Source organism: Phyllostomus discolor, chromosome X, assembly GCF_004126475.2.
Source record: "Phyllostomus discolor isolate MPI-MPIP mPhyDis1 chromosome X, mPhyDis1.pri.v3, whole genome shotgun sequence".
Classification (NCBI taxonomy): Eukaryota; Metazoa; Chordata; class Mammalia; order Chiroptera; family Phyllostomidae; genus Phyllostomus; species Phyllostomus discolor.
In genome coordinates, this window is record NC_050198.1 from 37,310,313 (window position 1) to 37,382,401 (window position 72,089).

A 72,089-nucleotide genomic window follows, 5' to 3' on the forward strand; every position below is an offset into this window, starting at 1 on the left:
ACTAGACCACAGACTTTATTCAGTTTTCACCATTTTTAATCTGCATCTGTGTGTGTGTGTGTGTGCGTGTGTGCGTGTGTTGGTTCCTGCAGTTTTATCTCATGTATAGTTTTCTTTAATCATCACCACAATCAAGATAGAGTGCTGTTCCACCACCATAAAAGAAAACCCTCTTTGTATTTTCACTCACCCCTACCACACCCCATCTCATTCCTTGTACCCTAGCAAGCACTAATCTGTTCTTAATACATTTTTTTTTCATTTTGAGAATGTTATACAAATAGAACCATACAGTGTGTAACTTTTGGGGATTGGCTTTTTATTTTTATTAGGCATAATATCTTTTAAGTCCATCTAGTTTGCTGCATGTATCAATAATCCATTCCCTTTCATTGATGAATAGTATTCCATACTATGGATGTAACACAGTTCACTCAACCATTCACCTGTGGAACAGCATTTGAGTTGTTGTTAATATTTTTTTATTATTAAGAAAACTGCTATTAATATTCATGTGCAGATTTTATATAAACATAAGTTTTTATTTCTCTGAACAAATGCCCAAGAATGTACATGCTAATTTTATGGTAATTGAATATTTAGTTTTATAAAAATTAAAAAACAGCAACTATGTTTTTCATTGTGGCTTTACCCTTTGGTGCTACCAAATAAATGGAAGCATATACAGTGATAATGGATAGGAAGAATTAACATAATAAAATGTACATACTCTTTAATCTTATGGACCTACCATTATATATGTGGGCTATCATTGACTGAAACATTGTTATTTGGCCAATGCCTGTAATACAAAATTAAAAAACATGTAAATAAACCAAATATAAGAAGTAAATGAGGGGCAAAAGGACTGGCTGAAAGAGTGAAAAAAAACAGCAGAAAATCTAAAAAGAAGATACATTTCTGTTTTTATGAATTATATGTGATCATATGAGTATTACCAAATATTAATAACAGATTTCACAAAAGTCATTGTGCATAATTTTACAGTATGATACTGGCTCATTGAAGGAACTAAACTCCTCTATTTCTATCCACCAAAAAACAGGGCAGCTAAGTTGGGGACTAGGGAAGATGAACAGGTGATTGGTCTACAAATAGTTAGCTAGTACATTCATGAATAAAAAGTGACCCTGAACAATTACTTAATGACAAGCTTAAACTAAGGGGTGTTAACTTTCAACATTGCAGTAGTTTTCTTCACAAACAACCTTCATTCAGAGGCAAGACTCTATCCAGGTTTTTGTGTAGCTGGAGGCTTAAAAGCTCTTGATTCTACTTCTAACTCATGATATGACCTTATGAAATTCCCTTTCCTACTCTGTGTCTGTTTCCTCACATGTGCAATAAAATTATACAGCTCCAATGGTTAGAAAGTTCTTTATAATTTATCTGATTTCTAATTCTGTGTAAGTTTCACCTTTTATTTTATGTCCTAGGATCCAATAGAATAAACATATTAAATCTTACACAGGATAATCTTCTTTAAGTGTGACTTCTTCAAGCTACACTTCTTTATCTTCTTTATTTCTTAAATGTCTTACTTAGTACAAGGATGATGTTACACTAGACAAAAAAAGGCCAAGGATGTGGAGAGCGACGTATGTAAGAAATAAAAATAAGAAATACTAAGGATTAAAACAGAAATTAATAAAATAGACGATAGAAAAAAACAAAGCAAATGAATCTAAAACTTGAATTTCTGAAAAGAGAAAAAATTTATAAATCTTTACATAGATTGATTAAGGGAAAACAGAGAAGATTCAAATAACTAAAACCAGGAAGAGACAACATCACTACAAACCATTCAGAAATAAAAAGGATTATAAGGGAATATTATGAATATAAATATGCCAACAAATTAGATAACAGATAAAATGGACAAATTCCTAGGAAAACACAAACCATTGAAAGTGATTAAAAAATAAAGAATTTTCATTGACTCATAATAAATACAGAGGTTGAATTAATAATTTTTTAAAACTTTCCACTAAGGAAAGGTCAACTTAGAGGCTTGACTGAAAATTCTACCACATTTAAAGAATTAACACCAATTATTGATAAAATCTCCTAACAAAAAAAAAAAAATAGGGAAAACACTTCCCAATTGATTCTATTAGGCTAGTATTATCCTGATAACAAAACCAGGCAAAAATATCACAAGAAAAGAAAACTACATCTCACCTATAAGTGGAACCTAATCAACAAAACAAACAAGCCAGCAAAATACAGAGACATAGAAATTAAGAACAAACTGACAGTAACCAGTGGGGAGGGGGTAGGGGAATAATGGGGGGAAAGGGGCAGGATCGCCAAGGAATATGTACAAAGGACACAGACAAAGCCAAAGTGGGTAGGATCAAGGGTGGGAGGCAGGGCTGGGTGGGTTGGGGGAAAATGGAGACAACTGTACTTGAATAACAATAAAAAAGAAAACTATATACCAATATCCCTTATAAACATAGATACAAAGATACTCAACCATAAACTAGCCAACTGAATCAAGTGGCGCATTAAAAGAATGATGCACAATAATCAAGTGGGATGTATCCCAAGAATACAAGGGTAATTCAAGATATGAAAACCAATCAATGCAATATATCAATTAATGAAATGAAAGGGGAAAACACATGATTATGTCAATAGGTGCAGACAAAGCATCTGAAAAAAAATCCCAACACATTTTAATTGAAAAAACACTCAACAAATAAGGAATTGAAAGGAACATCCTCACCCCTATAAAAGGCAGCTATAAAATAACCACAGCTAACATCACACTTAAGAGTGGAAGACAGAAATGTTTTATTCTAAAATCAGAAACAAGAATGATAATGATGTCTGTTCCCATCACTTCTATCCAACAATGCACTGGAGGCTCTGTTTGGGCAATTAAGCAAGAAAAAGAAATAAAAGGCACCTTTATTTGAAAGGAAGAAGTAAAACTATTTGAAGATGACATAAAATTGTACATAGAAACTCCTAGGGAAACACACACACATATTCGAAACTAATAAATGAGCTCAGCTAGATGTCAGGATGTAAGATCAACATACTAAAACAAATTGTATTTCTATACAATAGCAATGATCAAACTGAAAATAAAATTAAGAAAACAATTTCATTTACAAATAGCATCAAAAATAATAAAATACTTAGGAATAAACTTAACAAAAGAGGTGCAAGACTTGTACACCAAAAACAATAAATGTTGAAAGAAATGAAAGAATACCTGGAAAACAGATATAAATAAATGGAAACATATTACATCTTCATGGATCAGAGGATGAAATATTGTTAAGATGGAAATATTCCCCAAGTTGATTTAAAGATTCAACACAATCCCTATGAAAATTCCAGCTGGATTTTTTGTAGAAACAGAACAGCAATTACTAAAATTCATATGCAAATGCAAGGGGCACAGAATAGCCAACACAACCTGAAAAGGAAAAACAAAATAGGAGTATTCAATCTCTCTGTTTTCAAAACTACAATAATTAGGACAGTGTAGAATTGGTATGAGGACAGACATATAGATCAATGGAATAGAATTGAGTGCCTAGATAAATTCATATTTATGGTCAATTGATTTTCTACAAAAGTGTCAGGAGAACTTAATGGTGGAAAACAGGCTTTTCAATAAATGGTGCTGGGACAACGACATATCTACATGCAAATCAATTAATTTGTACTGCTATCTCACACCATACAAGAACATAAATTCAAAATAGATAGTAGACCTAGATTTAAGAGCTTATAAAAATCTAAAAAGAAAATATAGAAGTAATCTTTACTACCTTGGATGAGACAATGGTTTCTGAGATGCATGACCACAACACATGACAAAAAATACATAATTTGAACTTCATCAAAATTAAAAAATTGTGTGTTGTCAATGATACCATCATGAAAAGTGAAAACACAACTGTCAAAATGGGAGGAAAAGTTTACAAATCATGTATATGATAAGGTATTTTTATCCAGAATATAGAAAAAACTTTTACAACTCAATATTTTAAAGACAAATATCCCAATTGAAAAGTGGAGGAAAACTGAATAGACATTTCTCCAAAAGAATTATATACAAATGGCTAATGAGCATATAAAAATAAGTTCGACACCTTTAATCATTGGGAAAATGCAAAAAAAAAGTACAATTACATACTATTTTATACCCACTAGGATGACTATAATAAATACAGATATTAACAAAAAGAATTGTCGAGGATATGGAGAAATTTTAACATTTATACACTTCCAGTGGGATTGTAAAGTGGTGAAGCTCCTTTGGAAAACAGTTTGGCTGTTCCTCAAAATGTTAAACATAGAGTGACCATATTACCCAGAATTTCTACTTCTAGCTATATGCCAAAAAAAATAAAAACATGTCTACACAAAACTTGTACCAGAATGGTAACTGCAGAATTATTCATAATAGCCCCAAAGTGGAAACAACACAAAAGTTTATTAAGTGATGTACAGATAAATAAAACATTGGGTTTATTATTTTGCAATAAAAATGTGAAGAACTGATACTTGTAACATCATTGATAAACCTTGAAAACATTAGGCTAACTTAAAAAATCCATTCAAAAAAGAACATGTATTATATAATTCCATTTACATGAAATATTCTAAATAGGCAAATATATGGACAAAAATTAGATTAGTTGTTGCCTAGGACTGAGGCACAGTAATGAGAGGGAAAGGCAATGACTTATAATAGGTACTGGGTTTCTATTTAGGATTGTTAAAATGTTTTAAAATTAGATTGTGGTGCCCTGGGAAGCTAGAGGATACATCTCTTCAAAATCACACCCAACTCAGTATTTTGTCTAGAGAGACTTTCCCTTCTGGGAAGTCACATAGTTTGTGAATTTAGTGTTCCCTATTCTGCCACTCACCAGTTGTGTCAACACTGGTACATTTTTTACCTTCTTGAACTTGGGTTTCCTTGCCTGTAACAATACAGCAGTACCTACCACTTATTTGCCCCCCACTGGTGCCAGACATCATATTAATAAAAGTAATTATGACTTTAAAAAGAAAACATTAAAAATAAAATTAGATTTTGGTGATGGTTGCATAATTCTGTGTATATACTAAAATCTATTGAATTGTATGTATTAAACAGGTGAATTTATGGTGTACAAATTATGTTATCAATAAACCAGTTGTTAAACCATCTAATCATTATCCACAGATAAAATTTCAATATATTCTGTTCTTTCAAATTACTGTTTTGGGTTTGTTTGGATCAAGTCCCAGAAGTGGAATAGCTGGATCATAAGGGAGTTCCATTTTTAATTTTTTGAGGTATCTCCATACTGTTTTTCACAGTGGCTGTACCAATCTGCATTCCCACCAACAGTGCAAAAGGGTTTCCCTTTCTCCACATCCTCACCAGCACTTGTTCTTTGTTGATTTATCAATGATAGCCATTCTGACTGGTGTGAGGTGATATCTCATTGTGGTTTTAATTCACATTTCTCTGATGATTAGTGATGTTGAACATCTTTTCATATGTCTATTAGCCATCTGTATGTCCTTTTTTGGAAAAGTGTCTATTCAGGCCCTTTGCCCATTTTTCCATTGGCATTGAGGTTTTTTTTTTGGTATTGAGTTTTATAAGTTCTTTATAAACTTGCTATATTAACCCCTTATCAGATGTATCAGTGAATATATTCTCCCATCCGGTGGGTTGTCTTTTTATTCTGTTGATGGACCCCCTCCCATGTTTATTGGAACATTATTTATAATTGCCAAGATATGGAAGCAGCCCAAGTGTCCATCAGTAGGTGAGTGGATGAAACAAGTATGGGACATTTAGACAATGGAATACTATTGATACTTGTCCATAAAAAAAGAAGAAAATTTTACCCTTTGCAACAGCATGGATAGAACTGGAGAACATTATGCTAAGTGAAATAAGCCATTCAGAGAAAGACAAATACCATATAATTTCACTCATAGGTGGAATCTAATGAACAAACTGAACTAACAAGCAAAATAGAGACAGACTCATAGAGAGCAGGATGACATATCTGGGGTGAGGGGTTTAGGGTGTGGAGGGATCAAGCAAAAAGGAGTCATGGACATGGACAACAGTGTGGTGATTGCTGGGGGTTGGGGGAAGGAGGTATAAGGGGGATAAATTGTAATAGGAAAAATACAATATGAACAAAAAGTTATGCCTCAAAAATAAAAAAAACCAACAAAGTTGTGTTCTCCTGTGCTTTCCAGTAATTTGTTCAGTAATTTTTTTAAAAAAATTTCAACATATTCTAAAAGAATTTCTGGATATAGAAAATAACAAAAAAAGTATAGAAAACAAAATCTAAATCTGGACTCTGTGAAATTAAAGACTGTCTCCTAAATACTCTCATGTCAAAGAGGAAATCAAAGTAAAAAATGTAGAGAATCTAAAATGTAAAATCTACATTATCAAAGCATATGTGCTACAGATAGAACTAAACTCAAAGAAAAGTTTATTAAAGAGGCTTTCTTTTCTCCATTGTATGACTTTGGCTCCTTTGTCAAAAATTACTTGCCCACATACATGTGAATTCATTTCTGGGATCACAATTCTGTTCCACTTGTCTGTAAATCTGTTTTTCTGCATATATCATGCTGTTTTGATTATTGTTGCTTTAAAGTATAATTTGAAGTCAAGGGGTGTGATACCTCCAGCTTCATTCTTCTTTCTCAGGATTGCTTTGTCAAGTTAGGATCTTTTGTGGTTTCATAAAATTCTGATGATTTTTTTGTTCTATTTATTTTAAAAATGTTATCAGGATTTTGATGGATACTGCATTAAATCTGTACATTATTGAAACAGTGCTGGAAAAATTAGAAAGCCACATGTAAGAGAATGACACTATTTGTCCTCATGTACAAAAATTAACTCAAAATGAATCAAAGACCTAAATGGAAGACCTGAAGCAATGAGTTAAATAAAAGAAAACATAGCTACTAAATTTATGGACCTTGGTCTTAGAGAGTATTTTATGAATTTGACCCCAAAGGCAAAGGAAGTAAAGGCAAACATAAATAAATGGGACTATGACAAACTAAAAATCTTCTGCACAACAAAAGAAACCAGCAACAAAACAAAAGGCGATCAACCAAATGGCAGAAGATATTTGCAAACAACAGCTCCAACAAGGGGTTAATATCCAAAATATATAAAGAACTCATACAACTCAACACCAAACAAACAAACAATTCAATTAATAAATGGGCAGAGGACTTGAAGGGACATTTCTCCCATGAAGATATATAAATGGCCAAGAGATATACAAAAAGATGTTTAATTCAGCTAGTTATTAGGGAAATGCAAATCAAAACTACAATGAGATTCTACCTCATGTGTGTTAGAATGGCTATTATCTATAAGAAAAATATTAACAAGTTTTAGAAATGTTGTGGAGAAAAAGGAACTCTCATTCACTTCTGCTGGGAATGTAAACTTGTATAGCCACTATGGAAAGCAGTATGGAATTTCCTCAAAAAATTAAGAATAGAGTTACAATATGACACAGTAACCCCTCTTCTGGGTATCTACCCAAAAACATTTATTTGCAAAGATATATGCACCCCTATGTTCATTGTAGTACCATTCACTGTGGCAAAGACTTGGGAACAACGGAAGTATCCTTTGAGAGATGATTGGATAAAGAAGATGTGATACATATTCACAATAGACTACTACTCAGCCATAAGAAAAGAAATATTACCATTTGTGACAACAGGATGGACCTTGAGAATATAATGTTAAGTGAAATAAATCGGCCAGAAAAAGCTAAGAATTATATGATTTCACTCATATGTAGTATGGTGTGTAAAACTGAAACTCACATGGACACAGACAACAATATGGTATTTACCATAGGGATAGGGGTGGAGGTAGTAAAGAGTAAAAGGGGACAAATATATGATGATGGAAGGTTTAACTTTGGGTGGTGTGTACACCATGCAATATTCAAATGATGTATCATAGTATTGTACACTTTAAACATACATAATTTTACTAACCAATGTCACCCCAATAAATTTAATTTAAAGAAAGTAAGATCTCAGTGGTGGGAGAAGAAGAATTAGATGAAAATAGTTAAAAGGCACAAACTTCCAGTTACAAGATAAATAAGTACTGGGGAGGAGTGTACAACATTGTAACTATAGTTAATACTGCTATGTGAAAATTAGTAAGAGAGATCCTAAAATTCTCATCACAAAGGGAATTTTTTTTTGTGACTACATGATGAGATGGGGGTTATCCATACTTATTGTGGTATTTATTTCACCATATATGTATGCCAAGTCATTATGCTATACACCTTAAACTTCTATAGAGAGGTATGTCAACTATATCTCAATAAAATGGAAAAAACTAGGAAGCAAAGAAAATTTAAATACTTTTAATAAAGAGTCTGACTATTTTTTTTGATGCTTAGCTAATAACATCTTTTACTCTTCACCCTTCCCTCTTCTCTGTTTGTGCCACATCTAGACAAGCTGATGAGAAAGCCTGGGTGCTACTTTTTTTTTGGTAAGAGATTCAAACCATACAATGCCCTGCCCATGTACAGAAATGCTCACCCTGGCTCCATTGCTTAAGCACCATCAAAATCCAACCTGGTCTCCTTTCCTTACTCTTTGAAGTCATCTTCAGCCCATCCTAAGATGCCTGCCCTGTTCTCCCTGGAAAGCCTCATTATGGAACACTTTTCATACACTCTTGGGGTTGTAGGTCATCATTAGCCTTGATATCTTAAACAAATTTTAGATAAAAATCTATCTTGCTTCTGCAATATGGACACAATATACTTTCATTACTTAACATGAACATTTTAAACTAATTAAATAGTTAATGCAAAATGTACAAATAAGACCACATGTACAAAAGTTCTGTGGAAAGCATAAGAGTTAAAAGGATAAAAAGATAAATTAATGAATTAAGATTAATGAATTGAAAATACATTCAATAGCTTATTTTTAAAAACCAAAACAACTGATAACCAATAAAAATCTTCACAAAAAGGATCTCCAAATAGTCACCAAACATAAAACAGTGCTCAACTTCATTAATCAACAGGAAATGCAAATTAAAACCATAAGGTGATACTATTACACATCCATAAGAATCAATAAACTAAAAAGACAGATAATACCATACTTCATCAAGGATATAAAACAAGTAAGCTCTCATCATTGCTGGTGTTATTCTCAATTGGTAAACACTTTGGAAAATGTATACAGCACACGCTACAGCTGAGTATTTGCATATCCTATGACTTAATCATTATAATCATAAATGTACAAACAAAAATGAATAATATGTTTTCTAGAAGACATGTACTTGTATGTTCATAACAGCACTGTCTAAAGAGTCAAAAATTGAAAACTAAATGCCTAAAATGAATAAATAAATAAACCCCACCCAGTGGGATAGCATACAATGAGAATAACCTACAAGTCCCTGACATAATATGGATGAATACCAAAAATATAATATTGAACAGAAAATTCAGGGATTAAATATTACATAGTACATAATTGTGTTATATAATGAAATTTCTGTTTCATATAATTTCTGTCTCTAGAATTTAGAAACAGAAAAAAACCTAATCTATACTATTGCTGAAGTCAGAGTAATAATCATCACTTGTTGGGGCAGTAACTGAAAGGGATCCAAGGGAGTTGCTGAGGATGTGGTCATGTTTGTTTCCTTATCTGGGTGCCACTTATATAAATAAGCAGTTTTCTCTTCAGTTTTAATTGTAAGTTTTATTTATTAATTTTAATTGTTGTTCAAGTATTAACCTAGCTAAATGTTTCTGATCTAAGAAATTTTTTAAAGCAAGGGAATGATAAGCATAAAACTTAGAATAATGATGACTTCAGGTAGAGGAAGGCAAGATGAAGAGGGTGCATAAATTAATGAAAATGCTTAGTTCTTAGGTTTGGCAATGGCTCCACTGAAATTAATTATATTACTTTAAAAAAATAAATATAAAAACCAGAGACATAGGTGTGTGTAGCTATAAAACTGTCGAGTTATTTTAAAGATACAGTGAATATAAGTGTCATTTTTAAAAGATTTTATTTACTTGCTTTTAAATAGAAGGGAATGGAGGGAGAAAGAAAGGGAAAGAAACTTCAATGTGCAAGAGATATATGGATCCGTTGCCTCTTTCACACTCCCTCCTGGGGACCTGGCCCGAAACCTAGGCATGTGCCCTGACTGGGAATGGAACCAACAACTTTTCAGTTTGCAGGCCAGCACCCAATCCACTGAGCCACACCAGCCAAGGCCCGTAAGTGTTCTTTGGTTAATCCCTTCACCATCTTTCATCCCATCCATCCCCACCCCTGTATAGAATAAACTTAAAAATAAATTAAAAAAATAAAGATACAGTGAGCATCAAATTGTAGCCAAAATAAATATATGTTTCAGGTAGGAACTATTTAACATGTTTATTACAGTTTTTTGGAAATTTCTTTTTGTTTCTCCTTATTTATATTTTGATTCATGTACTGTAAAATTCATGCTTTGTCTTGTACAGTTCGATGTATTCTGATTATAGCAGAGTCATGTGACTACTACTATTAAACAGAATACAGAATAGCTCTATCTCCCCCAAAATTTCATTCTTCTGGACCATGTACAGTAAACTTTGTCCATTATTAGGGTCTTGAATTCTTTGCCCTTTAAATATTTCTTCATCCTTCCTCCTTTCTGTTAGCACTTTCTTACTTTTAGGCCCTACAAGATACTTCAGGTTCATCACATTCCTCCTTCCTCATCACAGTAATCACCCAGTTCCCCAGGATCACTTGCTCTTTCCATTGGAGAATGGTATCTAGAAAACAAGATCCAAATGCTAGGTGTGCTCATTATTACTGGATGTCACCCATGCTGTTGCATGAATCAATAGTTTGTTCCTTTTTATTGCTCAGTAGTTTTCCATTTTGTGGAGGTACCAAGTTAATTAATTCATTCATTGAATGACAGCTGTTATTTCTATTTCTGATGATTATAAATAAGTCTTCACACACAGGCTTTTGGGTGAGCACATATTTTCATTTCTTTTGAGTAAATATCTAGGACTTGAATTCCTGGGTCACCTGGTAAGCATATATTTAACTTTATAAGACACCACCACTTTGCTAAGTGTTTTTATAATAAATGGGTGCTGCACCTTATCAAATGCTTTTCCGCATCTATTGCTATGATCATGTGATTTTTGTCTTCCCTTTTGTTTATGTGATATATTATGTTTATTGATTTGCAAATATTGTACCATCCTTGCATCCCTGGGATGAATACCACTTGATCATGGTGTATGATCTTTTTAATGTATTGCTGGATGCTCACTATCACTAAACCATCAGAATGATGCAAATTAAAGCCACAATGAGATACCACTTCACACTGGTCAGAATGGCCATCATAAACAAATCAACAAACAACAAGTGTTGTAGAGGTTGTGGAGAAAAGGGAACTCTAGTGCATTGTTAGTGGGATTGCAGACTGGTGCAACCACTATGGGAAACAGTATGGAATTTCCTCAGGAAACTAAAAATGGAAATGCCTTTTGATCTGGCAGTTCCACTACTAGGATTATATCCTAAGAAACCTGAAATACCAATCCAAAAGATCCTATGCATTCCAATGTTCATAGCAGCACAATTTACAATAGCCAAGTGCTGGAAGCAACCCAAGTGCCCATCAGTAAATAAATGGATCAAAAATGATGGTACATTTACACAATGCAATTCTATGCATCAGAAAGAAAGAAGGAGCTCCTACCCTTTGCAACAGCATGGATGGAACTGGAGAGCATTATGCTAAGTGAAATAAACCAGGCAGTGAAAGACAAATACCATATGATCTCACCATTAACAGGAACCTAATCAACAAAATGAACAAGCAAGCAAAGTATAGCCAAAGACATTAAAATTGAGAACAAGCTGGCAGTGATCAGAAGGGAGAGGGGAGGGCACAATGGGGGAAAAGGGTGAAGGGTTCACAGGAACAATTATAAAGGACATATGGACAACAAGAAGGGGGGTGGAAATGGGGGAGGGAGGTGGGAGGGCTGGGGTAGGGAGGGGTGGGGGAAAAGGCAGAAAATTGTACTTGAACAACAATAAATTTTTTCTTAAAAGATAAAGAGAGAATCTTAAAAGCAGCAAGAGAAAAGAAGTTAGTTACCAACAGGGGAGTTCCCATAAGACTGCTAGCTGATTTCTCAAAAGTAACTTTTCAGGCTAAGAGGTATTGGCAAGACATATTCAAAGTCATGAAAAGCAGAGACCTACAGCCAAGATTGTTTTATCCAGCAAAGATATCATTCAGAATCAAAGGAAAGATACAGAGCCTCCCAGACAAGAGAAAACTAAAGTTCATCATCACCAAACCATTATTATATGAAATGTTAAATGGACTTATTTAGGAAAAAGAAGATTGAAACTACAAACAATAAAATGGCAAAAAATATATATCTATCAACAATTGAATCTAAAAAACAAGCTAAGCAAACGAGAAGAACAGAGACAGAATCATGGATACAGAGAGTGTTTTGATGGTTGCCAGTTGGGAGGGAGATGTGGGGCAACAGGTGAAGAGGGGAGGGGATTATGAAGTACAAATAGGTAGTTACAGAATAGTCATGGGGATATAAAGTACAGTATAGGAAATGGAGTAGCCAAAGAACCTACACATAACCTGTGGACATGAACAGTGGTGAGAAGATAGCCCTAAGGGATTATGGGGGTGCTGGGAGGAGGGGGACAAAGAGAGAAAAATAGGACAACTGTGATAGCATAATCAATAAAATACAATTTTAAAAAGTCATGTATAGGGTGGGTGGGCTGGGATGGGAGTAAAAGATAGAAAACTGTACTTGAACAATTAAAATTAAATAAATAAGTAAATAAGTAAATAAATAAATAAAAGCAGCTAATTAGGACCACTAAAAAAAAAGTAATGAATAAATACAATGGACTACTACTGAGAATAAACAAGAACAAGTGACCAATACACAAATTAACATGGACATATATCAAAATAATTATGCTGAGTAAAATAAATGACACAGAAGACTATATACTGTGTAACTGAATTTATATAAAAAGCTAGTAAAACCCAACTAATCCATATGAGATAAAGCAAATCCATAACTGCAAAGTTAGCGGATGGATGGCAAATATGCACAAGGAAACATTTGGGGTTGATGTCAAATATTAAACATTGTAATTTGGTGATGATTCTCAGATGTATACACCTCTCAAAATTCATTAAATCAAATATTTTAAATATGTACTGTATAAAATATATCTCAAAGTTAATTTAAAAAGAAATCTGGAAGAATGAGTTTGTAGATAACTAGATTGAGTCACTGAAATATACAAGAAATATGGAAGAATGATCTTGTAGATAACTAGACTGAGTCACTGAAATATATAAGTCTTAATAAGCCTTTGGATATTTTTATTACTTTTAATTTTTAAAAAACTTTCAGTTATGATTTTATTTTTAAAAAAAATTTATTTAGTTCAATTACACTTGTCCTCATTTTCCCCACATTATTCTCCCCTGCCCAACCCACAACCCACCTCCCCTATTCAATACTGAACCCCTGTTGTCTTTGTCCATGGATCCTTTATATGTGTTCCTTGATGACTCATACCCTTCTTTCCCCCATTATCCTCCTCCCCCCTACCCTCTGGTTACTGTCAGTTTGTTCTTTATTTCCATGTCTCTGGTTCTCTTTTTCTCACTTGTTAGTTTTGTTGGTTAGGTTACATTTATAGGTAAAATATATGGTATTTATCTTTCACTGCTTGGCTTATTTCAGTTAGCATAATGCTCTCCAGATCCATCCATGCTGTCGGAAAGGGCAGGAGTTCCTTCCTCCTTTCTGATGCTTAGTATTCCATTGTGTAACTGTACCACAGTATTTTGATCCATTCATTTACTGATGAACACTTAGGTTGCTTCCAGCACTTGGTTATTGTAAATTGTGCTGCTATGAACATTGGGGTGCATAGGTTCTTTTGAATTGGTGTTTCAGGATTCTTAGGGTATAATCCCAGCAGTGGAATTGCTGGGTCAAAAAGCATTTCCATTTTTAGTTTTCTGAGGAAATTCCATACTGTTTCCACAGTGCTGCACCAGTCTGCATTCCCACCAACAGCGTAGTAGGGTTCCCTTTTCTCTGCAACCTCACCAGCACTTGTTTGTTTGTTTTTTTTTTTATGATGGCCATTCTGACTGGTGTGAAGTGGTACCTCATTGTGGTTTTAATTTGCATCTCTCTGATGGTTCATGATACTGAGCATCTTTTCATACATCTCTGGGCCCTCTGTATGTCCTCCTTGGAGAATTGTCTGTTCAGGTGCTTTGCCTATTTTTTAGTTGGGTTTTTTGTCTTCCTGGTGTGGTATCTGTGAGTTCTTTATATATTTTGAAGATGAAACCTCTGTCCAAGGTATCATTGGCAAATACATATTCCCATATGGTTAGTTCCCTTTTCATTTTGCTGATGTTTTCTTTAGCTGAGCAGAAGCTTTTTTAATTGGATGTAGTCCCATTTGTTTATTCTTTCTTTTATGTCCCTACTCTAGGGGACATATCAGTGAAAATATTGCTGCATGGAATACCTGAAATTTTCCTGGCTATGTTCTCCTCTAGGACTTTTATGGTGTTGCAACGAAACTACAAGGTCACTGTAATCAAAACAGTCTAGTACTGGCATAAGGACAGCAACATAGATAATGGAACAGAATAGAGAGCCCAGAAATAATCCCATGTCTCTATTGTCAATTAATATTTGACAAAGTGGGAAGGAGCATAAAATGAAGTAAAAATAGCCTCTTCAACAAATGGTGTTGGGGGATCCGGACAGCTACGTGCAAACAAATGAAACTCGACCCCCAACTTACACCATACACAAAAATAAACTCAAAATGGATAAAAGACTTAAATATAAGCCTTTGGATATTTTTCCAGAAATGATTTGGAAGAACAAACATACTTAATCCTTTACCTAAAAGAGTTTTTCATTTACCCTCTTCTTGTCTTCTGGCTCATATACATTGTCTTAGTGTAATGCAGGGTTTAAGATTGAATTTAGAGGCCTGATCTATTAGAGATTATGTCATGAAGATAGATTATGATTTTGTATAATGATCTACCTCTATGTGACCCTTTAGTCAACAAAATTCAGGTGTTTCTCCTCTGTACTCTAAAGATTTTGATTCCTGAAAAACTATTATCTTCATGCTAATTCTAATCCCTAGCATAGTTCTTTGATCACATCTACAAACCTTCCACTCACTCCTCCTCATTCATCAATTACTTGGACACTAGTTTGGCAGCCTTACTTTTTATCTCAATCATTCATTGAACAAATATTTATTGAATTTTGTATCAGTTAGGATAGGTGAGATTGTGTTACAGGAACAAAAATCTAAAAAATGACGTTGGTTTATTTCAACAAAACTCTTTGCTATCCTTTTTGCTCATACTACACACACAAAAATGATCAATAGTAGTGTGGCCTTTATATAGTCATTTAGAGACTCAGGGTAATGGAAGTTCTACAATATCTAGTTGTACCATCTGGACCATGTGGCCTTCTTGGTCATCACCTAAGAGGAGACATTACTGGGTAATTTCACATCAATAATTAAAATTTAGACCAAAAGTGATATATGTCACTTTTTCTCACAGCCCACTGGCAAGAACTAGTCACATGTACTCACTTAACTGCAAGAGAGCAAGGATGGGTAATCTTCCTTTATGCCTGGAAAGAGAGTAAAATTAGAGATTGATGAGCACTAGAAGTTTCTACCACAGTGTTTACTATATGCCAGATTTCTTTCTAGGTGCTAGGGATACAGCAGAGAATAAGACAAATGAGGTCTCTGCTCTGTTAGACCCTACTTTATCATTAGGAGCTATGGAACAAATAAGTAAACACATTCTAAAATCTTATCTTCTCTTGACTTCTCTTATTATCACACTCTTCTGGTTTTCTTTATATTTCTCAGGTTATTCTCTACAGTATCTTTTTTCCCTTTATTCACACTATCCTGCTTTATACTTTAAAAAATATTTTAACACTTTTTATTGTTGTTCACATACAGGTTTCTTTTCAATTTTTACTTTTTTCTCCTTTCCCTTAAATATTGTGGTTCTTCAAGGACCTATGCCTTCTCTTCCTTAAAAAGAAATTATTACCTATGTACTACATGAACACATTCCCAGTATAAAAACCACAAATATTACAAATAAAGTTAATGTACTTCTTCCCCCACCTGCCTCCAGCCCTTTTATCTTCTTATTCTCTATTTCAGTGGTTCTCAAAACTGAGTGTATTCAGAATCACTCGGTGGGCTTAATAAAAACACTGTTTTTTGAACCACATCCCAATAGTTTCTGACTCAGTGGGTCTCAGATGAGACCCAAGAATTTGTATTTCTAACATGTTCTTACATTATGATGCTGTGGCTGCTCCAGTGACCAGACTTTCAGAACCACTGCTTAACTTTTACCTCAAGGAATTTCATCTCATAAATGATTTCAATTACAATCTGTAACCCTCTGTTATGAAGAATGAACAATAATTGAAACTTATGGGTAAGGACATAGCAAGGGAAGAGAGACTTACTGGGCTAATGATGAGTACAGAAGGAAAGCAAGAGTTTATAATTTACAAGCACCCTAATGGAAGTTGTTGAGTTCTCTGGGTATAGTATATATTTGTTAATTCTTTCTCCCATCTGCCATTGCCTCTTTAGTGCCACCCTGACATTACTTTGTGGAGATCATCACTGATGATCAATCATGTGCTTTGTTTATGTCCTGAGGGCAAAGTTGAATCTACCTCTGGTTTCAAGAATATATATGTAATATAGGCCTGGCCAATCACTCTTCTAGACCACAATATGAGATTAGGATATAAGCATGTGACTCAACTGAACCATTCTGATCCAATCAGATAATACCAGGAATCGTGTTCAAGCAATAGAGGGAAAAAGGTGTTTTCTAATCTTTTGGATTTAGAGTCATGAAGTTCTAAACCAGGAGTAATTTGGTCACCATCTTGCCACAATGAAAGAAGAAGCTGTATGAAAAGAGACACAATGCCAAGGGAAGTATAACTGAGAAATGGAGAGAGCTCGTGTCTTGATGACATTATAAGGTACAGGATTAGGTAATACTACCTTAAACTAGATCCATCCCTAGACTATTCTAAGTCATGGAGGTGGCAGGAGCCAAAACTCAAAGAGTTCCTTCCCCATTGGGTGGAGTTGTGGCTCCAAAAAGGCAGGGACAAATCCCATTGCTTTTTTTCCTTCCTTATACATTTTCTACTTGACTATGGACATGACAAAATCATGGAAGTGTGCAATTTGGGGTGCAAATCTAAAAAGGAGAGACTTGGGAACTGAAAAACACTGTGGAGGTAATAGGGAGTAGTAACTTGTGCAAGTGATGCTTTAAGGCTATTTATGAACTCCTGACCTGACCCTGAACTGCTCATGCATGGATTTGATACTAATTAATATACCAATGACTTTCAGAACTAAGCTGACAAGTATGTCTTCATTCAGGTCTTAGGATGACCACTGGGTGGTGCATATTTTGGACAGACCCAGATAACACTGCAAAACTAAAAACTGAACTGACATTGGGATTAATAGCCCAGGGAAGACTAACACGAAAATATCAACATTTTGCTAGGATGAAAACAAAACTGAGAATCTCATAAAGTAATATTCAATATGTCTAAGATATAAACAATAAAGAAATACTTGGTATACAAATAAGCAGGAAAGTCTCAACTTATATGGGAAAAGACACTCAATAGGTGCCAATGAGAGGAGAGAAATGTTAGGATTATTTGACAAGGACTTTAAAACAGCTATTATAAAGAATCTCTAATGGGCAATTGTGAACACTATTAAAACAAATATTAAGCAAATATTAAAATAGAAAGTATCGATAAAGAAATAAAAGATATACATTTACAATGTTTATGTCTTCTTGATGGATTCTTCCCTTGAGTATTATGAAGTGACCTTCTGGGTCTCTTTTTTTGAAGTCATATGATCTTACCTTTAAATGGAACATAATCAACAAAAGAAAAAAAAAGCAAGCAAAATATAACCAGACACAGTGAAATTAAGAACAATCTAACAATAGCTGGGGGGAGGGGACAGTGGGAAGAAGGGTTTTCAGAAACTACTATAAAGGACACATGGAAAAAACCAAGGGGGAGGGTGGAAGCAAGGGAGGGAGGTGGGTTTTGCTGGGATGGGGGGCAGGGGTGGGGAGAAAATGCAGACAACTGTAATTGAACAACAATAAAATAATTTTAAAAAAGAAATAAAAGATATAAAGAGAACCAAATAGAAATTTAGAACTGAAACAATCAATGAAATAAAAAATTCACTGGATGGACTCAATAACAGAATAGAAATGACAGAGGAAAGAATAAGTGAATTTAAAGGTAGCCCACTAGAAATTAGCCAGTATGAAGAGAGAGAAAAGAGACTGAAAAATAATGAACAAAAACTTGGGGACCTGTGGGGCAGTAACAAAAAAAATCTAAAATTTTCATCATTGAAATTCAAGAAGAAGAGAATGAGTGCTAGATTGGAAAAATATTTAAAGAATTAATAACTAGAAATACTTCAAGTTTCTTAAAACCATAAACCTACAGATGCAAGAAAATTATCCAACCCTATCCAGGATATGCACAAAGGAAACAATACCCAGACATATTATAAGCAAATTGCTTAGAACTAAGGAGAAAGAAAAAGTCTTGAAAGTGGCTATAGATTAAAATGTATTATCAATAGAGGAAAAGTGTATTTTGTATCCAAAATCATGGAGACCAGAAAGAAGCATGCAATATTTTTCAAGTGCTAATAGAACAGATTTGGCAACCCAGAATTGTAAATCCTGTAAACATATCTTTAAAATGAAGGTTAAATAAATACATTCTCAGATGAAGAAAAATAAAGGAAATTTGAAACTAAAAATCTGCTTAAAAAGAACAGCTAAAAAGTTCTTCAGACAGAAAGGAAATGATACCAGAAGAAAACTTAAATCATAAAGAATGAAACAAAAAGCAACAGAAATGGTTATTCTGGTAAATATAATAGACTTCTCCCTTTCAGTTTCATAACGTGTCTGATGGGTGAAAGAAAGAAGATATAATAATGTTTGATAGGGTTTTTTATTAAATTTATCAGAGTAACATTGGTTAATAAGATTATATGGGTTTCAAGTGTACAATTCTATGACATAAACAATGATAGGGTATTTACTGTATGTAGTTGTGATATATAAAATAACTATAGCATACATATGGAAAGGTAAAGATGTGTTTATATATAGTTTCTACATTTTAATTGAATTAGTATAGTATTGATTTGAAATAGATTTATTGAGCCCTGGCTGGTGTAGCTCAGTGGATTGAGTGCGGGCTGGGAACCAAAGTATCCCAGGTTCGATTCCCAGCCAGGGTACATGCCTGGGTTGCAGGCCATAACCCCCAGCAACCGCACAGTGATGTTTCTCTCCCTCTCTCTCTCTCTCTCTCTCTCTCTTTCCCTCCCTTCTCCCTCTAAAAATAAATAAATAAATCTTAAAAAATTTTTTAAAAGTATACACTTAAAAAAAGAAAGACTAATTCTCAATTCCAAAAAAAAAAAAGAAAAGAAAAAAAGAAATAGATTTATTGATTCTAAACAGATTGTGAAAAGTACACATTTGGTAAGAACTAGAATAACCACTAAAAATACTGTACAAATTCAGAGGGAACACATAATCAATAAAATATACTTAAAAATACTTTTTAGTTGATATAGTTCCATTTCTTTATTTTGTCTTTTGTTTCCCTTGTCTGGGTAGACATAGCTAATAAAAAATTGCTACAGGTATTTTACTTCCTATGTTTTCTTCTAGGATTTTTATGTCTTCAGGTTTAAAATTTAAGTCTTTGATACATTTTGAATTTATTCCTGTCTGTGGTATTAGAAAGTGGTCTAGTTTTGTTTTTCTGCATGTATCTGTCCAATTTTCCCAGAACCATTTATTGAATAACCTGTTTAGCCCATTGTATGTACTTGGTTTCTTTGTCATGTATTAAGTGACTCTAAAGGTGTGGGTTTATTTCTGGGTTATCTATTCTGTTCCATTGATCTAGGTGTCTGTTTTTATGCCAGTACCATGCTGTTTTGAATACAATGGCCTTATAGTATAGTTTGATATTAGGTAGCATGATTCCTCCAACTTTCTTCTTTCTCAGGATCACTGTTGCTATGTGGAGCTTTTTGTGGTTCCACATACATTTTTGAAATATTTGTTCTAATTCTGTGCAATATGCCACTGGAATCTTGACAGCAATTGTGTTGAATCCATAGACTGCTTTGTGTAGTACGGACATTTTCATGATGTAAATTCTTCCTGTCCATGAACACGGTATGTACTTCTGTTTATTTGTATCTTCTTTTATTTCTTTCTTAGTATTTTATAATTTTCTGAGTACAGATCTTTGACATCCTTGGTTAGGTTTATTCCCAGGTATTTTATTCTTTTTGAACCAATTGTGAATGGATTGTTTCCTTAATTTCTTTTCTGTTAGTTCCTTATTGGCATATAAAAATGCAACTTATTTCATGATATTAATTTTGTATCATGTTACTTTGCTGAATTCATTTATCAGTGCCAGTAGTGTATTGGTGGAATCTTTGGGTTTCTCTGTGTACAGTATCATGTCATCTGCAAATAAAGACAGTTTTACTTCTTCCTTTCCAATTTGGATGCCTTTTATTTCTTCTTCTTGTCTGATTGCTGTGGCTAGGACTTTCAGTACTATGTTGAATAGGAGAGGTGTAAGCTGACATCCATGTCTTGTTCCCGAACATCAGTGGAATGCTTATAGTTTTTGTCTATTTACTATGATGCTGGCAATGGGTTTGTCATATATGGTCTTTATTATGTTTAGGTATATTCCCTCTATTCCCACTTTGCTGAGCATTTTTATCATAAATGGGTGCTGGATTTTATCAAATACTTTTTCTGCATGTATTGATATAATCATGTGGTTTTTATCCTTCATTTTGTACATGTGGTGATTCACATTTACTGATTAGAGAATGTTGTAACAACCTCGCATTCCTGAAATAAACCCCACATGATCTTGGTGTATGATCTTTTTGATGCATCACTGTATTTGGTTTGTTAATATTTTGTTGAGGATTTTAGCATCTATGTTCATCAGGGACATTGGCCTATAATTTTCTTTTTTTTTAACATTTTATTTATTTACTTTTAGAGAGAGAGGAAGAGAGGGAGAGAACCATCAATGTGTGAGAGATACATCAATCAGTTGCCTCTTGCACACTCCCAACTGGGGACCTGGCCCACAACCGAGGCATGTGCCCTGACCAGGAATCAAATGGGCAACATTTCAGTTTGCAGGCCAGCACTCATTCTAATGAACCACACCAGCTAGGGCATCTGATTTTGGAATTAGGATAGCATAGGCCTCATAAAATGAGTTTGGAAGCCTTCCCCTCTCTTGAATTTTATGAACTAGTTTGAGGAGGAGAGGTGTTATTTTTTCTCATAATGTTTGGTAAAATTCACCTGTGAAGCCATCCAGCTCAAGGCTTTTGTTTGTTGGGAGTTTTTGGATTACTGCCTCAGTTTCACTAGGTGTAATCTGCCCATTCAGATTATCTGATCCTTCATGATTTACTTTTGGAAGATTGTATGTTTCTAGAAACTTATCCATTTCATCCAGGTTGTCCAGTTTGTTGGCATGTAGTTGTTCATAATACTTTCTTACAATTCTTCATACATCTTTGGTGTTAGTTATTTATCCTCTTTCATTTCTGATTTTATTTATTTGTGTCCTCTCTATTTTTTATGTATTTCATTGCTTATGCTATTACAGTGGTCCCTTTTTCTCTCCCCTTTATTCCCCTCCACCCTGTACCTGCCTCCCACCATCATTCTCCCACCTCAGTTCATGTCTATGTGTCACGCATATAAGTTCTTTGGCTTCTCCATTTGCTATACTATTCTTAACCCCCCCTTGTCTATTTTCTACCTACAATTTATGCTGCTTATTCCTTGTACCTTTCCCCCTATTCTCCCCCTCTCCCTCCCTGCTGATAACTCTCCATGTGGTCTCTATTTCTGTGAATCTGTTCCTGTTCTAGTTGTTTGCTTAGTTCATTTTTGTTTCTGTTGTTTTTTTTTTTTTAAGGCTCAGTTGTGGATAGTTGTGAGGTTGTTGTCATTTGACTGTTCATATTTTTTATCTTCTTTTTATTAGGTAAGTCCCTTTAATATTTCATATAATAAGGGCTTTGTAGTGATGAACTCCTATAACTTGACCTTATCTGGGAAGCACTTTATCTGCCCTTCCATTCTAAATGATAGCTTTGCTGGAGAGAGGAATCTTGGATGTAGGTCCTTGTCTTTCATGACTTCAACTACTTCTTACTTCTTTCCAGCCCCTTCTTGCCTGTGAGGTTTCTTTTGAGAAATCAGCTGAGTCTTATTGGCACTCCTTTGTAGGTACTGTCTCCTTTACTCTTGCTGCTTTTAATATTCTCTCTTTATCTTTGATCTTGGGTAATGTAATTATGATGTGCCTTGGTGTGTGCTGCCTTTAGTCTAACTTCTATGGGACTCTGAGCTTCCTGGACTTCCTGGAAGTCTATTTCCTTTGCCAGATTGGAGAAGTTCTCCTTCATTATGTTTTCAAATAAGTTTTCAATTCCTTCTCTTCCTCTTCTCCTTCTGTCACCGCTATGATTCGGATGTTGGAATGCTTAAAGTTGTCCCGGAAGTTCCTAAGCCTCTCCTCATATTTTTTAATTCATATTTCTTCATTCTGTTCTGGTTGAATGTTTATTTCTTCCTTCTGCTCCAAACCATTGATTTGAGTCCCAGTTTCCTTCCCACCACTGTTGGTTTCCTGTACATTTTCCTTTATTTCACTTGTCATGGCCTTCATTTTTTCCTCTATTTTGTGACCATACTCAACCATTTCTGTGAGCATCCTGATTACCAGTGTTTGGAACTGTGCATCTGATAGGTTGGCTATCTCTTCATCACTTAGTTATATTTTTTTCTGGAGCTTTGAACTCTTCTGTCATTTGAGCCATATTTTTTTGTCTTGATATGCCTGTTATGTAGTAAGGGGTGAAGCCTTAGTTATTCACCAGGGCAAGGCAACTCAAGTCACTGCATTGTGGCACTGTATGTGGGCCAGGGATCAGAGAGGGGTCAGAGAGGGAACAATGCCACTTGCTCAGCTCTCTGCCAGCTTTCACTTACTTCCTCCACTACCCACAAGCAAATTGGGCCCTTCTAGTGCTGATTCCTGGGGGGGGGGGGGGACAGGGTGGTTTTGTGTACATTCTAGGATCCTGTGTGTTTCTCCAAGGAAGTATCCTGTGAGGCTGGGAGTTTCTTCTGCCTCCTCAATCGTCACAGGTTTTTTCAGTCAGAGGTTTTGATGTTTTATTGCTCTGTGCTGGAATCCTGGTTGCTCAGTCTACCTCACTCCCCAGTTGTTCCTCCTGGTTTATCCACAAGTAAATGTGGGACTGCTTGCTCCACCAGCCTCTGCCTTGCCCGGCCCTCCAGCTTCCACCTTACCACATGTCCTTTCCACCTCAGATGCCCATATCTTCCCCCTTAATGGTACAGTTGAATGTCTCTCCCTTAACACCTTGGTTGTTAGCCTTCCATACAGTTTGACTTTCTGGCTGCTCTGGTTATTTTTTGTTTTTAAATCTGTTGTTGTCTTTCTTGTGGTTGTGCAAGGAGGCACAGTGTATCTACCTACGCCTCCATCTCCCTTTTTTTTCTTGATGAGTCTGATTGTTTGTCCATCTGTTTATCTTTTCAAAGAAACAGCTTTTGTGTTCATTGAGCTTTTGTATTGATTTTTTAGACTGTATTTCTTTTATTTCTGTGCTGATTTCATTTATTACCTTCCTCCTAGTCACTTTGGGCTTTGTTTGTTTTTCTTTTTCAAGTTCCTTTATGTGTGAAGTTAAATCATTTATTTGAGCTTTTTCTGGTTTTTGTTTGTTTGTTTGTTCCTGTTTTTGTTTTTGTTTTTTTGAGATAGGCCTCTAATGCTATGAATTTCCCTCTTAGGATTGCTTTCCCAGTGTCTCACAGATTTTGGATTATTATGTACTCATTTTCATTTGTTTCAAGGTATGTTCTGATTTTTTCCTTGATCTCATTGTTGACCTGTTCATTGTTTAATAACATGTTATTTAGCTTGAAAGTGTTTACATGCTTTTCAGTATTTTTCTTTTTAAAAATATTTTATTTGCCCTGGCTGGCGTAGCTCAGTGGATTGAGCATGGGCTGGGAACCAAAGTGTCCCAGGTTTGATTCCCAGCCAGGGTACATTCCTGAGTTGCAGGCCAGAACCCCCAGCAACTGCACATTGATGTTTCTCTCTCTCTCTCTCGCTCTCTCTCACTCTCTCTCTCTCTCTCCCCCCTGTCCCTTCCCTCTCTAAAAATAAATAAATAAAATCTATTTTATTTATTTATTTTTAGAGAGGGGAGAGGGAAGGACAAAGTGAGAGAGAGAACTATAAATGTGTGGTTGCCTCTCATGCACCCACTACTGTCGACCTGGCCTACGCCCAGCCATGTGCCCTGAGTGGGAATCGAACCAGCAACCCTTTGGTTCACAGCCTGCATTCAATCCACTGAGCTATACCAGCCAGGGCTCAGTGTTCTTCTTTTGATTGAATTCTAGTTTCATAGTATTATGGTCAGAGAAGATACTTCATATGACTTCAATCTTCTTAAATTTATTGAGACTTGTTTTGTGTCCTAATATGTGGTCTATCCTGGAAAATGTTCCACGTATACTTGGAAAGTATGTATTTCTGATGCCCTGGTGTGAAATCCTTTCAAGATTTCAATTAAATCCATTTGATCTAGTGTGTCATTTAAGGCCACTGTCTTTTTGTTGGCTATCCATCTGGGAGACTTATCCACTGAAGTCAGTGGGATATTAAAATTCCAAACTATGACTGTATTTCTGTTTAGCTCTCCCTTTATGTCCATCTAGATTTGCTTTACATATTTATTTGCTCTTATGTTCAGTGCATAACTTTTTACTAGGGTTGTATCCTCTTGTTGGATTGTTCCCTTTATCATTTATATTGTCCTTCTTCATCTCTTACTATAGCCTTGGTTTCAAAGTCTATTTTGTTGGGTATAAGTACTACTACCACAGCTGTTTTTTTCCTTTCCATTTGCATGAAATATCTTTTTCCATAGCTTTACTTTTAGTCTGTGTGTATCTTTCAATCTGAGATGGGTCTCTTGGAGGCACCATATATGGGTCTTGTTTTATCCATTCAGCTACCCTATGTCCTTTGGTTGGAGCATTTAAGCCATTTACATTTAAGGTGATTATTGATAGATATGTATGTAGTGCTATTTTATTGTTAGACTGTTTTCCTCTGGGTTTTTTTTTTTTCTTTCTTCTCCTCCTGCTCCCCCTCCTCCTCTTCCTCTTCCTCCTCTTCCTCTTCTTCTTCCTTTTTCTTTTCTTTACTTTTCTTTTTTCTTTTCTTCTCTTTTCTTCTTCTTCTCCTTATCGAGTTGGCATTAACAAGCTCCTTTAGATTTTTTTCTTTTCTGGTAAGCTCCTTATTTCTCCTTTGATTTAAATAATAGCCTTCCTGGGTAAAGTAGCCTTGGTTGTAGCCTTGGTTGTAGGCATATTTCATGCCTCTCCCTTCTGGCCTTAAATGTTTCTGTTGAGTAATCGGATGCAGTCTAATTGGTGCTCCCTTGTAGATAACTACCTACTTCTTTCTTGCAGGTTTTAGGATTCTCTCTTTGTTTTTAAGCCATGTAATTTTAATTATAATGTGTTTTGGTGTAGGCCTCTTTGGGTCCAACTTGATTGGGACTCTCTGAGCTTCCTGGACTTGTATGTCTTTTTCCTTCACCAGGTTAAGGAAATTTTTGGTCGTTATTTTTTCAAATAGGTTCTTGATCCCTTGCTTACTCTCTTCTCCTTCTAGTGTTCCCATGACACAGATGTTGTTACTGTTCATGTTGTCCAAAAATGTTTCTTAAGCTCTCCTCATTTAAATTTTTTTTCTATTTGCTGCTCTGCCTGTGTGTTTTCTTTTTATACCTTGATTTGATCCTTGGCTTCATCTAATTCTCCAGTGTATTGTTTATTTCAGATATTGCATACTTTATTTCTATCTGGTTCTTTTTTATGGTTTCTATGTATTTTCTCATGTTTTTTAGTGTTCTTATAGTCATTACTCTAAATTTTCTATCTGATAAATTGCTTGCCTCCATTTCGTCTAATTCTTCTGCTGGAGAATTCTCATACTTTCATTTGGGATCTGTTTCTTGTCTTCCTATTTTGGCTGTTTCTTTTTATTTTACACCTTAGTTTTTTAAACTAATCAGCTGTTAAACCAAAGTTGTTTAACTAATCAAGCTATAATCAGCAGCCTGGCTTAAGCTCCACAGGGTGGGGCAGAGTACTCTCCACAGGTGGGGCTATTGCTTCCTCTTAGGCTGATGCACTCTGCCCAAAAGATAACTCTGTCATGTGGGGAATTACTCCGCACAAAGATCCTGGTGGTTGTTCCTTCAGTTCTCTCCCCAGATCCACCAACCTTAGGATCTCCTTAAGCCTATCTAGTCCATTCTGTCCTCCTTCTGCCAGAACCCAGGGTAAGTGGTTGCAAACAAAATTTCGTGCATTGGCCCTTTAAGAAGCTCTCTGCAGCTCCAGCCATATCTCCCTAGCACACGGAAACCCCAGTGCTTTTCACAGCTAGAAGTAATCTGGGCTCCTTTCTGGCTCTGGTGCTGTAGGCTGGGGAGTCTGGCTTGGGGTTTACACCCCACACTTTCAGGGGTAACTCCTTGGCCACTAAAATATCCATCCAGAACTGCAGCTGCTACCCATAGGAGCCCAGCCAGCCCTCTCATGCCTCCTCCACACTCCCTACCAGTCTTGTTGTGGTGAAGTGTTTTCTTCCGTCTGTCCTTGGTTATAAGGTTTCTCTCCAACTAGTGTTCAGTTGGTTATTCAAGATGATTTTTCTACAATTTAATTGTAATTCCAGATTGGTCCTGGGAGGAGGTTAGTGTAGCTTCCACTTATTGCTCCACCATCTTGGATCTCTCAAATGTAAATGATCTAAACCACCAATTAAATGGCAGGTTTTCAGGCTGGATGAAAGAAAACATGATCCAACTACATGCAGTACATGAGAATTAACCCAAATGTTTTTCAGTGGGTGAGTGAATAAATGTCAACACATTCATGCAATAGAATATTATTCAACAATATAAAAGAACAACTTTGTTACATACAAAAACTTGATTGATTTTCAAAGGTATTATGCTGAATGAAAAAAAGCCAGTCTCAAAAGATTGCATATTGATTTCAAATATATGGCATTCTTTAAAAGACAAAACTAAAAATGGAGAACAGATAAGTGGTTGCCAGGTGTTAAGGGTTGGGGAAGAGTATATGACCATAAAGGGACAGTACAAATGAGATTCTTAGGGTAATGGAACCGTATTATTTCCTATTTATGGTGATAGTTACATGAAATTATACATGTGTAAATTTTTACACCAAAAGAAAAAAGTCAATTTAGTGTATAATAATTTTTATGAAGTTTATTGGGCTGATATTGTTTAATATGATTATATGAGTTTCAAATGTACAATTCTATGACACATAATCTGTATATTACATTGCATTAAATCATCTTCCATTACCACATGTTGTATTTTAAAAAATAAATTTAGTGTGGGTAAGATGGCAGCATAGGTGTATATAGTACTTTCATCCTCCTACAACAACATGAAAATTACAACAACAACCATCATCTAAAACTGTCTGAAATCTAGCTGAATGGAAATCCTATAACTAAGAATATAAAGAAGTAGCTTCATCAAGAAAGGATAAGGGACAGAGACAGAATGGGTTGGGCCCACACATGGCAGATAAATATTGGGAGAAATATTTCCTTTGCAGGGATTCCCCTGAGAAGCAGGGTGTTTCAGCCCCGCATCAGGCCCAACACCCAGGGTTTCAGAGGCAGGTAGAAAATTCCCCATAATTCAGGCTATAAAAATCAGCTCAATTGAGCTTGAGTGAGACAAAGGTCTTCTGGAGTCCCAGGTATTCTTGTTCAAGGAGTCCCACACAGACTTACACTGACTCACTCCCTCTGAGCTCCAGCACTAAGAAATCAGTTTGAACGGCACCAGGGGCATACAAGGAGAAACTGAATTGTCTGGCATCAGGGCAAGAGCCGAAGGGGCAGCTTTCTCCCAGACAGAAGTGATGGCAGAGGCTATTGTTCCTTTTCTGAGCCCTAATCTCACAGAACCAGCAGGTGGGTGCCATATCTATTATATTTTGCCATGTATAATGCACACCCATGTTTTTGGCTCGAACTTTCAAAAAAATTCTTTCATTTTAATTTTTAATTAATTTATTTATATTTAGATAATTGTTTTTGCATTATAAAGGAATTTTAGCATTTACTTTTGAACATATTATGGCACGAGAAATTTTATGTAACAAATAATTATAAAACACAAGAACAGATAGAAGGTACAAGACATTTTATGTACCAGTAACAAATTTACAATATTTACATATCATTGGTACTACCCATGTATAACTCACATACTTATTTTTCCCATCTTTATTTTTTGCCCCCAAATTTGGGCAAAACAAGTGTGCATTAAACATGGAAAAATATGGTAAGTCTCTATCAGCCTGGCTCACACTCAGGGGTGGTCCTTGGGACATTTGCTGGCCTACTCCTGGCACAGTATTGGTAAAAGCCAGACTTGGAGAGCAGCTTGGTCCTTCCCAGGAAGAGTCCAGTCCAGTCCAGCAGAGACAGCCAAACTGTGGATCACTTGTATCTTCAAGCGTGTTTCCAAAGGCAAGGCACAGATAGTGTGTCTGACATTGACCTGAGTCAGAGTCTCTCCCTAGGGGTCCAGAACAAACATGCCAAGACTCCAGTGCCAGACAACAATGGAGCATGATCCAAGAAACATAAAAAACAGTATAATCAAAGGGAAATTGCAAAAGGCACTAAATTTTGTAGAGGAGAATTCTGTTTTTCTCCTTTTTGAATGTTTTGCTGCTTTCTTTTACACACAATATATTTTTTATTTTCTTTTCCATTTTCTGTTTTTTTCTTTCTTATTCTACTTAATTTATTTTTCTTTTCCTATTTGTTTTTTGTTTTCCTTTCTATTTATTCTTTTTTCTTTTTAAATATTATTTTTATTTCTTCTTTTATTTTTATATTTTTATTGTTATATTTTATATACTATTACATTTTTGTTTCTTTCTTTTTACCCTTTTTCTTTTTTCTTGATTTTTTCTTTTTCCTCTCTTTTTTTCTTTTGTGGATCAGCATACACACAGTGGCTGCACATAGTGATCTCAGAGTTCACCAGTCTGAGGATTGATCCTATGTATGAAGGGACCAGCAGCAATCAAGACTCAATTACAGTAGGAGGGCCCACAAAACCCAAACAAATGATATTCCTAGAGCACCTATCTAAGGAGGACAAGGAGACCACATCATTGGGTCTCATAGGACACCTACTACATAAAGTCACCCTATGAATATTGGCAGTCATAGTAGATCTACCTAGTACATAGAAACAAGCACAAAGAGAAACAAAGAAACAGGCACCAAATGAAAGAACAGGAGGCATCTCTAGAAAAAAAGAGCTAAATGAAATGGAAGGAAGCAATTTATCAGATATAGAGTTCAAAGTAATGGTTATAAGGATGCTCAAGGAACTTAATGAGAACTACAATAACATGAAAAATGACATAGAAACCATGAAAAGGGGCCAATTGGAAATGAAGAATAACATATTTGACATCAAGAATACACTGTAAGAAATAAAATGTTGGTTGGATGAAACAGAGAATCATACCAGTGATTTGGAGGACAAGGTAGAAAAAACGCACTGTCAGGGCAACAACAAGAAAAAGGACTAAAAGAATGAGAATAGTTTAATGGAACTTTGGCACAACATGAAACATAACAACATCTACATCATAAGGATACCAGGTGGAGAAGGAAGAGAGCAAGGGATAGAGAACCCATTTGAAGAAATAATGAAAAAAATGTCCTTAACCTGGTAAAACAAGAAGTCACAAATGTTTAGGAAGCATACAGAGACTCAATCAAGATGAACTCAAAGAGACCCATACCAAGACACATCATAATTAAAATGTCAATGTTTAAAGACAGAGGTTCTTTTTTTAAAATTAATTAATTTTAATTGTTGATCAAGTACAGTTTTCTGCCTTCTCCCCATCCCTTCCCACCCCCCATTATTATCCATGTGCCCTTTATGACTGTTTCTCAAACCCTTCACCCTTTTCTCCTGAAATCCCCTCCCCTCTCCCCTCTGGTCACTGTCAGCATGTTCTTAATTTCAGTGTCTTTGGTTATATTTTGCTTGCTTGTTTCTTTTGTTGATTAGATTCTTGTTAAAGGTGAAATCACATGGTATTTGTCTTTAACTACCTGGCTTATTTTGCTTTGCTTGTTTCTTTTGTTGATTAGATTCTTGTTAAAGGTGAAATCACATGGTATTTGTCTTTAACCACCTAGCTTATTTTGCTTAGCATAAAGCTTCCCAGTTCCATCCATGCTGTTGCAAAGGGTAGGAGCTCCTTCTTTCTTTCTGCTGCATAGAATTCCATTGTGTAAATGTACCATAGTTTTTTGATCCATTCATTTAGTGATGGGCACTTGGGCTGCTTCCAGCACTTGGCTATTGTAAATTGTGCTGCTATGAACATCGGAGTGCATAGGATCTTTTGGATTGCTGTTTCAGATTTCTTAGGATATAATCCTAGTAGTGGAACTGCCAGGTCAAAAGGCATTTCCATTTTTAGTTTCCTGAGGAAATCCCATATTGTTTCCCACAGTGGTTGCACCAGTCTGCAATCCCACTAACAATGCACTAGGGTTCCCTCTTCTCCACAACCTCTACAACACTTGTTGTTTATTGCTTTGTTTATGATGGCCATTCTGACCAGTGTGAGCTGGTATCTCATTGTGGTTTTAATTTGCATCTCTCTGACAGCTAGTGATACTGAGCATCTTTTCATGTGTCTCTGGACCCTCTGTATGTTCTCATTGGAGAAGTGTCTATTCAAGTCCTTTGTCCATTTTTTAATTGAGTTACTTGCCTTAGAGTGTAGTCATGTGAGTTCTTTATATATTTTAGAGATTAAACCCTTGTCTGTGATATCATTGGCAAATGTTTTCCCATATGGTTGGTTCTCTTTACATTTTAATGCTGTTTTCTTTAGCCTTGTAGAAGCTTTTTATTTTGATCAGATCCCATTTGTTTATTCTTTCCTTTATGTACCTTGCTCTAGGGGACATATTAGTGAAAATACTGCTGTGTAAAGACAGAGGTTCTTAAAGGCAGCAAGAAAGAAACAGTTACCTACAAGGGAGTTCCCACAAAACTGTCAGCTGGTTTTTCAACAGAAACACTTCAGGCCATAAGAGATTGGCATGATGTATGCAAAGTAATGAAAAGCAAGAACCTTAAACCAAGACCACTGTACCCACCAAGGCTATTACTTAAAATTGATGGTGATTTCAATGTCTCTGGTTATATTTTACTTGCTTGTTTGTTTTGTTGATTAGGTTCCACTTAAAGGTGGGATCATATTGAAATTAAGAAAAATCAGGCAGTAACCAGAGGGGAGGTTGGAGGGGACAATTGGGGGGTCGGGGGAAGGGTTTTCAGGAATAAGTATAAAGGACACATGGACAAAACCAAGGGAGGTGTAATCAGGGGAGGAAGGTGCAGATGGCTGGGGTGGAGGGAATAATGAGGGGTAAATGCAGATAAATGCTATACTTGAACAACAATGAAATGCAGACAAATGCTGTACTTGAACAAAAATGAAATAATTTTAAAAAATAGGGAAAATACTAAATAAATAAATAAAATTGATGGTGAAATAAGGAGCTTCCCAGGGGGTGGGGGAAGGGGCTAAAGGAGTTCATTACCATCAAACCAGCATTGTAAGAAATACCAAAGGATCTGCTTTCAGAAGAAAAAGAAGCAGAGACCTGGCTGGTGTAGCTCAGTGGATTGAGCACAGGCTGCGAACCAAAGCATTGCAGGTTCAATTTCAATTCCCAGTCAGAGCACATGCCTGGGTTGCAGGCCACAGCCCCTAGCAACCTCACATTGATGTTTCTCTCTCTCTCTCTCTTTCTCCCTCCCTTCCCTCTCTAAAAAAAAAAGAAAGAGAGAGAGAGAGAATGGATCATAAGCATAAATAAAAATGGCAATGAATAAGTACCTATCAATAGTAACCTAAAATGTAAATGGATTAAATGATCCAATCAAAAGACATAGGGTAGCTGAATAGATAAGAAAACATGACCCACATATATGCTACCTACAAGAGACCCACCTGAGAACAAAAGATTCACACAGGCTGATAGTGAAAGAATGGAAAAATTATTTCATGCAAATGGAAACAAAAAAAGCTGGCATTGTAATACTTACATCTGGCAAAACAGACTTCAAAACACAGGCCATAATAAGAGACAAAGAAGGTCACTACATAATGCTAGAAGGATTGATCCAAAAAGAGGATATAAACCTGACAATCATATATGCACCCAATATATGAGCACCTAAATATATAAAGAAAATCTTGATGGACTTTAAGGGAGAGATGGACAACAAACAATCAGCAGGAGATTTTAACACCCTGCTGTCATCAATGGATAGATCATCCAGACCAAAAAATAAAAAATAAAAAAAATAAATAAAAAAACAAGGCAACAGCGACCTTAGACAACACACTAGATCAAATGGAATTCATTGATATTTACAGAACACTCTATCCCAACGCAGCAGAATATATATTCTCAAGTGCATATGGAACATTCTCAAAGATAGACAACATGTTAGGACACAAAATAAGTCTTAACAAATTCAATAACATTGATCATATCAAGCATCTTCTCGGATCAAATGGCATGACAATATAAATCAACTGCAATATGAAAACTCAAAAACATTGAAACAATGGAGACTAAATAGCATGTTATTAAACAATGAATGGGTTACCAATGAGATCAAGGGAGAAGTTAAAAATTACCTGGAAACAAATGAAAATGAACACACAACTACCCAAAAGCAATGGGACACAGTAAGAGCAGTCCTGAGAGTAAAGTTCATAGCATTATAGGCCTACCTAAAGAAGATAGAAAAAACTCAGATAAACAATTTAACTCAACACCTAAAATAACTTATAAAACAGCAACAACAAAGCCTAGAGTAAATAGAAGAAAAGAAACAATAAAGATGAGAGTGGAAATGAATGACAGAGATTAAAATAACAATACAAAAGATCAGAGAAACCAAGAGCTGATCCTTTGAAAAGCTAAACAAGATTGATGAACCTTTAACCAGACTCATCATGAAAAAAAGAGAAAGGACCTTGATAAACAAAATCAGAAATGAAAGAGAAATAACATTTGACTTCATAGAAATATACAGGATTGTAAGAGAGTACTATGAACAACTATATGCCAACATTTTGACAACTTGGCCAAAACAGACAAATTCTAGAAATATATGTGTTCCAAAATTCAATTAGGAAGAATCAGAAAATCTGAATAGATTGATAACAATGAACAAAATTGAAGCAGTAATCAAAAAACTCCCAGCAAACAAAAGTCCTGGACAAATGGCTTCACAGGTGAATTTTATCAAACATTTAAAGAACTAACACCTATCCTTCTTGAACTAATCCCAAAAATTCAAAAAGAAGGAACACTTCCAAGCTCTTTTTACAAGGTCAGTATTATCCCAATTCCAAAAACCAAATAAAGAAACTACAAAGAAATAGAATTATAAGTCAATATCCCTGATGAACATAGACATTAAAATCCTCAACAAAATATTAGGAAATTGGATCCAGCAATACATTCAAATGATCATACACCATGATAAATTGGGATTTATTCTGGAATACAAGGTTGGTACAATATTCACAAATCAGTAAATGTGATATATCACATAAACAAAATGAAAGATAATAATCACATTATTATATCAATAGATGCAGATAAACCACTTGATAAAATCCAGCACCCATTTATGGTAAAAACTCTCAGCAAAGTGGGAATAGAGGGATCATACCTCAACTTAATAAAGGCCACTATGAAAAACCTACAGCCAATATTATACTTAATGGTAAAAAATTATGTGTTTCCCTTAAAATCAGGAACAAGACAGTGATGTCTGCTTTCACCACTCTTATTCAGCCTAGTACCAGAAATCCTACAACAAAAAATAAGACAAGAAGAAATGAAAGACATTCAAATTGGAAAGGAGGATATAAAACGATCCCAGATGACATGATAGTGTTCATGGAAAACCCTAATGACTCCACCAGAAAACTACTAGATCTAATAAATGAACTCAGCGAAGTAGCAGAATACAAAATTAATATTCAGAAATCTGTGGCATTTTCATACAGCAATAATAAACTAGCAGAAAGAGAAACTAAGAAAATAATCCCATTTGCAATGGCAACAAAAAAGGGTACCTAGGAATAAATTTAACCAACAAAGTAAAGGACCTGCACTCATAAATGATAGGACATTAAAGAAAAAATTGAGTAATATACAAAGAAGTAGAAGCATATATCTTGTTCATGGATTGGAAGAATAACATAATTGCAATGTCCATACTACCTAAAGGATCTATAGATTCAATGTAATTCCTATTAAAATACCAATGATATATTTCATAGATGTAGAGCAAATATTACAAAAATTTATAAGGAACCAAAAATGACAAAAAGCCTCAGCAGTCTTGAGAAAAGAAAACAAAGTTGAAAGTACCACAATACCTGATATCAAACAAGGCCATTTTAATCAAAACTTCCTGGCACTGGCATAAGAACAGGCATATAGATTAATGGAAGAGAATAGAGAGCCCAGAAATAAACCAATGGTTTTATGTTCAATTGATATTTTACAAAAGAGGAAACAGCAAACAGTGGAATAAAAACAGTGTCTTCAATACATGGTGTTGGAAAAATTGGACAGAAATATGCAAAAAAAATGAAACTATACCACCAACATACACCATCCACAAAGATAAAGTCAAAATGGATAAAAAAAAACTTAAATATAAGTCATGAAATCATAAAAATCCTAGAAGAAAACATAAACAGTAAAATCTAAGACCTCTCTTATAGCAATTTCTTTGCCAGTACATCTCCTAGGGTAAGGGAAATAAAGGAAAAAATAAACAAATGGGACTGTACCAAACCAAAAAGCTTCTGCACAGCAAAAGAAACTATCAACAAAATGAAAAGGGAACCCACTGTATGGGAGAATATATTTGTCAATGATATATCTAATAAGGGGATAATTTCCAAAATATGCAAAGAACTTGTGCAACTTAACATAAGGAAGACAGACGTCCTAATTTTAAAAATGGGCAAAGGACCTGAATAGACACTTTTCCAAAGAGGACATACAGATGTCCAACAGACACATGAAAGAATGCTCAATATCACTAACCATCAAAGAGCAAATTTAAAATCATCACATGCAAATTTAAACCACAATGAGATATCCCCTTACACCTGTGAGAATAGCTATTATGAATAAATCAACATACAACAAGTGCTGGTGAGGTAATGAAGAAAAGGGAACCCAAGTGGTCTGTTGTTGGGAATAAAACTGGTACAGCCACTGTGGAAAACAATAAGGGGTTTCCTCAAAAAATTAAAAGTGAAACTGTCTTTTGACCCGGAGAGCCCACTTCTAGGAATATATTCTAAGAATCTTGAAATACTAAGTAGAAAGAATATATGTCCCCCTATGTTCATAGCAGTATTATTCACATTAGTGAAGATCAAGAACATAGCTCAAGTGCCCCTCAGTACATGAGTGGATAAAGAAGCTCTGGTACATTTGTACAATGTAATTCTATGCAGCTGTAAAAAAGAAGGAACTCTTACCCTTTTCAACAGCATGGGTGGACCTGGAGAATATTAGGCTCAGTTAAACAAGCCAGTCAGAGATAGACAAATACATGATCTTACTCGTATGTGGAATCTAATGAACAAAATAAACTGACACAAAAAAAATAAAACCAGAGGCATGGAGACATGGAACAGACTGATAGATCTCAGAGGGGAGGGGTGGGGGGACTGGGAGAGATTAACCAAAGAACATATATGCATATATGCAAACCTATGGACACAGAAAACAATGTGGCAAAGGCTGGAGGAGGGAGCAGGGGCTCGGTGGAGAGGGAAAAAATGGGGGATGTTTGTAATAGTGTCAACAATAAAAAAAGACACTAATTGCTAAAAAAATAAAGGTCATAGAAACTGTAAAAAAGAACCAGTTAAAAATGAAAGATACACTAACTGAAACGAAGAATAATTTATGGCAAATCCACAGTAGAATAGATGAAGCCAAGAATCAAATCAGAGATTTGGAATATAAGGAAGAAAAAAAAGCAATCAAAACAGCAAGAAGAATTTAAAAAATGAGAATAATGTAAGGAGCCTCTGGGACAACTTCAAGAGTTCTGACATTCACATCATTGGGTGCCAAGAGGAGAAGAGAGAGAGCAAGAAATTGAAAACCTGTATGAAAAAATAATGACAGATAACTTCCCTAAATGGTGAAAGAAATGGACATACAAGTACAGGAAGTGCATAGAATTACAAACAAGATGAATCCAAAGAGGCCTACACTAAGCCATATCATAATTAAAATGCAAAAGATTAAAGACAGATTCTTTTTTTTATTTTATTTTAATCATTGTTCAAATACAGTTTTCTCCCACTTACTCCCATTCCAGCCCACCCACCCAACCCTCCCCTCTTCCCCCCATTACCCCCCACCCCTAGTTTTTGTCCATGTGTCCTCCAAATTTGTTGCTGTAAACCCTACCCATTCCCCCCTGAAATTCCCTCTTCTCTCCCCTCTGGTCACTCTCAGTCTGTTCCCTATTTCAGTGTCTTTGGTTATATTTTGCTTGTTTCTTTGTTTTGTTATTTAGGTTCTTGTTAAAGGTGATATAATGTGGTATTTGTCTTTCACTGCCTGACTTGTTTTGCTTAGCATAATGCTTTCCAGCTCCATCCATGCTGTTGCAAAGGGTAGGAGCTCCTTCTTTCTTTCTGCTGCATAGAATTCCATTGTGTATATGTACCATAGTTTTTTGATCCATTCATTTACTGATGGGCATCTAGGTTGCTTCCAGCACCTAGCTATTGTAAATTGTGCTGCTATGAACATCGGGGTGCAAATGTTCTTTTGTATTGGTGTTTCAGTGTTCTTAGGATATAGTCCCAGCAGTGGAATTGCAGGATCAAAAGGCAGATCCATTTTTAGTTTTCTGAGGAAGTTCCATACTGCTTTCCATAGTGGTTGTACCAGTCTGCAGTCCCACCAACAGTGCACTAGGGACCCCCTTTCTCCACAACCTCTCTAACACTTGTTGTTTGTGTCTTTGTTTATGATGGACATTCTGACTGGTGTGAAGTGGTATCTCATTGTGGTTTTAATCTGCATCTCTCTGATAGCTAGCGATATTGAACATTGTTTCATGTGTCTTTGGATTTTCTGTATGTCCTCCTTGGAGAAGTGCCTGTTCAAGTCCTTTGCCCATTTTTTAATTGGGTTACTTGTCTTCTTAGAGTGGAATCGTGTAAGTTCTTTATATATTTTGGAGATTAAACCCTTGTCTGAGTTATCATTGGCAAATATGTTTTCCCATACAGTTGGTTCTCTTTTTATTTTGATACTGTTTTCTTTAGCTGTGCAAAAGCTTTTTATTTTGATGAGGTCCCATTTGTTTATTCTTTCCTTGATGTCCCTTGCTCTAGGGGACAAGTCAGTAAAAAAGTTTCTCTGTGAAATATCTGAGATTTTTCTACCTACGTTCTCTTCTAGGACTTTAATGGTGTCACGTTTTATATTTAAGTCTTTTATCCACCTTGAATCTATTTTTGTATAAGGTGTAAGTTGGTGCTCGAGTTTCATTTTTTTGCATGTAGCTGTCTAGTTCTCCCAACACCATTTGTTGAGGAGGCTATTTTTATTCCATTTTATGTTGCTGCTTTCTTTGTCAAATATTAATTGACCATAGAGACTTGGGTTTATTTCTGGGCTCTCTGTTCTGTTCCATTGGTCCATGTGCCTGTTTTTATGCCAGTACCAGGCAGTTTTGATTACAGTGGCCATGCAGTATAGTTTAGTGTCAGGTATTGTGATCCCTCCTACTTTACTCTTCTTTCTCAAAATTGCAGCAGCTATTCGGGGTCGTTTATGGTTCCATATAAATTGTTGAAGTGTTTGTTCTATGTCTGTGAAATATGCTGTTGGTACTTTAATAGGTATTGCATTGAATGTGTAAATTGCTTTTGGTAGTATGGACATTTTGATATTAATTCTTCCAATCCATGAACACGGTATATGTTTCCATTTGTTTGTGTCTTCCTTGATTTCTCTCCTCAGTGTTATGTAGTTTTCTGAATACAGGTCTTTTACCTCTTTGGTTAGGTTTATTCCTAGGTATTTTATTTTTCTTTTTGCTATTTCAAATGGGATTTTTTTTCTTGATTTCTGCTTCTGCTGTTTCATTGTTGGTGTACAGAAATGCCTTTGATTTCTGGATATTGACTTTGTATCCCATTGTTTTGCCAAATTCATTTATTAGGTCAAGCAGTTTTTTGGTGGAGTCTATAGGATTTTCTATGTACACTATCATGTCATCTGCAAACAGTGACAGTTTTGTTTCCTCCTTTCCGATTTGGATTCCTTTTATTTCTTTTTCTTGTCTGATTGCTGTGGCTAAAACTTCGAGTACTATATTGAATAGAAGTGGTGAAAGTGGACATCCTTGTCTTGTTCCTGTTCTTAGTGGAAAAGATTTTAATTTTTGCCCATTGAGTATAATGTTGGCTGTAGGTTTCTCATATATGGCCTTTATTATGTTGAGGAATGCTCCCTCTATTCCCACTTTACTGAGTGTTTTTATCATAAATGGGTGCTGTACCTTATCAAATGCTTTTTCTGCATCTATTGATATGATCATGTGGTTTTTGTCTTTGCTTTTGTTTATGTGATGTATTACATTTACTGATTTGCGAATATTGTACCATCCTTGCATACCTGGAATGAATCCCACTTGGTCATGGTGTATGATCTTCTTAATGTATTGTTGGATGCGGTTTGCCAGTATCTTGTTGAGAATTTTAGTGTCAATGTTCATCAGTGATATTGGCCTGTAGCTTTCTTTCTTTGTTGTGTCTTTATCTGGTTTTGGAATTAAGATGATGTTGGCCTCATAAAAAGAGTTTGGGAGTCTTCCATCTTTTTGGATTTTTTGAAATAGTCTATGAAGGATAGGTGTTAGCTCTTCCTTAAATGCTTTGTAGAATTCTCCTGTGAAACCATCTGGTCCAGGGTTTTTGTGTGTTGGGAGTTTTTTGATTACTGCTTCAATTTCTTTTGCTGTTATTAGTTTGTTCAGGCTTTCTGCTTCCATTTTATTGAGTTTTGGAAGATTATATTTTTCTAGAAATTTGTCCATTTCACCTAGGTTTTCAAATTTCTTGGTATACAGTTCTTCGTAGTAATTTCTTACAGTCCTTTGTATTTCTGTGGTATCTGTTGTAATCTCTCTTCTTTCATTTCTGATTGTGTTTATTTGGGTCTTCTCTCTTTTTTTTCTTGATGAGTCTGCTTAAAGGCTTGTCGATTTTGTTTATCTTTTCAAAGAACCAACTCTTGGATTCATTGATCTTTAGAATTGTGCTTTTAGTCTCTGTGTCATTTAATTCTGCTCTGATCTTGGTTATTTCCTTCCTTCTGCTTGCTCTGGGCTGAAAGACAGATTCTTAAAAGCAGCAAGAGAAAAACAATTAGCTAACTACAAGGGAGTTCCCATAAAACTGTCTGCTGATTTCTCAACAGAAATGTTGCAGGCCAGAAGAGATTGGCAAGATATAATCAAGGTGATGAAAAGCAGGGATCTACAACCAAGCTATCATTTAGAATCAAAGAACATGTGAAGAGCTTCCCAGACATGAAAAAACCCAAGGAGTTCATTACTCCCAAACCAGTATTACAGGGAATGTTAAAGCATCTTCTTTAAGAAGAAGAAAGATTAGAAATATGAACAATAAAATGGCAGCAGCTACATATCAACAAATGAACAAATCTAAAAAACACAATGAACAAGCAAGCAGAACAGAAACGGACTCATAGATACAAAGAATGTTTTGATGGTTGTCAAATAGGGAGAGAACTGAAGAGATGGGTGAAAAAGGTGAAGGGATTAAGAAGTACAAATTGGTTATTACAGAATAGTCATGGCATGTAAAATACAGTATAAAGAATATAGTCAATAATATTCTAGTAACTATGTATGGAATGAGATAGGTATGAGGTCTATTGGGATTATCACTTAGTAAGCTATATAATGCCTGATCACTAGGGCATACACCTGAAACTAATATAATATTTTAGGTCAACTGTAATTGAAAAATAAAAAATAATTTAAAAATAAATTTAAAAAAGGACAATCAATCACAATATGTGGACCTTATTTGGATCCTGATTTTTTAAGAAAAAAACTACATAAAATGTTTTTTACATTTATGAGACAATTAGAAATTTCAACACTCACTGTATTTTTAATACTAAGTAAATTGATTATTTTTAGATGTGGATATGTTTTTATGTCTTTTATAAAGACTAACATATCTCTTATAAACATGAGTAAATAATAAAATTTTTATTCATAAAATTGAAAAATATGTACTAAGGCAAAGTGTCATCAATAACAAGGTGTAGAGTCTTGGGTGACCTTGGCACATTCCTGCTCAAGTCTAAATGATGTTCAGATGCAAATCTCTCTGTTCCAGGAAAAGGGTAAATTGAAACTATAAAGAGTACTCAGGCGACCCATTACCAGAGACAAGTTTGAGTCCCCTCCCAATCTCAGAGCTCATCAGGGAGCAGCCAGAGTGTCAACCTCAATGTTTAGTAGATGTCTCCTGCCCATCACTTATGTCCCACTAATTACAACTCTGCTTAGAATTCTAAACAACAGGGATTGGCTTCCCAGCCAAAACATCTTTCCAGATGCATTGGGTGCCAGGAAACAGACTGAGGGCACCTAGAGATGGCCTTCAAGGAAGGGAAAGAAAACCCAGGCTCCCCCCACCCCCACCCTGAGCCTCAGCCCACAGACTCAGGTGGCTGCCCTGCGGACCTCGGTGGCAGGGCAAGAAAGGGTCCCACACTCACTGGTGAGGAGATGCTGGATGCGAGGAAAGCCACTGCCAGACCCACCCAGGAGGATGCTGACCACGATCCAGGTGAGGCCCACAGTCACAACCAGGACAACAATGCGGAGGGGGCCTGGAGGCAGGACAGATGAGAGAAGGATACTTCAGATGCCAGCAAGCTCCCAAAAGACCCTAGGGTCTCTTATGACAAGATCTCCCCATCCACTTGGGAAGAAGTGATCAGAAGAAATGAAGGGGGTGACCTGTTGCTATCCACCAGGCAGGAGCCAAGGACTTGAGCTCCTGACAGGTGGAAGGAGGAAACTGAGTTCCACCTCCAAGGCTCTCGGCTTGGTTCTCCGTGGCACACACGGAGGGGCCTTTCAGAAGTCAATGCTCAAGGGGGCTCCAGCAGTCCCCCAGGAGCCTCCTAACTTCCTGCCTCTGAGGCTGCCGATATTTGTATTCCACCCATTATGTCCCCTTTTCTCCTGTTATGATGGAGGAGGTCCCTACTGCTTCTGAAGAATAGCCCCTTCACCTGCTTGGACCCCAAACTCTCCTCCCTGCTCAGATTTCTCATAAGAGCAATCATTCCAACTCTGTCTTTCTCTTCTATTTTCAACACCCCTCCTCAACAAGAAAGCACAGGAGGAAAAATGCTCCTTCAGAATCACATTCCATATAGCCACTGATCTCTCTCTCTCTCTACCCTCTTCCCCGTGAGTTTCTCCAAGTCACCTACACTGGCTCTTTCCATAGTCTCACCTCCCATTGTCACAACCTCCATAATCCCACCAAAACAACTTGTTTCCCAGGTCACCTATGACATTCTTGGTGTCAGCTTCCTGGGTCACCGGTCAGTCCTGATCTCTCTTGAACTCTCAGTTGACTGTCCAGGCCCTCCTGCTGAAAACACTTCTCTTCTGGCTTCCAGACCTCCTCATTCTCCTTGCTTAGATCATCCTCCTCTACCCTCCTGTGAAAAACTAGACTTTCCCAGGCTTCTGTCCCAGGCTCTCTTCTCATCCCCCTCTATACATTCTCCATGGATCATCTCGTCCATTTCCATTGTCAGTTGCAATCTATATACCAATGACTCTTAAATGCATTTCTGTAGTTCAGTCCTCTCTCTTAAGCCAAGTCCATATATCCAACTGCCACTTTACCACCTCTATTTGGATATTCCACAGGTATCTCAAACTAACTGTTCAAATAGAACTTATCTTTCTTCTTCCAAAAATAAATGTCACTATTCCAATATTTTGTATCTCAGTAAACGATTCTGCCATCCATCTAGCCAACTAAGTCTAAATGACTATGGGAAATCCCTGATATCCTACATCAGATCTTGTATCAAGTCCTGTTGTATTTTAGTTCCTAAAAGCCTCTGAAACTTGACCACTTTTTCCCATCTCCACAATTTCCCATTTCCAATCTAAGGAACCATCACTCCCCCCATGGTGATTTTAGTAGTCCCCAGACTGCTCTCCCTGTTTCTTTCTTAGTCCCTTTGTATGTTTGTCTAAAAACTAGTGACAGAAAAATCTCTATATAAAGTACAAATTTGGCTCCTACTCCCTCCCTCTACCATACACACCAGTACTGCTTAAAACCTTTCAGTCTTTCCCCACTGTCCTTCAAAAAATTCCTATATGCAAAATCTTTAACACGGTTTATAAACTCTGCAATATTTGTTTCACATCTCTCATTATGGCCTCACTCCTTGGCACTCCTCCTTGGTTTTTACTTTTTAACAACACTGCCTTTCTTTTAATTATTTTATAAATCCAGAAAGTCATGACTCTGGGACTCTTCATATACTGTTACCATTGCTTTGAATGTCTTTCTGCTTCCTCTCCTCACTTACAATTTACTTATCTCATATTTATTCATTCTTTAGCTTACAGTGTAACAATCCCATTCATAGATAATCTTTGCTGATTATTGAACTCATACAAAATCAAATGTACATGCTGTCATAGTTTTCTGTATTTTTCCTTTATAAATGCTAGCACAGATGGCTTCTATTTGATTATTTACTGATTGTCTCTTCTCACTATACTTGAAATCTCTACAATGACAAATACCATATCTGTTGTTTGCTCACAATGAAATCTTCAGTGCCTTTTATGAGGGGCAGGCCCCCCCAAAATGAAATTTATTTATAAAAATTGTGTATTTGTTCTTACATGTTTAAACTTTGGTCACCTTTAAAGTACTCTCTATTTGTATTTGATGCAATACACCTATTGAGACACTTTTTTTTCCCACTGCTCAAAATGGTTTTTGAACTCGTTGATTTTGATGCCTTTTAGTGCTTCTGCCATTTTTTGTTTCACCTCTTCCACATCAGCAAGATATTTCCTTTTGAGGACTTTTGTTTCCGGGGAATCACAAAAAAGTCACTTGGGGTGAACAGGGAGGTTGGGGCCTGGGGGTCATGCCACTTTTAGTCAAAAACTGCTAAATACCCAGCATGGTGCGGGCAGGTGCTCTTGTAAATCACCCATCATGAAATGGGCAAATGCGTTGAAAGAGTCTTCAAAAAAAAAAGTCATGGAGGCCGAATGCAGCCTCTCACAACAACGCCAGCTGGTACATTAATACAGATGGGTTCCTAGAACACTCACCTAGTGGGGGAAGCCAGTACTACAAGGGGCCCACACTTCAGGAAATAATTCTGGTTTTGGGGAGGTCCCCCCTCCTATGTGCCTGACATAGAGAGGAGCTCAAAAATATTTGTGGAATGAACCTATTCTTTCTCAGTACTTATTAGAGTTGAAAGAACTGACTATATGCTGATTTCAGTTTAAAATACAAGTTTTCAAAATTAAACTAAATAAGTTTTCAAAATTACTATGTGTTTTTCCTAAGAAAATAAGGGAAAAACACATAAAACAAGTGGGATTGTAGATTACAAGTTTCTCATGCATATTTAAATAAAATCTAGCCTAGACTGACTTGACTTGCACAGTTTGCAAGGCACTGCAATTTCTTATTTCTCTCCCATACTCCAATAAAGTATTTTTTTTTTTTACTTTCTGGATTTTTTAAAAATTTAAATTATTCTATTGTTGTTCAATTACAGTTGTCTGTATTTTCTCCCCACCCCATCCAAACCCACCTCCCTCCCTTGCTTCCACCCTCCACCTTGGTTTTGTCCATGTGTCCTTTATAGTAGTTTCTGAAAACCCTTCTTCCCACTGTCCCCTCCCCGCTCCCTTCTGGCTGAGGGACAAATACCATATGATCTCACCTTTAACTGGAATATAATCAACAAAAGGAAAAAGCAAACAAAATATAACCAGAGTCATTGAAATTAAGAACAATCTAACAATATCCAATAAAGTATTTAAAAACACCATCCAAAAGCAACTCCTTTATGTTCTTTAATGGTATAGTTATTTCCTCTTTCCCACTTTTAGTCCATTTTTTGCTTCAATGGAAAGGGCTGATATGGGAACTCTGGCAAAGGGACACAAATTATTAATTTGCTAAGTATTTGCTAAGGGGTTTCTTCAGCCAGGAAAATAGGACATTAGAATTAGATATTTTATAGATTAACATAACATAATCAGAAGTAGACAGGCCAGCATCTTACTCAGCATGGTTTTTCCTGTACCTTCTGAGGGTACTGGAGTCATTCTACTGCAGTCATCAAAGTTTTTTTTTTCTCTTGAAATAAGATTATAGGAACAGTCTCCTAACTACACTTTAGAAGGTTAGGGGTAAAATGGTTATCTTCTAAATTCAGAGCACAGATAATAAAAGTAAGGAGAGAAAAATTTACACTAAGATAAGTCCCTTTTGACAATAAACCCATTCAGTCTAGAAGTAATAGTCCATTACAGTCTGTAGTAATCCTCACATTTCAACCCAGGTTACCCCATTCGATGTGACAGTGTTGATATACCTCTGGAGATATAGTTTCTTTACTCAAAAAGCCTACAGGCCTATGTGGAAGGTACCAGTATAGCCAAGTATTAGCCTAATATTTTTCATGAAAACCAGATCTTGTGTATTGTCTTTGTGGTGGGTGTTTTCCAATGTTGCTGGAGTGTCCAGTACCAAATAGTCACTTAGTAGGCCTTTCAGTCTGTTGATGGGAGTAATAAAAAAGTGTTTTGTCAGGAAAACCACAAAGTTTTAGCCTGGAAAACAGACAATCTTTCTGCTCTGATAAGACATTTCTTGGAATGATTCCCCCAGTACACAATGGAGTCCGCAGAGATTCCATGTGCTTTCTAGCTTTGTAGTTCTGTTTTCTGATTTAAAGGGTTTTAGGGAGCTGCAGTATAACTCTGCCTTTCTTTGCCTGAGTTTGGAACAAACTGAAAATAGAGAAGTCATGCACATGGAGATAAAAACACCAACTTTATTACTGATATAGCTAATTTGGATAATATGGCTTTCTTAACATTGCACCAAATAATTAGTCAGACCTATTCATCCATTCTATGGTATTGTGTAGACAATACTATAAAACACAGGTATACTTATATGAAAGTCTGTCCCTGTAAACCTTAAGGAACAAAGAATTAGACAGGACCACATGCTTCCTTATAGTCTGTGGGCAACCAAGGGAACAAAAGGAAGAAGAGGCTCAGTTACACATGCCCAGTTCATGCTCCCAAATTTATCAGTCAGGTAAGTCACCAGAATTAGTAAGCGAGGGGACCAACAGATAACAGGAGAGTGTAGGGGAAATCTTTTCTCCTGGAAACCAGAGGAGAGTGGAAAAGTTGGTCTCCACTTCCCAGAACATCTTTCTACCTGCAACATTTAACATTCTAAAAAGCTGTGTCTACAGGTACAGCCATTAGATATTTTCAAACTTTACATCAGTATTTTTATTGATGAGTATTTATTTTAACTTAATATTACTGGCAACTTTATGATACCATTGCAGATAAATAATTTGTTGGTGTTTTTCACTGTGAACATGTTGTCAGAGGTGTGACTATACAGTTCTATGATTTAATTATCATCTATAATCACTGATATAAATTGGCTAAAATACAACTAGAAATGTACAGGATGAAAGGAAAACATAGGAAGAACATGAAAAAAGCCTAAGATGCCTTCAGGGACAATGGGTAACATAAAATGGTACCAACCTATGAATATAGAAATCTCATATTCTAATAGACCCCTAGAATCACAGAATCTGTAAAAGACCCTAGGCACCATTTGCCCCAACTCATTTGACACTAAGGTCCATAGAGGGTAAGCAACTTGTCAAAAATCAAAACAGCATATGTGAGCACAAGGAAGAAAGTGGAATTTAAATTCAGGTCTTCTGATTTCCATTATGAGACATATCACCAAGATTTATCCCTTGAGCACCACTCACATATGCGGATTCATGTGAGGTTAATGTTTGGGCCATATATGATATTAACATCTGATTTTAAAAAGATCAGAATTACTCAAATACCACTTGTCCCTTTCCTCCTTGTCAAAGATAATGATTTTTACACTGGACTTATTAAAACTTTAGAAAGTAAAATTTTAAGCCCAATACAAGTGACAAGAAAGAGGCAAATAATAGTTCACTCAATAGATTCAAGTCTTCTGACCAGGTGAATCATATTCATACTGAGAAAAGTTATGGATATGATCTTTCTTGGTGATGTTGAAGACTTATAGAGTATGGAAGAGGAACACTAAAAGGTGCATAACACCATCAATCATCAGGGAATAGAAATCTAAACCACAGTAAGATAATCACTTCATATCTTTTAGGATGACTATTATTAAAAAAATAACAAGTGTTGGCCAAGATATACAAAACTGAAATACTTGTACACTGTTGGTGGGGACATAAAATGGTGTAGCTGCTTTGGAAAACATATAAAGATTCCACATAAAATTAAAATCAAACTAGCATATTATCCAGCAATCCCACTCTGGGTACTTATCCAAAAGAACAGAAATCAGGATCTCAATGATTTATCTATGCTTGCATCTTCTTTTCAGTATTGTTCACAACAGTTAAGATATGGAAACAATTTTAATGTCCATTGACAGATTAATGGACAAATAAAATGTGGTATATACATGCGATGGAATATTTTTAATTAATTTATTTTTATTGTTTTTCAAGTACAGTTGTCTCCATTTTCCCCCATCCCCTCCCCCTGCCAGACCCACTCCCCCCTTTCACCCTCAATCTTAACCCCCTTTGGCTTTGTCCATGGGTCCTTTATACATGGACAACCTTGACAAACCCTTCTTCTTCTTCCCCCCATTACCTCCTTCCCCTTCCCTTCTGGTTACTGTCAGTTTGTTCTTTATTCCAATGTTTCTGTTTATATTTTGCTTGCTTGCTTGTTTTGTTGATCAGGTTCTGCTTATAGGTGTTATTCAGCCCAAAATAGAAGGAAATTCCACCATATGCAACAACACTGATAAATTTGGAGGACATTATGTTAAGTGAAATAAGCCAGAAACAGAAGAAAAAATGCTGTGTGATTCCACTTATAATGAGGAATCTAAAATTGTGAAACTCATGGAAACAGAGTAGAATGGTGGTTTGTTGGGCTGGGGGCAGGGGCAAAGAAATGATAGTTATTCAATGAGCATGAAGTTTCAGTTATGCAGGATAAATAAGTTCTATAGACCTGTACAACATACTGCTCTTAGTTATAAATACTGTATTATACACTAAAAATTTTGTTGCAAGGAGAGATTGATGGTATGTATTCTTATCACATTTTAAGAAATGGGTAAAAGATCTGAACAGACACCTGAGCAAAGGTGTTTATATATATAGATAGTAAATATGCATATGAAAAGATGCTCATATCATATGTCATTAGGAATTGGATAATTAAAAAAAAAACATAAAGAGATACCAGTACATACCTTAGAATGATGGAAATATGGGAAACCCAAGATGGCAGAAGAGTAAGTGGAAGCTACACTAACCTCCTCCCAAGATCAAACTGGAATTAGAACTAAATTAAAGAAAAATCATCCTGAATAACCAACTGAACACTAACTAGAGAGAAGCCTCGTAACCACAGACAGATGGAAGAAACCACTTCACCACAATGATACTGGTAGGGAGTGTGGAGGTGCAAGAGGGATGGCTGGGCTCCCACAAGTGGCAGCTGAAGTTCCAGAGGGATATTTTAGCAACAGTGATGGATACCACCTGAGAAGTGTGGGGCCTAAGTCCCAAATTGGGCTCCCAAGTCTAGAGCACCAGAACCAGGAAAGGAACCCAAATAACATCTGGCTGTTCAAAATTGTAGAGTTTCTGTCCACCAGGGAGAGACAGCTGGACATGCAGAGTACCTATTATAAGGACAATGAACAAAATTCTGATTGCAGCCACTTACCCTTGGCTTCAGCAGAAGGAAGGCAGAGTGGAGTAGAGATGTGTGAGGAGAGTCTGGAGTTGGTGACTCTGGGGAAAGAACTGAAGGATCAGCCAGAAGGATCCCTGTGCTAAGTCATTCCTAATACTACAGAAGTCATCTTACTAGAGTAGAGCATTCCTCTTCAAATGGCATCAGTCTGAGGGGAAGCAATAGCCTCACCGGCAGGAATCCCTCTTGCCACACCCTGTAAAGTTTAAGCCAGGCTGCTGAATACAGCTGAAGGCTATTTCAGTGATTAAGCAAAAGCAGATCCCTGGGAGCTCTGAGACTTTAGCTGACCCTCCACCAGTCATGGGGCAGTGAAAGCTAGCCTTGGCACACAGCCTGGTATTTCTGCACATACCCAGGCCCAGCAGAGGGAGACACATGCTATGGATCACTGATAGCTCCAAACAGATTGCCTAGGGCCAATAACAGGCACTGTCTGACATAAGTATGCACCAGAGCCTTTGCAGATCTACCTAATACACAGAAACAAATACAAAGAAGCAGCAAAATAGGAAGACAAAGAAACATATCCCAAATAAAAGAGCAAGAGAATTCCCCCAGAAGAAGAACTAAATGAAAGAGAGACAAGCAATTTATCAGATATAGGGTTTAGAGTAATAATTATAAGAATACTCAACAGCATGAAAAAAGACAGAGAAACCACAAAAAAGACCAGTCAATAATAAACAATGAATTATCCCAAATAAATAATACATTGAAGGAATAAACAATAGGTTAAATGAAGCTGAGGATCAAATCAGTGATTTAGAAGACACAGTAGAAAACAACACCCAAACAGAGCAGCAAAAAGAAAAAAGAATTTTTTTTAAATGAGAGTTTAAGAAACCTTTGGGACAACATGAAGCATAACAACATCCATGCCATGGGAATACCAGAAGGAGAAGAGAGTGAGCAATGGATCGAGAAGCTAATTAAAGAAATAATGACTGAACACTTCCCTAATCTGGTCAATGAAGAAGATAACTGAGTCCAGGAAGCACAGACAGTCCAAACAAGATGGACCCAAAGAAGCCTACACTAAGATACAGTATAATTAAAATGGCAAAGCCTAAAGACAAGGAAAGAATCCTAAAAATCACAAGAAAAAAGCAGTTAGTTACCTACAAGGAAGCTCCAATTACACTGTGATAGGTTTTCTCAACAGAAACATTTCAGGGCCAGAAGGGATTGCCATGAAATATTCAAGGTGATGAAAAGCAAGGACCTAAAACCAAGGCTACTTTACCCAGCAAGACTATCATTTAAAACTGAAGAAGAAATAGATCTCTAGACAAGAAAAAGCCAAAGGAGTTTGTGAATACCAAACCAGGATTGCAACAAATGTTAAAGGGCTTGCTATAACAAGATAAAAGAAGGAGGAGAAGGAGGGGGGGAGGGGAAGGAGTAGGAGAAGAAAGAAGGAAGCCCTGGCTGGCATAGCTCAGTGGATTGAGCGTGGGCTGTGAACCAAAGTGTCGCAGGTTCGATTCCCAGTCAGGGTACATGCCTGGGTTGTAGGCCATGACCCCCAGCAACCACACATTGATGTTTCTCTCTTTCTTTCTCTTTCTTCCTCCCTTCCCTCTCTAAAAATAAATGAATACAATCTTAAAAAAAAGAATTGTCAGATTACATAGGTCATGCTGTTAAAAAGAAGAAGGAGGAGGAGGAACAGGAAAACAGTTAAAAATAAAGTGGCACTAAATACATATCTATTAATAATCACCTTAAATGTAAATGGTTTAAATGCTCCAACCAAAAGACATAGGATAGCTTAGTGGGTAAGAAAACAAGACCCATATATACCCTTGTGCTCTCTCCAAGAGACCAAGCTCAAATTGAAAGATATGCATAGACTAAAAGTAGGGATGGGAAAATGTATTTCATGAAAATGGAAAGGGAAAATAAGCTGGGGAAGCAGTACCTATATCCTACAAATACATTTTAAAACCAAGGCTATAGTAAGAGAAAAGGGACACTGCATAATGATAAAGGTAACAATCCAACAAGAGGATATAAACCTAGTCAACATTTACACACCCAACATAGGAGCACCTAAATATGTGAAGCAAATCTTGATTGACATAAAAGGAGAGATCAACAGAAATACAGTCATAGTTGGGGATGTTAACACCTGATTGAGTTCAATGGATAGGTCTTCCAGACATAAAAATCAACAAAGAGAAAGAGTCCTTAAACAACACACTAGATCAAATTTATTTTCATTTTTTAAACTTTTTTATTGTTGTTCAAGTACAATTGTCTCCATTTCCCTAACACCACTCCCCCCCATCACCAGCTATCCCCACTTCACACCCTTGATCCTACCGCCTTTGGTTTTATCTATGTGTCCTTGATAGATGTTCCTGAAAACCCATCCCTCTTGATCCCCATTATCCCCTCCCACCTCCCCTCTGATTACTGTCAGTTTGTTCTTAATTTCAATGTCTCTAGTTATATTTTGCTTGCTTGTTTGTTTTATTGATTAGGTTCCTGTTAATGGTGAGATCACATGGTATTTGTCTTTCGCCGCCTGGCTTATTTCACTTAGCATAATGCTTTCCAGTTCCATCCATGCTGTTGCAAAGGGTAGGAGCTCCTTCTTTCTTTCTGCTGCATAGTATTCCCTCATGCAAATGTATTGTAGTTTTTTAGATCAAATGTATTTAATTGATATTTTCAGAGCATTTCACCTGAAAGAATTAGAATATACTTTTTAAGTGCACATGCAACATTTTCTAGAATAGGCCACATGTGAGGACACAGAACAAGTCTTATTAATTTAAGAAGATTGGAATCATATCAAGCATCTCCTCTGATCACACTGCTATGAAACTAGAGATCAATCAAAAGAAGAACACTGAAAAACATGCAAAGACATGGAAGCTACATAACATGTTATTAAACAATGAATGGGTCAATAACAAGATCAAGGAATAAATCAAAACATACCTTGAAACAAATGAAAATGAGGTCACAACAACTCAAAATCTGTGGGACAGTGGCAAAACAATCCTAAAAGGCAAAGTCATGGCATTACAGACCTATCTAAAAAAAACCTCTCAAATAAACAATCTAACTTCATACTTAAAGCAAGTTGAAAAGGAATAACAAACAGCCCAATGTGAGTAGAAAGAAGGAAGTAATAAAGAGCAGAGCAGAAATAGAATCTAAAAAAATAATACAAAAGTTCCATAAATGCAAGAGCTGGTTCTATGTAAAGATAAACAAGATGAACAAACCTTCAACCAGACCCATCAAGAAAAAAAGAGAGAGGACCCAATTAAATAAAATCAGAAATGAAAGAGGAGAAATAACAACTAACACCAAAGAAAGAAATACAAAGAATCATAAGAAAATAATACGAACATCTATATGCCTACAAACTGGATGACCTGGATGAAATGGATAAGTTCCTGGAAACATACTATCTTCCAAAACTAAATCAGGAAGAATCAGATAATTTGATTAGATAGATTACACTTAGTGAAATTGAAGTAATCAAAAAACTCCCAAAAAACAAAAGCCCTGCACTGGATGGCTCACAGGTGAATTTTACCAAACATTCCAAGAAAAACTAACACGTTTCCTTCTCAAGCTATTTCATAAAATTCAAGAGGAGGGAAGGCTTCCAAACTCATTTTATGAGGCCTACATTATCCTAATTCCAAAACCAGATAAATACACTACAAAGAAAGAAAATTATAGGCCAATATTCCTGATGAACATAGATGCTAAAATCCTCAATAAAATATTAATAAACTGAATACAGTAATGAATCAAAAAGATCATACACCACAATCAAGTTGGATTTATTCTGGGAATGAAAGGTTGGTACAATATTTGCAAATTAATAACTGTGATTTACCGCATATACAAAATGAAGGATAAAAACCACATGATCATATCAATACATGCAGAGAAATCATTTGATAAAATCCACTGCCCATTTATAAAAACTCTCAACAAAATGGGATTACAGGGAATATATCCAAACATAATAAAGGCCATATATGACAAACCCACTGCCAACATCATACTTAATGGGCAGAAATTATATGTCCCCCTCGACCATGGGAACAAGATAGGGATGTCCGCTTTCACCTCTCTTATTCAACATAGTACTGGAACTATGCTACAGCAATCAGACAAGAAGAAGAAATAAAAGGCAACCAAATTGGAAAGGAAGAAGTAAAACTGTCTTTATTTGCAGAAGACATGATACTGTACATAGAGAACCCCAATAATTCCATCAAGAAACTACTAGAACATATAAATGAATTCAACAAAGTAGCAGGATACAAAATCAATATCCAGATACCAGTTGCATTTTTGTATGCCAACAACAAACCAACAGAAAGGGAAATTAAGAAAACAATCCCATTCACAATTGTTACAAAATGAATAAAATACCTAGGAATACACCTAACCAAGGATGCAAAATACTTGTACATGGAAAATTATGAGTCACTGAAGAAAAAAAATTGAAGATATAAATAAGTGAAAGCACATACTGTGTTCATGGATAGGAAGAATTGGCATCATTAAAATATCCATACTCCCCAACGCAGTACATAGATTTGATGCAATTCCTATCAAGATTCCAATGATGTATTTCACAGAACTAGGACTAATATTTCAAAAATTTACATGGAACCACAGAAAGCCCCACATACAAACACTGATCTTGAGAAAGAACAGGGGTGAAGGAATCATGCTACCTAACATTGTTATAGTGGAATGAGCCACCTTGAGAGAAAACAAAGGTAGGGCCCTTGCCATTGCAATCTAACACAGAACTTAATACAGGAGACTAAAAACGAAAGCTCACATATTGACCCAGTAATCCTGAATAATCCTGAGCCTTGTCTGATAAGGCTTCCAGGTGTTCCAAACAACAACTATGATAGTGTGTGTGTGTGGGGGGGGGGAATCCCTTCAAAGACTGTTATTATCATCTCCACTAGCTGGGAAAATGAAAACATTGAGATTGCATTCATCCCTAGGCCTGGAAAGCAGAAGGTGGGGGTGACTACAGTGTCCAAGGAAAAACTTATAAAACAACTTTAGTTCTGGTGTGCCTTCCATCACATATGCAAAATGAACAAATAGAGTCTGGAGCAAGTAAGTATTTGGGCCAACAGACCCACACACATACTTATATTTAGGTAGTCATGTGTACCCCGAGGGTAAGCTGGCACCGCCTTTACCTGTCAATCAATATGTAACTCCCTCACCCCCATCCCACCAATTATATAAGCCCTCAAAACAAAGGACTCTTCTCTTGGCTTTCTTGGCTCTTTTTGCCACACAGGGGCCCCTGGCCACCTGGCCTCTGCCCCGACACTGGGTGCTAGTCACCCGACCTCTGGCCACCCTGTTTTGTGCCCCCTGTTTTAGCCACTCTTGCTTTTACTTTCCTATTAGAACTTAGCTTACATGATAGTAGGCTCACTGATCTGTAATTCTTTACTGTGTCGGCAAGAAGAGAAGAACTGAGTTTCTGATATAACAATATGAAACTATACTATAAGGCCATAGTAATCAAAACAGCATGACACTGGCACAAAAAAAAAGACACATAGATCAATGGAACAGAGTAGAGAGCCCCCAAATAAAGCCACATACTTGTAGTAAGTATTCCACAGAGAAAGCACACACAAAATGGACTAAAGGTAGTTTATTCAATAAATGGTGTTGAGAAAATTAGGAGAGATATATGCAGAGAATTAAACTAGACCAACTTCTTACTCTACACACAAGAATAAATTCAGCCCTGGCCAATGTGGCTCAGTGGATTCAGTGTTGGCCTGGAAACCAAAGGGTTGATGGTTCGATTCCCAGCCTAGGGCACATGTGTGGGTTATGGGCCAGGTCCCCAGTAGGGGCACATGAGAGACAATTACACATTGACATTTCTGTCCCTCTGTTTCTCCCTCCCTCCCCCTCTCTAAAAATAAATAAATAAAATCTTTTAGGACTTCCAGCCAAGATGGAGGCATAGGTGGACACACTGTGCCTCCTCACACAACCAAAATTAAGGACAACAAAAATTTAGAAACAACAACAACAAAAAAACCCCAGAACAGACAGAAAATGGAACTGTACAGAAGTCCTGAAAACCATTCATCCAGACTGGTAAGAGGGGTAGAATCGGCAGCTGCGGGGAGAGGGGTCACAGCAGGAAAAAGCAGTGGCTGGCACACCCGGGTTCTCAGGGTGAAGGCAGCAGCTAGCAGACCCCAGTGCCAGACCCCAGGGTGTGAGCAGCTTGCACCCTGTGGGTGCAAGCACAGGCATGCGGAGGCAATGAGCAGACCCAGTGAGACACACAAGGCAGTTGGCTGTACACAATCACACATTTGCGTGCAGATAATGGGCAGTTAAGAGTGAAAACGGGCAGTGAGACAGACCACGCAACCCAGGGCCCCAGCACCAGGAAATAAAGACTAAAAGCACTGATTGAAAACACTTGTGGAGGTTGAGGTGCTGGGAGAGACTCCCAGCCTCACAGGAGAATTTGTTAGAGAGACCCACAGGGTACTACAATGTTCACAAGCCCACCCACCTGAAAACCAGAACCAGAAGGGCCCAACTTGCTTGTGGGAAGTGGCAGGGGGGACTGAAATCCGACAGAAAGCGGAGCAAGCTCCATTGTTCCCTCTCTGACCCCACCCCCACATATCCAGCAACTGGGTTGCCCCACCCTGGTGAACACCTAAGGCTCTGCCTCTCATACACAACAGGTGTGACCAGACCTCCCCCCTGCCAAAAATGGCTCAAATGGAAGAACAAATCAAAGCCTCAGAGCCAATACTTTTAAGTGACTAAGAGCAACCTATCAGATGCACAGTTCAAAGCACTGGTGATCAGGATGCTCACAGAATTGGTTGATTTTGGTCACAAACTAGATGAAAAAATGAAGGGTACACTAAGTGAAATGAAGAAAAACACACAGGAAACCAATAGTGATGCAAAGAAAACTGGGTCTCAAATCAATGCAGTGGACCAAAAGGAAGAAAAAAACATACAGTCAGAAAAAAAAAATGAAGAAACAAGAATTCAAAAAAAATGAAGAGAGGTTTAGGAACCTCCAGGACATCTTGAAACATTCCAACATCTGAATTATAGGGGTACCAGAAGGAGAAGAGGAAGAGAAACAAGTGGAAAAGTTATTTGAACAAATAATAAAGGAGAACTTCCCCAATCTGGCAAAGGAAATAGACTTCCAGGAACTCCAGGAAGCTCAGAAAGTCCCAAAGAAGTTGGACCCAAGAAGGAACACCCCAAGGCACATCATAATTACATTACCCAAGATAAAAATGAAGGAGAGAATCCTAGAAGCAGCAAGAGATAAGGGGACAGTCACCTACAAAGGAGTTCCCATCAGACTGTCAGCTGATTTCTCAAAAGAGACCTTGCAGGCAAGAAGGGACTGGAAAGAAGTATTCCAAGTCATGAAAGGCAAGGGCCTCCATCCAAGATTGCTGTATTCAGCAAAGCTTTCATTTAGAATGGAAGGGCAGATCAAGTGCTTCTCAGATAAGGTCAAGTTAAAGGAGTTCATCATCACCAAACACTTATTATATGAAATGTTAAAGGGACTTATTTAAGAAATTGAAGAAGATAAAAAACTATGAACGGTAAAAAGACAGCAAACTCAACAGTTATTAACAACCAGACCTAAAACAAATGCAAACTAAGCAAACAACTAGGACAGGAACAGAACCACAGAAATGGAGATCACATGGAGGGTTCCCAACAGGGGAGTGGGAGTAGGAGAGAGGGGGAAAAGGTATAGAGAATAAGTAGCATAGATGGTAGGGAGCAAATAGACGGGGGAGGGCAAGAATAGTATGGGAAATGTAGAAGCTAAAGAACTTATGACACATGGACATGAACTAAAGGGGGGGAATGTGGGTGGGAGGGGTTGTGCAGGGGGAAAGGGGAGTGAAGGGGGAAATGGGACAACTGTAATAGCATAATCAATAAAATACATTAAAAATAAAATAAAATCTTTTAAAAATGAAATACTCTTTTAAAAATAAATTTTAAAATGGATTAAAGGCTTAAATGTTAGAACAAAACCATAAAATTGTAAAAGAAATCATAGGCAGTGAAATCTTAGATGTTGCTGGTAGCAATTTTTTATCAGATATATCTTTCCAGGCAAGGGAAACAGAAGAAAAAATAACAAATGGGACTAAACCAAACTAAAAATTTTCTGCACAGCAAAGGAAATCATCAACAAAATAAGACAACCCACAGAATGGGAGAATATATTCACCGATACACCTGATAAGGGGTTGATATCCAAAATTTATGAATTACTTACAAAACTAAACATCAAAAAAAAAAAAACAAACAACCCTATTTAAAAATTGGAAAAAGACATGAATAGACACTTCTCCAAAGAGGACAAGCAGATGGCCAATAGATATATGATGCTGAATGTCATTAATTGTCAGAAATGCAAATTAAAACTACAATGAGATACCATCTCTTATCTGTCAGAATGGCTATCATTAATAAATCAACAAACAGCAAGTGCTGGCAAGAATGTGGTGAAAGGGGAACCCATTTGCACTGTTGGTGGGAATGCAGGCTGATGCAGCCACTGTGGAAAGCAGTATGGAGATCTCCAAAAACTAAAAATGGATCTGCCTTTTGATCCTGCAATCCCACTTCTGGGAATATACCCAAAGGAACCCAAAACACTAACTTGAAAGGACATAAGCACCCCTATATTCATTGTCGTGTTATTTACAACCTGCAAGATATGGAAACTGCCCAGGTGTCCATCAATAGATGAGTGGGGAAAAAAACTATGGGACATTTACACAGTGGAATACTAATCAGCCATATAAAAGAAGAAAATTTTATCCTTTGTGACAGTATGGATGGACCTGGAAAATATTTTGCTAAGTGAATTAAGCCAGTCAGAGAAAGACAAACAGTATGGGATTTTAGTCATATGCAGAATCAAATGAACAAACTGAATTAACAAGCAAAACAGACAGACTCATAGATGGAGAGCATATGACAGCTAGTGGGGAGGAAGGTTAGGGGGTGGAAGGATTTGCAAAAGAGGAAAGGACTCATTGACGTGGACAACAGTGCAGTGATTCCTGGTGGGGGAGGGTGCTGTAAGGATACTGAATGGTAATGGGAAAATACAATGCAGATTAAATAAGTATCAGAACTTTTGCATAACAAATATGTAATTCCACATTGGCTGCATATTTTTTACTAATCATGACATAATATTTTTATTGAAATTTTGGCTTTTCTTCTTAAATTTCAAAATAAACAAAAGTAAATATTGGACTTGGAAGATGGTGGTCTGGTAGGATCCTACTTCCCTCTACACACAGGAAGAAAAAATAATCAATCTAAAGGAGAACAGAGCAAAAAGCCAACAGTAACACAACCTTTATGAAAATTGGAGATCAAAAATTATAGCAGACATTGAAAAACCAGGCGGTAAGGAGACTGCTTCAGGATAATAAGGGCCCAGGGATCAGCATGGGGACCAGGGAGGTTGCAGCCCCCAGGCCCGGTGCTCCCGGGTCTGCCTCAGGGCATTCGGGGGAGTGCTGGGTCAACTGTTTCCTCCCTGGCCAAACAAGGATTGAGCAGCACCAGGGGAGGCCTCATTGCTTGAAGGCACAGAGAGGGGAGTGAGGACTGAGAGGCAATCACACAGGGGCTGTGAGCACCCACACATAGCCCTGGGAAGAGTGTGTGCCCCAACCTGTGCGACCAAGGGCCGCCTGGCTGTGCACCAGAGCCCCCAACCCGGAGATAGTGTGGTTTTGTGGAAGACCCAGATCCCATAGCCCTGAAAATGGAAAAGGCACGGTGCTCCATGGGGTCCCCAGTGCCCAGGCCGTGAACTCAGGGGGAAGTGCACACCCCTCTGTATCTCCGGAGCTTACAGAGCTTACATTGTGAACCTGGAAAAGGCACAGGTGTTCCCCGAGATCCCGGAGCCTGTGGTGGTGAGCTCCAAAGAGCTTGCTTAGGAGCACCCAGACCCCCACACAGGGCCCTTCCGAGAGGCACCAGACCTGCTCTGGGGAGAACATGCGGCTAGCCCTGAGGACAGTACTGGAGAGACTGACTGAGTTCTGACTGGGAAGGGTGAAAAGTGATTCCAATCGCCCCTCAGCCTGCTGAAGCCAGCAAGACGAGAAAAACTGGTTTGGCCAGTTAGAAACCAACAAGTGGTTTTTTTTGTTTGTTTGTTTGATTGTTTAATTTATCTTTTTTAAGTAACTTTTTATTTTTTAATTCTTATTATTTTTATATCTCTCAATTCCTTATGCTTCTCTTTCTTTCACTCTAGTGTTATTCCTTCCTTTCCAAATTTATCTCTTCTTCATTCCATCTTCTGCTTTTTTTTCCTTTTTTTTGTTTGAACCTGCAAGTTATTGTATATTTGTATTACCTTTTTTTTCATTATTCTTACATTTTTTATTTTAATAGTATTTTGGCATTCCTTTTCTTTATGTATAGTCTTCTTTGCTTGGCTGGTTATACTGTATCATTTGATAGGTTTCCCTTGTTATCTCATTCATAGTGTATTGCTAATTTACTGCCCTTCATTTGTGTTCCATTAGTACACTACTCAAGGTTCTATACTCCCTATTCTTGTTATCTGGATCTCATAGATTCTGTCATATGATTGTTGCTCTAATATTACTGTAAATAAGGCCTATTCCATATGATTGTAAATACTACACAACACCCCTCCCAGATCTCAGCTCACTTCTTAGTTTCCCGAACTCTATTACTATAGTGGTTAACTCTATTCTCTCACACACTACACCTATTTACTATTCTTTACTCTCACCCTACCTCAAAATCTGACCTCCCACAGCCTCACTGCTTTCTAGATCCAACTCACAATCCTTTCCTCCCCAACAAGAGTTTTATCTTCTTTCCATCCTTTCTAAAAAGTGGCTAGTGGGGTGGAAGATCATGATCAACACTATACATAGCCAAAGGATCTCCTATCTCTTCTCTACTGGCTGCTACTGTAAATATCATAGAATACTCTCTTGCTGTCATAAACCATTTTCCCTTACCCCTCCAACTGATCACAGAAAAGAGTAGGGGGAAGCTGTGAACACCAGGATACCCGAAGGAGACTGCACCAGTGAATCTCACAGGTATTTTACCACAGAAGTTCACACCATATACCCAGGGAACCAGAACAGATCAATTTAAGAAACAGAGGCTAACAAGAGGAGTCTCACAAACAATGAGAAGACAAAGAAACAATCCCCAAATGAAGGGAAAGGAGGAAGCCTCAGAAAGAATGCTAAATGAAATAGAGGCAACTCAACTATCAGATATTGAGTTCAAAGCAATGATTATCAGGAAGCTCAATGAGCTCACAATGAGCTACCAGAAATTACAGGGAAACTACAGTGAACTCACTGCAAACTATATCAACATGAAAAAAGAAATAGAAACTATCAACAAGGGCCAAGAGGAAATGAAGAATACAATTTCTGAACTGAAGAACACAGTAGAAGGAATCAAAAGCAGGATCAATGAAGCAGAAGATCAGATCAGTGAATTGGAGAGCAAAGTAGAAACAAACACCCAGAAAGAGCAAGAAAAGAAAAAGAGACTCAGAAAGAATGAAGAGGGATCAAGAGAAATGCAAGACAATATGAAACATAATAATATCAGTATAATAAGGATACCAGAAGGAGAAGAAGAAGAGCAAGGAATAGAAAACCTATTTGAAAAAGTAATGATGGAAAACTTCCCTAATTTGATGAGAGAAAAAGTCACACAAATCCAGGAAACACAGAGAGCCCCAATCAAGAGGAACCCAAAGAGGCCCACTTCAGGACACATCATAATTAAAATGGCAAAATTCCAAGACAGAGAGAATCTTGAAGGCAGCAAGGGAGAAACAGGAAGTAACATACAAGGGAGCCCCAATAAGGCTAGCAGCTGAATTCTCAAGGGAAATGCTCCAAGCCAGAAGAGAATGGCAAGAAATATTCCAAGTAATGAGAACCAGATGTCTGCAACCAAGGCTACTTTACCCAGCAAGGCTCTCAATCAAGATAGAAGGCCAAATAAGAAGCTTCCCAGATAAAAGAAGTCTAAAAGAATATACCTCCACCAAACCAACCTTGCAAGAGATACTAAAGAAACTGCTTTAAGGAAAGGAAGGAAAAGAGAAAGAAAGAGAGGAACACAGGCACATAAATGACAATGAATAAGTACCTATTAAAAATAAACTTAAACATAAATGGATTAAATGCTCCAATCAAAAGACATAGAATAGCTGAATGGGTAAGAAAGCATGACCCACACATATGCTGCCTACAAGAGACCCACCTCAGGATAAAAGACCCACACAGGCTGAAAGTGAAGGGCTGGAAACAAATTTTCCAAGGAAATAGACAGGAAAAAAAAGCTGGGGTAGCAATACTCATATGAGACAAAACAGACATCCAAAAAAGGGCCATAAAGAGAGACCCAGAAGGTCACTTCATAATACTCAAGGAAAGAATGCACCAAGAAGACATAAACATTGTAAACATATATGCACCCAGCATAGGAGCACCCAAATACATAAATAAAATCTTAGAGGACTTCAAAAAGATACTGACAGCAACACAATTATAGTGGGGGACTTTAACACCCCACTATCAAAAATGGACTGATCTTCTAAACAAAGTATCAACAAAGATATTGTGGTGTTGAACAAGGCCCTAGATGAAATGGACTTAACTGATATATATAGAGCCCTCCATCCCAAAGAAGTGAAATACACATTCTTTTCAAATGCACATGGACCATTTTCAAAGATAGACCACATGATAGGACACAAAACAAGCCTCAAAAAATTCAAGAAAATTGAAATCATACCAAGCATTATCTTTGATCACAAGGGGCAGAACTAGAAACCAACCCCAAGGAAAAACACCCCAAACACTCAAAATCATGGAGATGAAATAGAATGCTATTAAACAATGAATGGGTCAAGAATGAAATTAGGGAAGAAATCAAGAAGTATCTGGAAACAAATGAAAATGAACTCACAATAACCCACAAGTTATGGGACACAGCGAAGGCAATTCTGAGAGGGAAGTTCATAGTGATACAGCCCTACCTAAAAAAGATAGAAACATTTCAAACAAACAACCTAACCGAACATCTACAAGAACTTGAGAAACAACAACAAAGACAGCCCAGAGCAAGTAGAAGGAAGGAAATAACCAAGATCAGAGCAGAATTAAATGACATAGAGACTAAAAGCACAATTCTAAGGATCAATGAATCCAGGAGCTGGTTCTTTGAAAAGATAAACAAAATTGACAAGCCTTTAAGCAGACTCATCAAGATAAAAAGAGAGAAGACCCAAATAAACACAATCAGAAATAAAAGAGGAGTGATTACAACTGACACCACAGAAATGCAAAGGATTGTAAGAAATTACTATGAAGAGCTGTATGCCAAGAAATTTGAAAACCTAAGTGAAATGGACAAATTTCTAGAAAAATATAATCTTCCAAAACTCAATGAAAAAGAAGCAGAAAGCCTGAACAGACCAATAACAGCAAATGAAATTGAAGCAGTAATCAAAAAACTCCCAACACACAAAACCCCTGGGCCAGATGGTTTCACAGGAGAATTCTACAAAGCATTTAAGGAAGACCTAACCCCTATCTTTCACAGACTATTTCAAAAAATTCAAAAAGATGGAAGACTCCCAAACTCTTTTTATGAGGCCAGCATCATCCTAATCCCCAAACCAGATAAAGACACAACAAAGAAAGAAAACTTCAGGCCAATATCGCTGATGAACATAGATGCTAAAATCCTCAACAAAATATCGGCAAACTGCATCCAACAATACATTAAAAACATCATACACCATGACCAAGTGGGATTCATTCCAGGGATGCAAAGATGGTACAATATTTGCAAATCAGTAAATGTAATACATCACATAAACAAAAACAAAGACAAAAATCACATCATCATAGCAATAGATGCAAAAAGCATTTGATAAGGTGCAGCACCCATTTATGATAGAAACACTCAGCAAAGTGGGAATAGAGGGAGCATTCCTTAACATAATAAAGGCCACATATGAGAGACCTACAGCAAACATTATACTCAATGGGCAAAAACTAAAATCTTTTCCACTAAGATCAGGAACAAGACAAGGATGTCCGCTTTCACCACTTCTATTCAATATAGTACTGGAATTTTTAGCCACAGTGATCAGACAAGAAAAAGAAATAAAAGGCATCCAAATCAGAAAGGAGGAAACAAAACTGTCACTGTTTGCATATGATGTGATACTGTACATAGAAAATCCTATAGACTCAGCCAAATACTGCTTGACCTAATAAATAAATTTGGCAAAACAATGGGATACAAAGTCAATATCCAGAAATCAAAGGAAGTTCTGTACACCAACAATGAAACAGCAGAAGCATAAATCAAGAAAAAAAAATCCCATTTGATATAGCAAAGAAAAAAATAAAATACCTAGGAATAAACCTAACCAAAGAGGTAAAAGACCTGTATTCAGAAAACTACATAACACTGAGGAGAGAAATCAAGGAAGACACAAACAAATGGAAACATATACCGTGTTCATGGATTGGATGAATTAACGTCATCAAAATGTCCATACTACCCAAAGCAATTTACACATTCAATGCAATTCCTATTAAAGTACCAATGGCATATTTCACAGACATAGAATAAACACTTCAAAAATTTATATGGAACCATAAATGACCCCGAATTGCTGCTGCAATTCTGAGAAAGAAGAGCAAGGTAGGAGGGATCACAATATCTGATACCAAACTGTATTACAAGGCCATTGTAATCAAAACAGCCTGGTATTGTTATAAAAACAGGCACATGGACCAATAGAACAGAACAGAGTGCCCAGAAGGAAACCCAAGTCTCTATGGTCAATTAATATTTGACAAAGGGGGCAGCCACATAAAATGGAATAAAAATAGCCTCTTCAACAAATGGTGTTGGGAGAAATGGACAGCTATGCACACAAAAAAAATGAAACTTGAGCACCAACTTACACCTTACACAAAAATAAATGCAAGGTGGATAAAAGATTTAAATATAAACCGTGACACCATAAAAGTCCTAGAGGAGAACATAGGCAGGAAAATCTCAGATATTTCACGTAGAAACATTGTTACTGACATGTCCCTTAGAGCAAGGGACATAAAGGAAAGAATAAACAAATGGGATCTCATCAAAATAAAAATCTTCTGCACAGCTAAAGAAAACAGTATTAAAATAAAAAGAGAACCAACTGTATGGGAAAACATTTTTTTGCCAATAATACTTCAGACAAGGGTTTAATCTCCAAAATATATAAAGAACTTACACAACTCCAGTCTAAGAACACAAGCAATCCAATTAAAAAATGGGCAAAGGACTTGAACAGGCACTTCTCCAAGGAGGACATACAGAGGTCCCAGAGACATATGAAAGGATGCTCAACATCACTATCCATCAGAGAGATGCAAATTAAAACCACAGTGAGATACCACTTCACACCAGTCAGAATGTCCATCATAAACAAAGCAACAAACAACATGTGTTGGAGAGGTTGTGGAGAAAAGGAAACCCTAGTGCATTGTTAGTGGGATTGCAGACTGGTACAACCACTATGGAAAGCAGTATGGAACTTCCTCAGAAAACTAAAAATGGAAATGCCTTCTGACCCAGCAATTCCATTCCTGGGACTATATCCTAAGATCCCTGAAACACCAATTCAAAAGAACCTATGCACCCCAATGTTTATAGCAGCACAATTTACAATAGCTAAGTGCTGGAAGCAACCTAAGTGCCCAGCAGTAAATGAATGGATCAAAAAACTATAGTTCATTTACACAATGGAATTCTATGCAGCAGAAAGAAAGAAGAAGTTCCTACCCTTTGCAACAGCATGGATAGAGCTGGAAAGCATTATGCTAAGAGAAATAAGCCAGGCACTAAAAGACAAATACCATATGATCTTACCTTTAACAGGAACCTAAATAACAAAAGAAAGAAACAAGCAAAATATAGTCAAAGACACTGAAATAGAGGACAGGCTGACAGTGACCAGAGGGGAGAGGGGAGGGAATTTCAGGGGAGAGTGGGAAGGGTTTACAGGAACAAATATAAAGGACACATGGACAAAAACTAGGGTGGGGTAGAAATGGGAGGGAGGTAGGGAGGAATGGGTGGGTGGGCTGGAATGGGAGTAAAGGACAGAAAAATATACTTGAATAATGATTAAAATAAAATAAAATAAAAAAGAACAAGAGAAAAATCTTAGCCAAAGAAGTAAATATTGTTGCTATAATATGTAATTACTCTGTTAAAATTTTAAAAATGGAAAAGTTGAAAAACAATTTAAATATGCAAATGTAAATTAAAAAGATTAAATAAAACATAAAATAATTGCACAAGAAAAAAGAAACTTAGAAACTTATAGATGAATGTTTATAACACCTTTATTCATTGTTTCCAAAATTTGGAAGTAATCAAGGTGTTCTTCTCTGGACAGATAGATAAATAAACTGTGGTACATCCAGACAATGAAATATTATTAGTACAAAAAAGAAATGCATTATGGAAGAACTGTAAAAGATATGGAGGTATTGAACTGAGTATTATAAAGTGAAAGAAGAGAATCTGAAAAAGGTATAAATTGTACAAGTCCAACTTTATGACATTCTTTGAAAAGGCAAATTATGGAGGCAATAAAAAAGATTACTAGTTGCCAGGGATTTGGGGGACAGCGGGGGATAAAGAGGCAGAGCACAGAAGATTTTTAGGGCAGTGAAACTATTGTGTATGATACTATAATGGTGGATATATGGCCTTATACATTTGTTCAAACCCATAAAATATACAACCCAAGAGAGAATTCTAAGGTAAACTGTAAACTTTGGGTGATAATGATGTGTCATTGATTGTAACACATATCTTGGTGGGGGATTTTGATAGTGGGGGAAGCTATGGATGTGCAGGGGCAGGTGGTATATGGAAATCTCTGTGCTTTTTGTTCAATTTTGCTGTGAATATAAAACTGCTCTAAAAATATAGTCTTTAAAATAGAGGCTGAAAAATATAGTCCTTAGTTTCAAAAGAATAAAGGGAAATTTAAGAGTTTATAAAATGTGATCTCAAAGTAAAGTTTAGTCAGAACTTTAGAACTAATTACCAAACAAGAATTATTGATGAGAAGAAAAAAAGTGATGATCGCAAGAACTAACCTGTATGACCAACAGTTTTGATGGAATATTCTAATTTCCTACTGAAAACTCCAACCATGCTGATTGCTGATAGAACAAAAGGCCCAAATTAAGTTACCACTATGAGTACTCTATTTTAGTATATGGTACAGCTGGAAATACCTGTTGTACTGAAGCAAGCAGCTTTCTCTTTCCCCCTAACATATTTTGCATATTTTACATCCTTGGCACAGTGTTACATTAAGAAGCTCAATTAACAGAAAAGAATTCATAGCAACATTGTCAGTAGCTGGCAGATATAGCTGGACAGCCATACCTTCCCCACACTGCCTAATTCATAGTCTTTTGGATGTCTTTTGTTTCACTCATAATGACCAAAATTGTGGAAATATTCCTGTTTAGGGACCACCATCTTTGTCGTGTGTCTCCTAATACCTAAAATCTTGTCCCTTCCACCCTGCTGGTCCTCAACTACTTCTTACTTTTGGAGATACTTGCATATATTTAAGTTATGTGTAGGTCACTCTTAATTACTCTAATAAATTTCCCTTCCCATTCCATGACTCTCCAAATTTTCTTCTTATTTTTCTATGGAGAGACATATTTCTGGTTTCCCTTGTAGCCTTTCTCCTCAGGTAAGCCAGAGACATATCCACATAAATTCTTCTTGTGTTCTTATTGGCAAGTGACGGCTAAGCTTCCAACTTATAATTTCATGTCTATTTACAGACATATTATACTTCCTTCTTATGCTGTATACATAATGTACCTGGATTGAACAATGCAGGCATTTGAGCAAATTTTGTATGATATACTTAAGAAAACAATAGAAGAGTGACAACATAATTAATTAGTTGTGGGCTCAGAACAAATTGAACAATTAAACTAAAAACCAGCTCAATACTTTTGCTGATGACTTATGGATGAAGAGAGCCGAAATAGTCTTAATATTTTTTAAAAAATAAAATGTGCTGATGATTAATAGAAAAATTCTTCAAATATACAGGAAGGAGACTTGGCTTAAAAGCTTCATATGTGAAAAGAGATTTAGGGGACTTAATTGACAGCCTATGAGTTAACAATGTGTAATTACTAAAAAATAAAGTAAAATCTCAGTCTTCTGATTATTACCACACTGTTGTCTGTGTAACTGTGTGTGTGTGTGTATATATATATATATATATATATATATATATATATAAAATGTGTGTATATTTTTAAGGGGGTAAGGGGTAAGTGGAGGTAAACAAAGGGAGGCAAATGGGGATGAAAAGAGACTTTGCTTGGGGTGATAGGAGCATGATGCAGTGTGTAGATGAAGTTTTATTGAATTGTATACTTGAAACCTGTATGGTTTTTTAAACCAATGACACCCCAATAAATTTAATAAAAAGTCTCAGTATTAATTAAAAATATAGTATACAGAGGAAGGAAGTTATAAAAATTCTACTTAAATTTGATCTGACCAAATCCCACCTAAAGGAATGTGCTTTGTTCTGAGAGGCAAATTTTACTTTGATGAAAGTAGAACTGTGTAACTATCAGTTTTAGGCAATAATGGAACAAACTTCCTTTCTTGAGAGGCAGTGAGTTTTTCAACACTGAAAGTTTTCAAGCAGACAATGGAAATTCACTGGAAAAGGCTTCATACAAGATATTTATCTTCAGTATGAAAAGATGCTGAAAAAAAATTTTAGAATCTCCCAACTGGTGTGTTGTCTTTGGCACACTGGTTCACCACAAATGGACTACAGGTAAGCAATAAGATATTGATTCCTTCAGCCTTCGTGGTGACCAGATAGGGTATTGGATAGCTGAACTTCCAGGCCAGTTGCTTCTGGCTGCAAGCAGCCTTTCTGTTTGTCCCAGTTAGACAGACAAACACTATCTTCTATTTGTGTCATGATGAGAAAAAGATTGGGAACCACTATCCAAAATGAATTCTGGGTTCCCTTCAACTATGGTGACTGAATTGTCCAAGTTAGTGTTACAGTTGTAATTAAGAATTAGTCTAGGGTTCTTTGTAAAATACAGCACCCATAATAGTAAAACACCTATAGAATCTTGAATTTAAACAAAATAAAGATAACTGTTATGGAATTCAACTTTAAAAAGATGATAAAGAAGACAAATGGGATAAGCTACAGTTCTAACAGCCTGGTAAAGGAGGAGAAATCCCTTCATTGGTGAATTGATAGTAGAATTGACAAGAGACAACTAGGACTGCCCTCTATTTAAATATATCCTGAATCAGTATCTCTCTCCATAAGGTTAGTCTCTCCAAGTCCATGGCCATCTGAAAAAGAGTATAGATGCATTTTACCCAGCAGAAGATTGAATGGAAAAACTCTAGGCATGAACTGCCCAAGTAAGGAAGAACTGGGTGAGCTGCAATGAGAAGAGGGCTTGGAAAGCTGAGGCATAGTTTGAAGGCATTAGAAATTTGAGAGCCAATAGTCAGGGAGGTTGGAAGGGCACCAGAGAAACCTTGGCTGATTTCACATTTTGGCAGCATTTCTGACAAACTTCGGCCAGAAACCTGGCCCACTGTAATGTCCCCCTTTCAGAATACCAAGAAGGATTTACTAAAATGAACAAATGCTTTTCATAGGAGAAATACCAACATATTTTCAAATTTACTTCATATTTAGTGAACCAAGAAGAAAAAAAGTGTTATATACATATAGTATTTTGAAAGCATATCATATTCAGTCATATGTTGTGCTCATGACATAAGGTCCTTGAAGGCAGAAACTGCTTTTGATCTTTTGTATTTGTATTCTGGTGCTTAACAGAATACGTCATAGATAGATAAGAGATGATAGGTGGATGATGGATAGATAGATAGATGATAGATAGATAGATAGATAGACTATGAATAACTGCTCAAAACAAATGTTTGAATGAAATAGTTGGATAATTAAGACTTGGTATGGCATCTATAAGAAGATGGAGACTGATTTGTCCTAGCCCTTGGCATGCCCTTCCTGTTTCCTCATCAAGCATTTCAAATACCAACCCTTAAGATATCCCCATCCCCCAGACAGTAGGATAAGCAATAACCTTCCTGCAGAAGAAAACTGGCTTCTTGCCTCAAAGATCAGAATGACTCAGGGGAAAGAGAAAGTGATTAACAAAAATGTTAGGCTAAAAGATTACTGTTTAAATCATAAGCAGTCTAGAAGAAAAACAATTTAAAATAAGTAATTGTATTCCTCTTTTTAGCTCATCATTACCCTATGTTTACTAGTTCTACATCCTCAGGCCCCCAGCTTCCTCATTACTGCTAAAGTAAAGTATCTCACCCTAGCAGATTGCTTCAGCACCTTCCAAAGCCTCAGAATGTGGGAGTACAGTGATTCAGCAGGAGATAAAGTTAAATGGCACAGAATGTACTAAGTATGCTATATGAAAGGAAAAGGTTACCATGAGCTCATATCTGAGGAAAAGCAAATATCATGGATTAGTAATTGGTATGGCTTTCCTCAAGAAACTCTGACAGTGATAAGTGGTTCTAGCCCCTAACAGGCTTTAAAAGGCCAGTATGATAGTATGGAAAGAACATTACAGTAGAAAGATTCTAGCCCTGGTTCTGCCCCATGTAAACCTAAAGAAATCCTTTTGCTATCCTGGGCCTAATTTGTAAAATAGAAAAAAATAATACCTATTTTGCATAATTCATAGTTTGTTATGAGGTCAGATAAGAAAGTTCTTATAAAAATTTTTAAAACTATAAAGTGAAATACAAATTAAAAAATGTTCTACTCTAAGCTCTTCATTTTACAGAACAGACAAGTCTAAAGCCAAGAGATATAGTAGTTGCTCAAAAATATATAGCTACTTAGTAGCAGAGCCAAAACAAGGACTCATTCTCCTGACTCCTAGTTAGGTGCTTTCTCTACCTCACTATTTATCTTCTTCACTAATCTGGTATAAGTGAGAATCCAAGTGACTGAGCATGCAAGCATGGGGTATCTAATTCATTTAGGATAATAATCTACATGTATGCATCTATACTTTGATGGGACTTCTCAAAGAATATCTAAATATTATCACTGTAGATTTAGGTATTTTCTGTGGATTTTAATTTAGAAAAATATTGATAATAATAAGTATATCTAGCCATTAATTGAAACAGTACTGTGGTCTGTGTTACGATTGGCCAGTAATGTATCAGCATTGGCATGATAATATGCTTATGATTCATCTTTCTGGAAAGTATGAGATTTTGTGTTTACGGTCAGTTTCTTAGAGATACAGGTGATAATGTGGGAGATTAATTTGACTTATATATATTGTACACCTTAAGTGGTTCAATTTTTAGATCATGGCAGGGGAGGAGAGGTTCAAAGATAAATTTTAAAAAGCTTTGTAGAATAGCACTGAGGAATGCAATGGTATAAGTATTTAAAATGGATAGCATGATGTAAAGGAATAAAAACATGAGGATAGAAGAAAGAGAAGAAAAGAAGGCAAAGGCTTAGCTTAAAGGTAACTCTGTAAAAGCCATTGACGATTATTTAGAGACACATCAGAAATTATTCAGTGGGTACTTAAAGCCAAGAAAGAATCCCTTTATTACTTGTCTGATCTAGGTTGTTTATCTCCAAAGGCAAATCATTGGAATGGAGCCAGTATTGCATTAGGGTTGCTAATGGCTCACTGTCTATGATGGTCTATTTTTTTATTTGAAAGACACTTCAAGAGAAAATCTTCCTTAAGTTCCCCTGAGCCCTTGGACCTTTATAACATGAACAATCCTAAATTATGGAACAGAGAAGAGGACAGAAATAGACTATCCTAGAGATCATACTTGTGGATTGGGACATAGCAACTGGAATATTCTATAAGTTTGGCCTAAGCAGAAGAGAAAGGAGAAAGAGCACCAGCACTAGAATAGAGAAGGCACAGAGAAAATATGGGCCACAAGGAAAGGTAGTTACCCTAGAAACCCCAGGATAGTGTTCAGTTTCATGGTTTAAAGAGGCTCAAAAAAAAAGGAGTGAGGAGAGATATAATATGAGTTACCTCAAGAGCTTATATTTTTATTAGGATATAAAATGCATAAAATGCATAAAGAACAATAATCTTATGTGTGCAGCTAAATAAAACTGCACATATGTGTATATGCCTGTGTAACCTCTATGGAGATAAAGATGTAGAACACAGATAACATATGAGAAAGTTCCCACTGGTCCTTTCTGATTTTGTATTCCACCTGTCCCTTCCCAGGAAGTAACCCCTATTTTGACTTCTTATCATAGATTATACATGCCTTTTCTAAAAGTTGATATAAATGGGAAGATACAGTATGTACTCTTTTGTGTATGGCTATTTTGCTGAGCAAGCTGTTTTTGAGATTCATTCAAATTGTTATATATGTCAGTAGTTTATAATGGTATTCAAATAAAAGTTTTATTTATTGATGGACTTTTGGGTTGTTTCCAGTTTGCAGCTATTACAAATGATGCTTTTCTGATAAGTTATATACATGTCTTTGAATGAACATGCACATTTTTTCTATTGAATATATATTTAGGGGTGAAATTACTAGGTATTAGGTACTCATACTTTCATCTTTAGTAGATACTGTAAATTTTTAAAAGTAAGTTGCTCTACTTTATACTCCCACCAGCAATGTATGTGAAATAAGCCAGTCAGAGAAAGACAAATACCATATGATCTCACTTATATGTGGAATCTAATGAACAAAATAAACTGATAAGTAAAATAGAAATAGAAGCATGGACACATAAAACAGACTGACAGCTGTCAGAGGAGAGGGAGTAGGGAGAGACTAGATGAGACAAAGTGAAGGGATTAGCCAAAGAACATAGATGTGTAACTCATAGATGCATAATAGTGTGATGCATAGATGCATAACAGTGTGATGGCCAGAAGGAAGGGGTGGCGGGAACTGGGTGGAGGTGGGCAAAGGGAGGACAAAATGGGGACATCTATATTAGTGTCAATGATAAAAAT

The 72,089-nt window shown here is 36.5% G+C and overlaps 1 long non-coding RNA gene across 1 annotated transcript; it reads right to left on the reverse strand.

Moving 5' to 3' along the window:
• Positions 1–33,519: 33,519 nt before the first annotated feature.
• On the reverse strand, positions 33,520–52,186 carry LOC118498496. The gene is made up of 2 exons (XR_004900979.1): positions 52,120–52,186; positions 33,520–33,624 (listed from the first exon to the last, which is right to left on the reverse strand). It is a non-coding gene; the product is annotated as an uncharacterized LOC118498496 (long non-coding RNA).
• Between the last annotated feature and the right edge of the window lie 19,903 nt (positions 52,187–72,089).